The sequence below is a fragment of the Cololabis saira genome, chromosome 13 (assembly GCF_033807715.1).
Source record: "Cololabis saira isolate AMF1-May2022 chromosome 13, fColSai1.1, whole genome shotgun sequence".
Lineage (NCBI taxonomy): Eukaryota > Metazoa > Chordata > Actinopteri > Beloniformes > Belonidae > Cololabis > Cololabis saira.
The window spans coordinates 4,861,891-4,933,979 of NC_084599.1; the positions used below are offsets into that span (position 1 = coordinate 4,861,891).

General features: G+C 46.2%; 2 protein-coding genes across 5 annotated transcripts in view; both read left to right on the forward strand.

Moving 5' to 3' along the window:
• The first annotated feature begins 9,101 nt into the window (after positions 1-9,101).
• LOC133457988 (small integral membrane protein 24-like) lies at positions 9,102-13,785 on the forward strand. 2 transcript variants are annotated; one of them, XM_061737414.1, is made up of 3 exons: positions 9,102-9,223; positions 9,392-9,509; positions 13,527-13,785. In XM_061737414.1, the coding sequence occupies exons 1-3, from the start codon at positions 9,166-9,168 to the stop codon at positions 13,600-13,602; spliced, it is 252 nt and encodes an 83-aa protein (XP_061593398.1). In that variant the 5' UTR covers positions 9,102-9,165; the 3' UTR covers positions 13,603-13,785. The 2 variants fall into 2 exon arrangements, with proteins under 2 accessions (XP_061593398.1, XP_061593399.1); XM_061737415.1 differs by having other exon boundaries at positions 9,395-9,509.
• A 39,395-nt stretch (positions 13,786-53,180) lies between these two features.
• Positions 53,181-72,089, forward strand: part of nfic (nuclear factor I/C) — a 57,694-nt gene continuing 38,785 nt past the window's right edge. The window contains exons 1-2 of one of the 3 annotated variants that reach the window (XM_061737417.1): positions 53,181-53,398; positions 69,601-69,771. In XM_061737417.1, coding sequence (XP_061593401.1) covers positions 53,396-53,398; positions 69,601-69,771 — 174 coding nt within the window. In that variant the 5' untranslated portion in view covers positions 53,181-53,395. Of the gene's footprint in view, positions 53,399-54,720; positions 54,792-60,126; positions 60,520-69,600; positions 69,772-72,089 lie in introns of those variants that run through there. The other 2 variants (XM_061737418.1, XM_061737416.1) reach the window with 2 other exon arrangements.

Here is a 72,089-nt window from a genome sequence, read left to right on the forward strand (position 1 = left end):
CCAACAACATGACAGCATGGATCCATCTTGCCTCGTATAAACGGTTCAGGCTGGTGGTGGGGGTGTAATGGTTTGGGGGATATTTTCCTGGCTCACTTTGCTCCCATTAGCACCAACTGAGCATCGTGTCAACGCCACAGCCTACCCAAGTGTTGCTGCTGACCATGTCCATCCCTTTATGACCACAGGACCATCTTCTGATGCTACTTCCAGCAGGATAACAGGTCATAAAGAATCATCTCAGACTGGTTCCTTGAACATGACAATGAGTTCACTACTCAAATGTTCTCCACTGTAGCCAGATCTCCAACAGAGCACCTTTGGAATGTGCTGGAACGGGATATTCACATCATGGATGTCAATATGGACCCAACTCACACTGTGACGTGGTTTAAACTGGATTATTAAGTGTCTTAGATAGTGGCAATAACAAATAAAGATACTTTTAATACTTTGGAGCTTCAGGTGACTGTAATGAGAGGACTGGTTAATGTTCCAGTCAGCTTGCTTGTCTGACATCCATAAGGAAGCAGAAAACTTAGGAAAAGGCGCTACAGGAACCAGTCAGCCTCCGTTGGCCCCCACATGTTTACAGCGCCAGACGGGGGCGAAGGCCGCCGAGGCTGCACATCCAGGAGGCAGTTGAGTCAATCTTCTTTGGGGGCGATGGCCAGTACCTGGCAGCCCCGTCTGAGCTGGTCACCAGCTGGTTAACCCCCAGCTCACGCCTTTCTAGACACCAGGGCTGGGGATCCATTCAAATGTCAAGAATCGATTCCGATTCTTAAGATTCAGAATCGATTATCAAGATTTGGTTCAATCCGATCCGATTTGATTCCGATATTGATTTGGGTTAGTGTTATTAAAACTGTTTTTTGAGCTGTTGCATGAATGATATGACTGTAGTTCTGCAACATATTAATACTAGTATTATATTGAGATTGAACAGCAAGTATTGCAGCTAATGATGCTGTAAGGACCAATCAGCTCCCAGAATGCTGATAGAACTGCTTTCAGAAACAGTGTCGGGCAGGATTATCAAACAGATCCAGGGAGGAAACAGAGATCGATGAAATCGGTTTTAGTTTTTCCCACATTCCGTTTTCATTTTTTCCATTTTCTGTCTATTTCGGTTTTTAATTTATGAGAATTTGGTTTTTAGCATTTTATGCAAAGGTAACGCCAATACAGTATATAAAGTAATGAAATATAGACAATTTATGCAATTATAACTGAAAACTTTAATGTTTTCATAACTTTAAACATATTTAAAGGCAAAAACATGGCACCAGTTATTCTCGTGTCCAACACATTCCTTTTCTGTGTAGTTATGCAACATATTAATACTAGTATTATATTGAGATTCAACAGCAAGTATTGGCAGCTAATGATGCTGTAAAGACCAATCAGCTCCCAGAATGCTGATAGAACTGCTTTCAGAAACAGTGTCGGGCAGGATTATCAAACAGATCCAGGGAGGAAACAGAGATCGATGAAATCGGTTTTAGTTTTTCCCATATTCCGTTTTCATTTTTTCCATTTTCTGTCTATTTCGGTTTTTAATTTATGAGAATTTGGTTTTTAGCATTTTATGCAAAGGTAACGCCAATACAGTATATAAAGTAATGAAATATAGACAATTTATGCAATTATAACTGAAAACTTTAATGTTTTCATAACTTTAAACATATTTAAAGGCAAAAACATGGCACCAGTTATTCTCGTGTCCAACACATTCCTTTTCTGTGTAGTTATGCAACATATTAATACTAGTATTATATTGAGATTCAACAGCAAGTATTGGCAGCTAATGATGCTGTAAAGACCAATCAGCTCCCAGAATCAGAGGTGTATAATCCAGGTGCCCTAAAGTAAAAATCCTGTCCAGCAGTTGTTCCAACCAATCACTAAACCAGCTCCCTCTGCAGGTAGATGGCAGCATTTTTATTTTATGGCACCTGGATTATAATTTTTTATTTATTTATTTATATAGCGTCTAATACAACAGATGTTGTCTCTGTTATATTGCTATTATACTCCTGTGCTTGTGGCCCATCTTGTCAAAACATTAAAACAGATATTTATTTTCATGAAATTCTGTTGCCCCCAGCACTGACATTCATTTCCATTTTGGTGCAAACATGCATTCAGAGCGGTTCCAGATTCAGCTCCATCACAGTCTTCCAGGTCTTCACATCTCCGCTCTGCAGCTGCACAAAGATCTGTTGTTTTTCTTCCCTCAAGGAAGACTGTAAAATGTCCTCCAAATCTCTAATTGATTTTCTGAAGGCCATGTTCATTTAATGCTCCACTAACATGGCATTATCGCTCAAGTGCACCTGTTTTATGTCTCTAATTTGTGTCTGATGGGAAAATAATGAATGTAATCCTCATTGTAGCTTAAGCAGTCATATGTATAAAATCCCCTCCAGTTAAATGAGCCTGGCATGCACGTGCAGAGGGGCATATCCCGCCCTGCTCAGATAACTTTAAAAAAAAGATTTCCATTTTCAAGTGTGGACCTTTTGTGCCATTCATTCAACAATATCATCTAACAATGAATAATAATTGAGCTAAATAAAATGATATGATGAACATCCCCCTGCCTGACATGGCAGGCCCTCATCACGTGTCCTGCCCCCCCAGTGGCCGTGGATCATCACCAGCAAAGAGTACAGCAGGCTGCACATGTACCAGTTATTGATGTTGTATGGATGATATGTAGCCTACGTTATGATTCAGAGGCCTCATTTATAAAGCTAGCTTGCGCACAAAACAGGGTTTGAAAGATGCGCAAGCCACCTTCTACGCAAAGGTTGGGATTTAAAAAAAAAAAAAAGAAACGGGAAAATGTGCGTACCTTTACACAAACTTTGATCCTAGCACACGAACAGTCTGAAGATATGGGGAACTGGTGACGCAGACGGTGAGGTGGTGAAATGAAGCCAGATTCATGTCATACTGTTAATGTCATCACATATCAGACTTATAATATAATAGCGCTGATCGTGTCCCTCTGTGTTTGAAGCTCAGCGTCAGTCAGGACTCTGGTGCTGCTGCTGCTGGTACTGGTACTGGTACTGGTGCTGGTACTGGTGCTGGTACTGGTACTGGTACTGGTGCTGGTACTGGTGCTGGTACTGGTGCTGGTACTGGTACTGGTACTGGTGCTGGTACTGGTACTGGTGCTGGTACTGGTACTGGTGCTGGTACTGGTGCTGGTACTGGTGCTGGTACTGGTGCTGGTACTGGTACTGGTACTGGTACTGGTACTGGTACTGGTGCTGCTGCTGCTGGTACTGGTACTGGTACTGGTACTGGTACTGGTACTGGTGCTGGTGCTGCTGCTGGTATTGGTACTGGTACTGGTACTGGTACTGCTGCTGGTACTGGTGCTGGTACTGGTACTGGTACTGGTGCTGGTGCTGCTGCTGGTATTGGTACTGGTACTGGTACTGGTACTGGTACTGGTACTGCTGCTGGTACTGGTACTGGTACTGGTACTGGTGCTGGTACTGGTGCTGGTGCTGGTACTGGTACTGGTACTGGTACTGGTACTGGTACTGGTGCTGGTACTGGTGCTGGTGCTGGTACTGGTACTGGTACTGGTACTGGTGCTGGTACTGGTGCTGGTACTGGTACTGGTGCTGGTACTGGTACTGGTACTGGTGCTGGTACTGGTGCTGGTACTGGTACTGGTGCTGGTACTGGTACTGGTACTGGTGCTGGTACTGGTACTGGTACTGGTACTGGTACTTGTACTGGTGCTGCTACTGGTACTGGTACTGGTACTTGTACTGGTGCTGCTACTGGTACTGGTACTGGTACTGGTACTTGTACTGGTACTGGTGCTGCTACTGGTACTGGTACTGGTACTGGTACTGGTACTGGTACTGGTACTGGTGCTGCTACTGGTACTGGTACTGGTACTGGTACTGGTACTTGTACTGGTACTGGTACTGGTGCTGGTACTGGTACTGGTACTGGTACTGGTGCTGGTACTGGTGCTGGTACTGGTACTGGTACTGGTGCTGGTACTGGTACTGGTACTGGTGCTGGTACTGGTGCTGGTACTGGTACTGGTACTGGTGCTGGTACTGGTACTGGTACTGGTGCTGCTGCTGCTGGTACTGGTACTGGTACTGGTACTGGTACTGGTGCTGCTGCTGCTGGTACTGGTACTGGTACTGGTACTGGTACTGGTGCTGGTGCTGCTGCTGGTATTGGTACTGGTACTGGTACTGGTACTGGTACTGCTGCTGGTACTGGTGCTGGTACTGGTACTGGTACTGGTACTGGTACTGGTACTGGTACTGCTGCTGGTACTGGTGCTGGTACTGGTACTGGTACTGGTGCTGGTGCTGCTGCTGGTATTGGTACTGGTACTGGTACTGGTACTGGTGCTGGTACTGGTGCTGGTACTGGTACTGGTACTGGTACTTGTACTGGTACTGGTACTGGTGCTGCTACTGGTACTGGTACTGGTACTTGTACTGGTGCTGCTACTGGTACTGGTACTGGTACTTGTATTGGTACTGGTACTGGTGCTGGTACTGGTACTGGTACTGGTACTGGTACTGGTGCTGCTACTGGTACTGGTACTGGTACTGGTACTGGTACTGGTACTTGTACTGGTACTGGTACTGGTGCTGGTACTGGTACTGGTGCTGCTACTGGTGCTGCTACTGGTACTGGTACTGGTACTGGTGCTGGTACTGGTGCTGGTACTGGTACTGGTACTGGTACTGGTGCTGGTACTGGTGCTGGTACTGGTACTGGTACTGGTACTGGTGCTGGTACTGGTACTGGTACTGGTACTGGTACTGCTGCTGGTGCTGCTGGTACTGGTACTGGTACTGGTACTGGTACTGGTACTGGTGCTGGTGCTGCTGCTGGTATTGGTACTGGTACTGGTACTGGTACTGGTACTGCTGCTGGTACTGGTGCTGGTACTGGTACTGGTACTGGTACTGGTACTGCTGCTGGTACTGGTGCTGGTACTGGTACTGGTACTGGTGCTGGTGCTGCTGCTGGTATTGGTACTGGTACTGGTACTGGTACTGGTACTGGTGCTGGTACTGGTGCTGGTACTGGTACTGGTGCTGCTACTGGTAGTGGTACTGGTACTTGTACTGGTGCTGCTACTGGTGCTGGTACTGGTACTGGTACTTGTACTGGTACTGGTACTGGTACTGGTGCTGGTACTGGTACTGGTACTGGTACTGGTACTGGTGCTGCTACTGGTACTGGTACTGGTACTGGTACTGGTACTTGTACTGGTACTGGTGCTGGTACTGGTACTGGTGCTGCTACTGGTACTGGTACTGGTACTTGTACTGGTACTGGTACTGGTGCTGGTGCTGCTACTGGTACTGGGACTGGTGCTGGTACTGGTACTGCTACTGGTACTGGTAGTGGTACTGGTACTGGTACTGGTACTGGTGCTGCTACTGGTACTGGTACTGGTACTGGTACTGGTACTGGTACTGGTACTGGTACTGGTACTGGTGCTGGTACTGGTGCTGGTACTGGTACTGGTACTGGTGCTGGTACTTGGTACTGGTACTGGTACTGGTGCTGCTACTGGTGCTGCTACTGGTACTGGTACTGGTACTGGTACTGGTACTTGTACTGGTACTGGTACTGGTGCTGGTACTGGTACTGGTGCTGCTACTGGTACTGGTACTGGTACTGGTACTTGTACTGGTACTGGTACTGGTACTGGTACTTGTACTGGTACTGGTACTGGTACTGCTACTGGTGCTGGTACTGGTACTGGTGCTGGTACTGCTACTGGTACTGGTACTGGTACTGGTACTGGTGCTGGTACTGCTACTGGTACTGGTACTGGTACTGGTACTGGTACTGGTGCTGGTACTGGTACTGGTGCTGCTACTGGTACTGGTACTGGTACTGGTACTTGTACTGGTACTGGTACTGGTGCTGGTACTGGTACTGGTACTGGTACTGGTACTGCTGGTGCTGGTGCTGCTACTGGTGCTGGTGCTGGTGCTGGTACTGGTGCTGGTACTGGTGCTGGTACTGGTACTGGTACTGGTACTGGTACTGGTACTGCTACTGGTGCTGGTACTGGTACTGGTGCTGGTACTGCTACTGGTACTGGTACTGGTACTGGTACTGGTGCTGGTACTGCTACTGGTACTGGTACTGGTACTGGTACTGGTACTGATACTGGTGCTGGTGCTGATACTGATACTGGTGCTGGTACTGGTGCTGGTATTGGTACTGGTACTTGTACTTGTACTGGTACTGGTACTGGTACTGCTGGTGTTGGTACTGCTGGTGCTGGTGCTGCTACTGGTACTGGTGCTGATACTGATACTGGTGCTGGTGCTGGTACTGCTGGTACTGGTACTGGTGCTGGTATTGGTACTGGTACTTGTACTGGTACTGGTACTGGTACTGGTACTGGTACTGATACTGATACTGGTGCTGGTGCTGATACTGATACTGGTGCTGGTACTGGTGCTGGTATTGGTACTGGTACTTGTACTTGTACTGGTACTGGTACTGGTACTGGTGCTGGTACTGGTACTGGTGCTGGTATTGGTACTGGTACTGGTACTGGTACTGGTACTTGTACTGGTACTGGTACTGGTACTGGTACTGCTGGTGCTGGTGCTGCTACTGGTGCTGGTACTGGTACTGGTACTGGTGCTGGTACTGGTACTGGTACTGGTACTGGTACTGGTGCTGGTACTGGTACTGGTACTGGTACTGGTGCTGGTACTGCTACTGGTACTGGTACTGGTGCTGGTACTGGTGCTGGTGCTGGTGCTGGTGCTGGTGCTGCTACTGGGACTGGTGCTGGTACTGGTGCTGGTACTGGTGCTGGTACTGGTACTGGTACTGGTGCTGGTACTGGTACTGGTACTGGTACTGGTACTGGTGCTGGTACTGGTACTGGTACTGGTACTGGTACTGGTGCTGGTACTGCTACTGGTACTGGTACTGGTGCTGGTACTGGTGCTGGTGCTGGTGCTGCTACTGGGACTGGTGCTGGTACTGGTACTGGTACTGGTGCTGGTGCTGGTACTGGTACTGGGACTGGTGCTGGTGCTGGTACTGGTACTGGTACTGGTGCTGGTACTGGTACTGCTACTGGTACTGGTACTGCTGCTGGTACTGGTACTGCTGCTGGTACTGGTTCTGGTACTGCTACTGGTACTGGTACTGGTACTGGTACTGGTACTGGTACTGGTACTGGTGCTGGTACTGGTGCTGGTACTGGTACTGGCACTGGTGCTGGTACTGGTACTGGTGCTGGTACTGGTACTGCTACTGGTACTGGTACTGCTGCTGGTACTGGTACTGCTGCTGGTACTGGTGCTGGTACTGGTGCTGGTACTGGTACTGCTGCTGGTACTGGTGCTGGTACTGGTGCTGGTACTGGTACTGGTACTGGTGCTGGTACTGGTACTGGTGCTGGTACTGCTACTGGTACTGGTACTGGTGCTGGTACTGCTGGTACTGGTACTGGTACTGGTACTGGTACTGGTGCTGGTACTGCTACTGGTACTGGTACTGGTGCTGGTACTGCTGGTACTGGTACTGGTACTGGTGCTGGTGAAACTACACGACACGCTTATGTGACGCGTCTGCTGCGCACCGAGGAAATGTACTTCCGGTTGCGAACAGTCAGAGAATGCGAACGCACGTGTGTGTGATCGCGTAAAAGAAATCTTCTAACAGTGACAGACAGACGTTCACACGCTGTTAGTGTAGCACGCAGCTTCTTGTTACGCGTGATGTAGTCTGCGTACGTAACAATGCATGCACGCACGCATGTGTCACAAAAATGTTCTATCATCTTCATGCGTGCGTTCATGCGTGCGTTCGCAAAAAACGTGTAAATGTTACACGAAGTCACTAAGCGTACTGTGATCACGCGTGTGCAGCAGTCATTACGCATGAACGTACGCGTACACGCGTGACCGTTATAAATCAATGGGGAAACTACATTACATGTTACCCGTTGCTTTGCTGCACAGGCGTCAAAGCACACGCGAGTGACACGCTCAGTCAACAGCTGCGCACGCATTATGACTCGCATGGAACTTCATAGCGTGCGTGCGTGCGTGCGTGCGTGCGTGCGTGCGTGCGTGCGTGCGTGCGTGCGTGCGTGCGTGCGTGCGTGCGTGCGGCGTTCATGTCCGTTACCGCTGTTGAATCTACGTTGCTGAATTGCTGAATCTCGTGCGAAACGACACTACATGACATTCAGCACCCACCAGCAAAAACATAATTCGGCGCCTATGACCAGAGTCCTGACTGACGCTGAGCTACAAACACAGAGGGACACGATCAGCGCTATTATATTACAAGTCTGATATGTGATGACATTAACAGTATGACATGAATCTGGCTTCATTTCACCACCTCACCGCCTGCGTCGCCAGTTCCCCATATCTTCAGACTGTTCCTACGCGAGGGTCAGGTTTGGCGTAGGGATACGCAGATTTTTCGGTTAGTTTTTTCTTTTTCAATCCCAACCTTTGCATAGAAGGTGGCTTGTGCAGCTTTCAAGCTCTGTTTTGTGCGCACGCAAGCTTTATAAATGAGGGCCCAGCACTTTAAGGAGCAATTCAGCATCTAGTAAAGTTTTCTGCTCATCCAAATTAGTTGGAAGATCCAACTCGTTGCAGGACTCAGCACTGAATAAGCTGCATGCACTTATGACAAGATGATCGCATGATGGTGCCTTTTTAGACCTAGCTTTATTGTATAAAGGGACTGTTGTGTTGGGCGGGAAGGGAACAATAACCCTAGCGGCATGGCAGCACCTGTGTCCAACTGGACTCTCAGCAGTCTGACCAGCACTGATCCAGCTGGACCTCCTAGGGGATTTTGTGCTTGTGTTCTCTCAGATGAAAGTTGCCAAGTTGGATAAAAACTGCTAAATGACAATAGTAGTATCTGGAAACAAGATTGAACGACTCAGAGCTTCTGAACTGCTCAGATGACGTTCATGTAACATGTTTTATGCGAGGGTCGTGGCTGATTACCCTCATAAACAGAGCTCACGCCCACAGCGCAGTGATAAAGCTCCTGTGGACTGTGAACTCTGACTCTATTTAAAGGCTGGGTGTGTTGGTCGGCAGTCCAGTTGGTCCGGACTCCTCCGTGTTGCAGTCGGTCTCCAGGATGAAGCTCCTTGCTTTCTGCGCGCTGCTGTTGGTCAACAACTGCTCAGCTGACAGAGGTACAGCTTTCAGATTGTCTTCCTTTGTCTTGATAAATGGTGTTGTTGCTTCAGGGCCTTCCCTGGTACCAAACAATGGGATCAAAAACCTGAAATAACCTGCTTGTTTGGGTTTTCCCTGACTGATCTGGAGATTTAGTGAGCGGTAACTGTGATTGATCCCTGCAGCAGCAGACTCTCCGTCGGTGAGTCTCCAGCCCTGGTTGGTGGGTCTGACGGCCGTCGTTGGTTTCCTCCTGCTCGTCTTCGTCGTCGTGATTGTTCGCAGACTGCTGAAGAAGAACAGGTTGGTTAAACACATGCAGTCACGCATGCATTCATGGATGTCCTGAGTTATCTTTTTAAAACAGCAGCTCAGGTTCATCTTCTCCATATTCCTCACTGGAAACTGTGATGACTTATTGTGATGGAAAAACAAGGTGCAGGGCCTTTCCCGCTAGTCGCATTTAAGGATTTTAAAGAAAGAATCCAGATCTAGATCTGGTCCTGCCCGTGTTTCTCCATTTGGACTTTGGTTTATTGGTTCATTGTCAACTAACTGGGACCCACAGAGTTCCCTCCTTCTTACTGCGCATGTAGCCCACCTGTATCCTTCATGGTCCCGGTCCATTGGGCTTCCTCTCTGGGACCCATGGTGCTGAAACCCTCCAGTACCCACTCCACTCGTCCATTTTAAACCCAACCCCACTCTGTACCCAAGTAGCCCACCTTTAAGCTAGTGTGGGCCCACTGGGACATGGTGGCTGGGATCCTGACCATGGTCACTTTTACATTAACGTTTCTCTGTTTTATTCAGACATGAACAGCATTAAAGTAGTGAAGAAACGGTGCATATGTTATATTTTCCATTTTGTGTAAAATAAAAGTTACGTCACTTTTTCAAATATTTTAAATTGATTGACACTTTACAGGTATAATCATCTTCCCTTTTTAATGATTATGCAGGTGGTCGTGGGTGGCTTGTAGCTTGCATTACGGAGCACAAGTCTTTCCCTGACCCTACACCGCAACCTGGGACTTGCTGATTGGGCCGGAGCTTCGGGAGCTGCGTGCTGGCCTGCGGTCCCCACCCCTGGTCATCCCGTTGCTGGCCCCCCTTCTCCTCCCTTTTCTCTCTCTGCAGGTGGTCGTGGGTGGCTTGTAGCTTGCATTACGGAGCACAAGTCTTTCCCTGACCCTGCACCCCAACCTGGGACTTGCTGATTGGGCCGGAGCTTCGGGAGCTGCGTGCTGGCCTGCGGTCCCCACCCCTGGTCATCCCGTTGCTGGCTCCCCTTCTCCTCCCTTTTCTCTCTCTGCAGGTGGTCGTGGGTGGCTTGTAGCTTGCATTACGGAGCACAAGTCTTTCCCTGACCCTGCACCCCAACCTGGGACTTGCTGATTGGGCCGGAGCTTCGGGAGCTGCGTGCTGGCCTGCGGTCCCCACCCCTGGTCATCCCGTTGCTGCTTCCACCTGCCTGCTGTGCTGTTGCCGTCCCTGACCCACCAGTCTGGCCCTCGGCAGGAGGGTCCCCCCTTATGAGCCTGGTCCTGCTCAAGGTTTCTTCCCTCCTAAAGGGGAGTTTTTCCTTGCCACTGTTTGGCTTAAGGTTTTTCTCCCACTAGGGGAGTTTTTACCTGCCATTGTTTATGTAATAACTGCTCGGGGGTCATGTTCTGGGTATGGGTCTCTGGAAAGCGTCTAGAGACAACTCTGTTGTATTAGACGCTATATAAATAAAATTGAATTGAATTGAATTGAATTATGCCGTGGATGGATTCGACTGATGTACTTCGTGCATGCACACTGTGGGTGTTGTGTTTCTTTTCTTTTTTTCCCTGTGTTTTGGTGATACATACTGACTGTACTTCAGTATGTGACCTTGTTTGAAGGTGCTCAGGTGTAGGTGTGGCGGCGCCTGATTGGACCACATAGGCCTACCAGCCTATAATAGACAAGCTGTGGTTCTGATCTGTTTGATGCCTTGAGAAAGGTCGAAGACCGAAACGTTGGCCCAATAAAACAGTAGTCTGGTGAGAAGAACGTGTGCAGGAGTTTTCTTTTTAAAATTGGCAATGAATTAAGTAAAAAAAAAAGAAAGGACTAAAACTGATATTGTCCCAAGTTTCTTTTATTGTCCATTCTCTCCAACATGGACATATATTTCTTTTCACTGACTGCATCTTTGGATCAAAACAAAGCTTATTAGGGCCCAAGCACTTACAGTGCGAAGGCCCTATTGTATCTGTAGGAATTTTTTTTTTCCTTGTTTTTTTTTCCTTGTTTTTTATTTTTATTTTTCCGACGAAAGGAGGGCCTTTTTTCCCCCTAAACGTGCCCCAAAAGTCACCAAATTTTGCCAGGCCTGGCGAAAAATGTAATTGATATTTAATGGTTTGCATTAATGGGCGTGGCCTAATGGCTCAACAGCGCCCCCTAGAAAACTTTGTGCCTCAAGCCCCACAATACGGTTTGACGTACATGCACGAAAATCGGTACACACCTGTATCAGTACACAACTTAAAGGAGCATGAGGCTCCTTTTAAGAAATGAGACTCTCTAGCGCCACCCTTCACCACGACGGCCGTCGAGGGTACTGCAGCCAACAGTGAAGCCGGCACGGGAGAACGGGGAGAACGCGCATGCAGCGTCATGTGACGTCACATCCGCGGGACAGCGCGGGAAATTCGGCCCCCGAATTGCAGCACATTTTGCAGCACACAGCCTGTTCAAGGCAATGGAGAGATACACTAGAGGGCTCATTCTTTTTGGTTTGGAACGCTTCATCTGACATTATTACTAGAAAACTTAAAACGTATACGAATTTTTTTCATAAATCCTGCCTCAATCCTGCCTCATGCTCCTTTAAAGAAAAGTCTCTTGGCGCCATGCATCAAAATGTGCGTCTCGATCCTGCGATAACGCGCATTACTTTTCTCAGTCAAAAGCGTTACCGTGGCGACGATAGACGCCAAAAAGCGCACCCCCCTTTATCTGTAACGGCCCGGTCAGGCAGGGGAGAGATTTGTCCGTCAAGACACCTCTCCCTGGCCTTGCCCCTTCTCAACCTTTCCCCGACCCTGCACCTAACCTGGGGCTTGCTGGTTGGTCCGGAGCTTCGGGAGCTGAATGCTGGCCTGCGGTCCTCACCCCCGGTCATCCCGTTGCTGCTTCCACCTGCCTGCTGTGTGCTGTTGGCGTCCCCGACCCCCCAGTCTGGCCTTCGGCAGGAGGGTCCCCCCTTATGATCCAGGTCCTGGTCCAGGTTTCTTCCTCCTAAAGGGGAGTTTTTCTTGCCACTGTTTGGCTTAAGGTTTTTCTCCCACTAGGGGAGTTTTTACCTGCCATTGTTTATGTAATAATTGCTCGGGGGTTTATGTTCTGGATCTCTGGAAAGATCCTAGAGACAACTTTTGTTGTATTAGACGCTATATAAATAAAATTGAATTGAAAATGTAATCTGATTAGTCCATATCTGATAGTTCCTACTTTCTGCCATTACTTTTGAATGGTTTGATACAGAGAGTCGTGGGTGGTTTCATCCGCTAAATGTCCAGGCCTGAAGAATCTACATCAAGTCATACAAGCTTCCACTGCAGCCTGAACGTGCACAAGGGTGCGAGGGCCCGTTCATCGCTGCTTGCAGCTTCAATTATTATTTGTTATAGTTTTGGCCCGTCATTTTTCTCCGGCAGCTTTTCTTTCTTTTTAAAACGTTCTTTGATTGTCGGCTGTCTCAGTGCAGCAGCCTTGGTTGCGGCGACGTACTAGCTGTACGTCTTTTCATGCTAGGTCTTCAGGTGTCCAATAAGGTTTGTCGTATTGAACGAAGACCTGTTCCTTCCTCCATGCGAAATGTCCGCCTGGCAAACATTGCATTTGGCTGTTGGGCTGCCTTCGCTTTCAAGTTTATAGTGTTTCCACACTTCAGACATTGTCTTTGTTTATCTGAGCGTAGGTTAGCTGTCGTTAGCTTTCTGTTAGCCACGCTTCTTTCCCCCTCCAGCACAAACGTCACTCCAATTATGAAACTATTTAATAATTAATATATATTAAAAACATTAATAACTAGGTATGTCCCGATACTTTTTTGGCCAATACGGATGTTTTGAACATGATGTGATCAGGCCTGATTGATCGGGTGGCCAATCGATACACTAGTGATTAGTGCTGGCAGAAGTCGCTCCCAGCTGTCAATACTTCCTGGATAAAGGACATGTTCTCCTTCTCTGCCAGGACACGGTCTTCCTGGAGGACGACCTCCATGACAACGGTGGGTGAGGAGATGCAATGAGCCTGACTGGGCGTTGTTTGTGTTAACAGGGACGACGAGGAGGGATCCACCTACGATAAAGTTACCGGGGCCGCTGAAGGGGAGACTAAACAAACCAGCCTGTGATGAACCGGCTCCAGAAACACCGTTCTGACAACTATGGGGACAAAAATACAGTGATGGACACGCCTACATTATGACATCATACTGACAGTTTGATCCCAGTCTGCTATTGTCTATCACGTATGAAGTTGTCAGGTTCTGTGTGTGTATATGTGTGTGTGTGATGTTTAAATTAAAACTTTCAAAATGTCAAAAAAAAACTAAACTGGTCTTCATATATGCAAAAAACAATAATTTTAATCAACTTTGCAGTGATGGACATTTCTGAGCTCCACAGATGTCCAGTTCACATCCTTTAACCGCGCTTTGACGGTGCCGTGTCTCCTCTACAGTTATTCCAACTGTCCAATGATAGGAAATGCATGAGGACACTTTCAGACAGTTTATTAGACGTATAAAATAAATATTCATGTAAAGTCTGTGTTGACAGAAGCTTGAGCTCAGCTGGATGAGGTCCTCATCACAGACGTGGACACAAGAGGACAATTGAGGACAAACTGAAGAGACGATAATAAGAACGGAAACCAGAGACCAGAACAACTTCCACGGAGATTCAAGGTGAACTCCAAGGTCCAGGTCCATCAGTGTCCCATCACAGCGTCCATTACTGTTGGAAACAAAGAGGAAGACCGGGGACGACTCCACTATTGGGACCAAAGAGGACTGTGGCAGGGTGGAGGTTCAGCCACTCAACTGATTGGGCACAGGTGTGCCCAATCAACCTCTCCACCCTGCCTGGCTTCATAAAGAGCGGCAGCACACCACCAAGAGGTCTCTGCTGGGAGGAAGCTGCTGAGTCTGGCACGTGTGTCTTGGGTACAAATAAACGTTTCCTGCACGAAACCCTGTGTCCTCTGTCCTGTCGGGTGAACCCCGTAGCACTAGCCTTGCTACACTGGCGCCCAACGTGGGGCCCGACAGGATGGAGGAGGGATGCGGGGAGCAGACCCTGGAGGTGCTGGCACAGGTGCTGGTGGACCTGGCAGCCCTGTTGCAGGGCCAGGGGGAGCAGCAGACCGCAGCGCTGGAGGCGCAGCAGCCGCCAGGGCCTGAGGCAGAGGCTGCAGGCCGCCAAGCCACGGCTCCTGAGGCGGCCCCAGCGGCGGCGGGACCCGCAGCGCGACCCACCCCGGCACCACGCCGGAGGTTTGTCACGGCAGTCCTGGAGGCGTCGGCCCCCGAGGCGTCGGTCCCGGAGGTGGAGGCGCCAACTTCTGTGCCGGAGGAGGTCCTGGGCGCACCTTGGCCAGCGCCGTGGATGCCGTCTGCCCCGAGGCCACCCTGGGCCCAGTCCCGAGAGCGTCCCTCTCGGCGGTCGGCCCGACGCAGAGGGCGACCTCCCGAGCCGTCGCGGCGGACGGCCGAACCAGGAAGGCCCGGGGGCTCGGCTGGCGGTCCCTGGCTTCATCTCCCGCTCCGGGGGGGGGGGAGTTGGCAAGGTTGGATGGTCCCCGGCCTGAGTCGGGCGATAGGGGTGTGTGGCAGGGTGGAGGAGCAGCCACTCAACTGATTGGGCACACCTGTTCCCAATCAACCTCTCCACCCTGCCAGGCTTCATAAAGAGCGGCTGAACACCAGAGGTCTCTGCTGGGAGGAAGCTGCTGAGTCTGGCACGTGTGTCTTGGGTGCAAATAAACGTTTCCTGCACGAAACCCTGTGTCCTCTGTCCTGTCTGGTGACCCCGTAGCACTAGCCTTGCTACAAGGACGACCGAGGACAACTCCACTGTTGGAACCAAAGATGACGATGAGGACGACTCCACTGGTGGACGAGACCACCAGGTACCAGTCAACCAGCCGCACTGACCTCTTGCTCTGTCCTGATCTTACATTTCCTCAGTTCAAACGTTTATCTGCTTTAATTCACATTCTACATGTCGTCACAGCTTTTCAGTGGCAACTAACTGTCTGCACTGAACAAATCAAATATCCCTTCAATGGCTGCTTTGTTTGATAAACGCATCAAATATTTGCCCCGAGAACCTGGAAAAGCAGTTGAGTTGAGGAGCTTTGCTGGGCAAGTATGACGCTACAGACGAGACCAAGGCGGTGCGATCCAGGGGCGGGTTAATTGTACATCATCATGTTAGAGTGTTATGTTTAGCTGATTAGATCCAGCTGCTCCGGCTGAACTCTGGATGGAGCAGAGCGTGTGTTTGATGCTCGGAGGTCAGGAGGAGGCAGAACGCTGCGCGAAGGCAACGCTGGATTTTACAGTTGCAGAGAGAAGAGGGCGGCTCTGAGCTTCTGCTCTGTCATTCAGTAAGTGTGAGGTCTGTGAGTGACACACACACACACACACACACACACACACACACACACACACACACACACACACACACACACACACACACACACACACACGTGTGTGTTGTGACCTGTAATTTCCCTGCTGCTGTGTTTAGGCCTGATAGGCTCCATGTTTACCCTTCGGAGAGGTTAATTGTCTAATTAGGTGAGTGGGTGGGAACCTGTAGTTGATAGATTGGACTACTAATTACAACATACATTTTTTTGTATGTTTTTTTTTAAGTTTTGTGCACGTGTGTGTGGTGGGAGGAGGGTTAGGGAGCTGTTTCACAGCAGCTGGAGAGAACAATGAGGAGCCATGTCAGCATAACAGCATGAAATAACGGCAGTTAAAGAAAGGCCAGATTAAAACAGCAGTGTGACATTTGGTGGAGAAGTGCTGACCTTCCCTCGCAGCGCTGCGGTCCGTCTGATCTCAGGCCGTCGGCCGCCAGGCTCCGGCTCAACGGGCTCAACGGGCTGACACCGCGCTGTCCTGTCAGCACACCCTGAAAGACCTCTGCTCGGCTCTGCAGGGATCTCTGCCAGGTGAACCCAACTCCTGGACCAGAAACTGTGACTCCTGCAGAATCAAAACCACATACTAACACACCAGCGGGGAAACATCTGGCCTGAAGTGCAGAGTACCGGCAGTGACCACTAGGAGGAAAGCTCCAAAACTGGGAATGTTAAAATGTCCAACCTTAGGCGAGGCAAGTTTATTTGTACAGCACAATTCAACACAAAGTTATTCAAAGATGAAATGAAATAAAATGTTAAGAAAAGAGGTAAAATAATAAAAAGCACAAGTTGTTAAAAAGTAAGGGTACACCACATTCTTACAATGGCAAGAATTACGTTTCTATACGGTCAAAACGTACAAAGACCGGGTCAAATACAGTAGTATTAAGTAATCTGTAACAATTCGTATGGTGAATTAAACCAATTTGACAATTCTATGCCAAAATGCCTGTTTCCAGGTCTTATTTCCCACAATCTTAGAGCAGAAGTAAACACATTTATAGTCTGGATCAAAGTACAGTTTTGTTCTCCATAGTTCACATCCATGAGAAACGTATGGAGGTGAATTCAATTGGGATTATCATATGAAGAATCACACTTTTGTATAATTAGGGGCGTGGTCTTTTGATTGGCAGCCAGCACACTTTTGCTACTTGGCAGCTGAGCTGAGCTGTGAATAAAGACCTAACGAGTACTGTGATTCATATTCAGGTATCTAGTTATTATTATTATCATTCTGAGGAGCACACATTTTGTTGTGCTGTTAATTTTCATTTGAGAAAACGTCCGGGGCTGTAGCCCAAGTAGCCCCCCCTAGAGTCCCCCTGGGGTCTCAGCGGAGCCCCGGTGGACCTCAAAGCTTCTGGGAGAACGTCCAACAGTGGAGTCGTCCTCTTTGGTTCCAACAGTGGAGTCGTCCTCGGTCGTCCTCTTTGGTTCCAACAGTGGAGTCGTCCTCTTTGGTTCCAACAGTGGAGTCGTCCTCGGTCATCCTCTTTGGTTCCAACAGTGGAGTCGTCCTCGGTCATCCTCTTTGGTTCCAACAGTGGAGTCGTCCTCGGTCATCCTCTTTGGTTCCAACAGTGGAGTCGTCCTCGGTCATCCTCTTTGGTTCCAACAGTGGAGTCGTCCTCGGTCGTCCTCTTTGGTTCCAACAGTGGAGTCGTCCTCGGTCGTCCTCTTTGGTTCCAACAGTGGACTCGTCCTCGGCCGTCCTCTTTGGTTCCAACAGTGGAGTCGTCCTTGGTCGTCCTTTTTGGTCCCAACAGTGGAGTCGTCCTCTTTGGTTTTAATCAATTCACCGTTCATTCACTGTTATTTCACTGTCCCATTTCCAACCTCCCATTCATCTCTAAGACTCTGGAAAAGACAGTAGCAACCCACCTCCAGAACCACCTGCACAACAATAGCATCTTTTAACCATTTCAGTCTGGTTTCCACCCAAAACACAGTACAGAAACTGCCTTAATCAAGATCACCAATGACCTCCTCCTGGCAGCAGATTCTGGCCTTCTCACCATCCTCATCCTCCTCGACCTCAGTTGCCGCCTTTGATACCATCTCCCACTCCATACTCCTGGAACGCCTGGCTGGCACTGGGGTCTCTGGTACTGCAATAGAATGGTTTACCTCATATCTTTCTAACAGGAAACAGTTTGTTCAAGGTAAAAATTTACACTCACAACCATCACTCATCACACATGGCGTTCCACAGGGATCAGTACTCGGACCGCTTCTCTTCATTATATACATCCTCCCCCTCGGTAACATCCTCCGCCACTTTGGAAACTCTACATCTCCACTAAACCAAGCACCCCCCCCACTCTTACTGACTGTCTCAACACCATCAATATCTGGATGACAAACAACTTTCTCAAATTAAATGGAAATAAAAGTGAAGTCCTTCTCGTCGGCACAAGGTCCACACTCTCCAAAACTCACCACTTTAATATCTCCATTGATGGTCACCCGGTCCACATCTCCTCCCAAGTCAAAAGCCTTGGCGTCATACTGGACAGTGTTCTCTCTTTTTCTCCCCACATCAGTAACATTACCCGTACTGCCTTCATACACGGAACATCGCCAGAATCCGCCCATCTCTCACCCAGCACAACACCCAGGTCTTGGTCCATGCACTTGTCACCTGACACATCGATTACTGCAACTCCATCCTCACTGGTCTCCCCAACAAACTTCTCCACCGTCTCCAAATCATCAACAGTGGAATCGTCCTTGGTCGTCCTCTTTGGTCCCAACAGTGGAGTCGTCCTCTTTGGTCCCAACAGTGGAGTCGTCTTCTTTGGTTCCAAACGTGGAGTTGTCTTCTTTGGTTCCAACAGTGGAGTCGTCCTCGGTCGTCCTCGTGTCTCAGCGGAGCCACCGGAGCTCAGAGGAGCAATGCTGGTCTTCGTGTCAACACTCATTTCAGATTTCATTTCATTTCAGGCACTTTAAGTTAGGATTTTTTGACACATGTGATGAGAATTTTCTAATCTTGTGAATGGAAACTCTTTCAGAGTCAACTAAAACAGCCTGCATGCATGTCTGCCTCTGGCCACACGCTATAATCATGTTTATATCCATGATTATTTACCACTAACGTCCTATTAATTCATATTAATTACCATGGAAAATTTAGAGTTGAAATATTTCCCAGATTCCTCCTGTGCAACTTCCCGTGGACGTCCTTAATCAAATGTACTGGAACTTTTTCAACCCTTTGCAACCTAAACAATGAGAGTTTCTGGAAGGTTTAGGCCCAAGAAGAGCCAGAAGGCTCGGCTGCTCAGGGAGCTGCCAATGTGAGCATCAGCAAAAAACTGCAGTGAAACAAATTAGAACCATCCGTTCATCCAACCATTAACTTCCTCTTATCCGGGTCTGGGGGGGCGGCCTCGGAGAGAGGTGTCCTCCCGGCTAGACGACCCCGGGGGAGGTGTCCCCCCGGCTGGTCCCGGCTGGACGTCCCTGGGGAGTTGTCCTGTATTAAATCCATACTGGTTTCACATTTCATACATCAAGTTTTTTTTCGATCAATCTTTCTTTGACAACATCCCAAGCGAAGTCAGTCAGACGAAGGCCGACTCGGGCTCCTCTTCTTACTCTTACTCCTCCGGGTAAATTCCTGTGGGAGGAACTCTGCTACGTCCCTCCGTTTGTGGGATTGCCATGTGGAAACAGGAAAGGGCTCTGAAATTATAGAAAAAGTTTGGGAAGTGGCTTTTTTCGTTGCTGCCACTGTGGGAGCGCAGCGAGCAAACGTATATCAGCTGAGGTAAACACACGGATGCAATCACTTCTCAGGGTTTGGTCCAGACTGGAGGTTTCCAGGGAACCAGGTGAGACAGAGGAGACAGCTGGGAAGGGTTTCCAGTCCAGCTTCAGTTTGGGAAGCTGCTTTAGAGAACTTAGAGCTTTAGAAAGCTTTAGAAAGCAGCTTTAGAGGTGTCCAACTGGGTAAAGTCATCCTCCACCTTTGTGCTCTCAGAGGAGGGTTGTTACTGTAATAAAACCTTTGATTTGATTTACATATTTGCACATTTTTGAAAGAAGAAAATGAATAAATACAATGGAATGCATTTAGAGAAAAAAAACAACATAAAAGAAAATGTGCTCTTTATTATATTTTAATGTTACACCAGACGATACAAGGCTGCACATAATACACATATTGATATAAAGCTATAAATGTCTCTCTCTACATCCCGTGTGTCTGTCCATTAAGCTGTTACGCTGAGAGCGCCCCCTGCAGGTTTGGAGCATTTCCGGTTGTAGTGACCGGTTATGAAGCGTTTTTCTTTTGAAGATGGTTTCTTGTTTTATATCGTTTTGTGCTTTGCATCGTTTCTCTATTTGCAGAGCGTTTGATGATGCTGCATTTGTCTTTGTTTTTTGCAGCAAGTTTTTTCATTTGCACCACGTTCCTCTTTTTGTACCTCGTTTTGAGTTTGTGAATTTGAATCGTTTCTGTACTTGAAGCCGTTTTCCTTAACTGAGACGCATTAGGCCGTTGCAGTGCGTTTGGCCCTTGTCGGCCACCGTAGCCACCCCTCTATGATACACTTCAGACAGTAAAACAAGAAATACTGTAGAAAAAACACAAGCTAATGAAATAACAGTTAAAATAGACATAATAAAAATATGATAAAAGGAGCAGATTGTAGCATAAAGCAAAACAAAGAGCATCTGGATATATAGTATATACAGTGTACCGTGTACTTGTATGTACATGTAGCTACAGCAGACGTTGATGGTACTGGGTCAGCAGCAATAAGTTTGTTTTTTAATCTTTTTTTGAAAACAAGGAGGGACGGAGTGCTAGGTACGAGGTTGGAGATGTTATTCCACAGGCCGACTCCTCTGTATTTAATATTCTATTTCCCTCTAATGGTGCGACATCGGGGGGGATGGAGATGAGATGCTGATCTAGTTGGATAACTGTGAATATTGGATTTTATACAAAAATATTGTTGGAAATGGAGTGGTAGTGATTGGCTTAAATACAGAATTTTGTAAATAAAAATAGAGATTTGCATTTTATTGATATCAAAAATATTTATAATCTTGAGTTTAGAAAAAAGGGCAACAGATGGGGTCTGGAAATCTGACCCTGTGATTGTTCTAACAAGTCTTTTTTGAAGTAAATAAAGTTTGTGGAGATATGTGCGACCGGTGCCGCCCAGACAGCATTACAATACAAGAGATACGGATAAACAAGACTGTAATACAAAGTTAGCTCTCTTTGAAGGTGTCCAGCATTGTTCAGACGGTGTAATCAGAGCTGGATAACCTCTCTGTGACATCACGCAGGTTAGTGAGGAGGGGTTTTGAAGCCAGCTCTGGGAGCTCTGGCCGTCGCTCTGCTCAATGCCCAGTTGATCAGGTCAAAAGGGAGAAGAAACAATCGTGGCAGTTGGAAGACACCGACCTAACATCGGTTACCAGGCAACAGCTATTTTAGCTTAACTTCGCTCATTACACATATTATATATTAACACATGTTAACCTGTCATGCTTCAGTCTTTCTGAATGAACCTGTCGGTACATCCTCGTTTCGGATGTTTGAATTGTGAAATCTGATCCACACCACACCACACACACCACTCCTGGCACGTGCTTCAAAAAATCTAAATCCACAGCTCTGGAAACCAGGAAAGTCCAGGTGCGAGAACTTTCCCCAGTGGGGGGACCCTTCCTGGCCCTCCCTCCCTCCATCCATCCATTTTCTATACCCTGTTTATCCTTTGCAGGGTCCCAGGGGTCTGCTGGAGCCTATCCCAGCTTATTACAGGTGAGAGTCAGGGATTCACCTGGACAGGTATCCAGTCCATCACAGGGCCACATATAGAGACAACCAGACACACTCACACTCACATCTACGGGCAATTTAGAATCATCAGTTAACCTACTAGCATGTTTTTGGACTGTGGGAGGAAGCCGGAGTAACCGGAGGGAACCCACGCAAGCACGGGGAGAACATGTAACTCCATACAGAAAGACCCTGCTGGGCCAGGGAGTCAAACCGGGAACATTCTTATGGAGCTAGAACAGTCTCATAATTTGCAAATGCACACACCGTTTCACAAATGCACAGGACAAGTTTCACAAATGCACACACCGATTTGCTCTTATGATTGGCTGGAAAAAAGGAAGATATCTGATTGGTTGCAGATCCTTCTGTGTTAAAAAAAAACGTATTTGTGGATCGAGTCACGTCAGGGGAGTCTCAAAAGTCACACGCAAATGCAGCGCAGCTCACAGACAAAAAAACGTTTGTAAATCAGGTTATATTTGTGTCTGCATCAGAAATACATTTGTATATCCTACGCACGTGTGAATTGTTCTGTGCATTTGTGAAACTTGTCCTGTGCATTTGTGAAACGGTGTGTGCATTTGTGAAACTTGTCCTGTGCATTTGTGAAACAGTGTGTGCATTTGCGAATTATGAGACTGTTCTAGCTCCATACCTTCTTGCTGTGAGGCAACAGTGCTAACCACCAAGCCACCGTGCTGCAGGAACTTTTCGGAACAAGAGAACTGCAAAGCTGTGAGCAGGAAGGGACACCAGCGGCGGTTCTGTCTGAAGAAGTTGTCCCGTTTCCACATTGATAGGACCATGATGACACTTTTTTATCATGCTTTTATTGAATCTGTTTTCTTTAGCATCATGGTTGGGAAACCTGCCTCTAGAAGAAAGGAGCTCACTCCACCAGATCATTAAATGGTCTGGTTGGGGAAACACAGCTGGGCCTGGAGTCGCTGGACGTGAAGCAGTTGCAGCTCCAGCTCCATCTCAATGATCCTCCCACCCCTTAGCGAGTGAATTCCAGCTACTGCCATCAGGACGCAGCTTTAAAGTCCCCAGAACTAGAACCACACGCTACAGGACCAGCTTCCTCCCTGCTGCTGTCTCTCTTTTAAACAAATCCTAACGCGTTTCATTTATTGCTGAGGTCTATCCTGCTTTTAACTTATTTATGTCTATTTATTAGAAACCCTGACCTTGGTTTTTACTTTCTTTATCATTCATTGTTCTTTGCCCTGTTGGCAACATCTACTTTTATCCTGTCAGTGAACATTGTGAGAACCTGCCATGTCTGTCTTGTGCTGTTGCAAACCTGTTCATTGTTTTCATTGTTTTTGTCCTGTGTCAAACTAATGACAGTAAAGATTGTGTGTGAGATGCCTTCCATCTACTGCAAAACAAATCTACCTACGGGTATTAATAAAGTTAACTTGAACTTGAACTTGAACTTGAACTAACAGCTTCTCTCCTTCAGGGTTTTCAGCTTTTAAACCTTGACGAAAGCTGACTCCCATTTGGTGTCTTGTGCTCGTCGGAGAAACTGCACGTTTTCGCCTCTAACAAACTGGTTTCCTTCTTCAGAGCCAGATTTGGTCTCCTGGTTTTTCAGCCGTCCTGAGTCACGGGGACGTTTGAGGTCCTCTGCACAACCCTTCCTCTCCGAGGAGCGAGGCCGACCGGCAGAAAAGGTCAGGCGTTTAAAACGGGCACTGAGTCACAGTGGAATCACACACAGACACACACACACACACACACACACACACGCACACACACACACACACGCCATGTCAGGGTAAAAACCAGCTTTCATCTCAGTTATGTTTTATCGTTTGTAACTTTTTGTTGCACTATATGTACAGCTGTGGAGAGGCAGCTTACACACACACACGCACGCACATCCACACATCCACACACACACACACACACATCCACACATGTGTGTGTCTTTGTAATCCGCCTCTTCAAAGTGACGGCCTACTCGTGCAGTACAGAAAAGGGGGTGGACGGCTGGTTGGATTTAGTCGGAGGTTGCTTCTCTCTGTCAGTTGAAGGTTTGCAGAGTCCTGAAGAGTCCGGCAGCCTGTCTGGACCTCCCAGGGACCGGCCCGGGTCCCAGGTTTCCCAGCGCAGGTGAAAATGCAGACCAGGGTGACGTGACGTGGGCTGACGGCAGTGGAGCTTTTCTTCCACAGATTCTGTTTCAGATGTTGTTTCAACCTTTTGAGGCTTCTGTGGACAGCGGAGGTTTTCTTGAGCCTGTGGGAAACAGAAGATCCAAAGCTGCAGACGCTGGCAGGCGGCTCGGTTTCCACACAGAGGAAGAAAAGCCGATGTTGTGAAGTGGACCTGGAGCGTCCTGCGGACAGGGCATGACTGAACAGTCCCATGTGGAAGAGTTTCACCCCGTGGGAGTCCAGCAGGACCGAGAGGAAGAGCAGTCACACAAGTCTTAGCTCCTGGTTCTGGAGCCCACCTTTCAAACACCAGTGAAACTTTATGAGGCAGAACATTTTCAAGGTGTTTTCGGCTTTTACTACATTTCAGGATAATTGTGAAATATTTATTGAACCAGAGAGTTTAGTTTGACCTTAAACCTCTTCCACAAACACTGGAGTACTTCCTCACTCCACCACATCCACTTTGACATACTCTCATTAGTGAGATCTGGGATGTAACTGGACCTGAACTGGAAGAGACTCTGGGGAACGCTGGGACCTGCTGCAACCACTGCCGTTTCTCCTCCGGAGCCATGATTTGACACTTTGACGGCTCAGTTTCGGTGACGATGTCTGCCACATCGAGAGGATGCGGAGCGGCCGACAGCTCGGTGAAGTGGCAGCTCTGCTATGATGTCAGCGCCAAGACGTGGTGGATGGTGAGTTTAGCTGCAGAACTCCTCGGGCCTGAAATCAATAACGCGTCTCCATTGGTGGTGAACTGATCCTGAAGCAATACTCCAGCAGCCATCTGATGGTCATCGTCCATCAGTCATCTGTCATTCTAATACCGTATAAATAATACACCAAATTCTGAGGTTCAATGACACATAAAAGCCCTGACATGTTGAAAACTCTGTTTTTACTCCTTAAAGGGGGCACATTTTGACTTTTTTTCCCAAAAGATTCCAGTTTTCTAAGGTCTTAAAGCAACATATTCTGATTAAAATCCCACAGAGATGCTGTACAACAGCTCAAATTCCAGCCACGTCTTAATGACTCTGTTTGTAGCAGCTGTTTGGGGGGGCGGAGTCACATCATAGACTCCACCCCTCTCTGCTAAAGGGTGTGTCTTTTTAAAAAAATCTGCCAAGCAACTTTGAGTAACACTACTTCATAATGATGTGCAGCGTTAATACTGACAGCAAATTCTGATTTCGTACGAATATATGCCCTTTTATAAAAATGTGAATTATTTGTTGTCATAATTTGGTCATCCGATTTAGTTTCTGTCCGGTCGTAGTTGCCTGTACCCAGACGGCACTTATGGCAGCTGCTACGTGGGCCAGGCGTGGCCCAAATCTCAGAAGCTAGCGTTGCTAAGGGAAGTGTTGCCAGGACCAAGCGTGGACCAAAGACCCAAAGGAAATGAAGATGTCTGGTGGACCTGGCTGAGTTCGGTTGTTTACGCCGTCTCACTCACCGCCTTTGTCCTTGTGCCTCAGTTTTTACTCAGTTACATCCATTAAAAGGAAAAAGGTCATCGACTAAAGTAACGCTGAGAGGGATTCGTGAATGACGAGAAATAGGGTGGCATAAAGATGAAGAAAGAGGATAATTCTACTCTAATCCAGATCTCAGACCTCCGTTTTTCAAGCCAGCTCCTCCAGCTCTTCCAGGAGGAACCAACGAGTTCCCAGGCCAGCCAAGAAATATAATCTGTCCAGCAAGTCCGAGCCGGCCTCACGGCCTTCTCCCGCTGGATTAGCCCCAAAACCCTGCAGATCTGCTTGGCTCACTGAGCGAAAGCTTTATAAACACTGCCAGCTCCAAACAAACAGCCTACGCCGTTGCCGTGACGGCGTCGTGATCCCTTCGGACTTCTCCGTCACTCCATTTCGCCGCGGTGCAGTACCCAGAGCAGTAGGGGGTTCTTTTCCTGAATGGTTTATCTTCATCTCTAGTTGATAGAGATAAGGACAACCCCCCAAAAAATCACACACACACTACGTCACCGATGGGCCAACTACGTCCCCAATGGGCCACTACGTCACCAATGGGTCAACTACTTCACCCATGGGCCACTACGTCACCAATGGGCCGACTACGTCACCAATAGGACGACTACGTCACCAATGGGTCAACTACTTCACCAATGGGCCGACTACGTCACCAATGGGCCGACTACGTCACCCATGGGCCACTACGTCACCAATGGGTCAACTACATCACCAATGGGCCGACTACGTCACCAATGGGCCGACTACGTCACCCATGGGCCACTACATCACCAATGGGTGACTACGTCACCAATGGGCCGACTACGTCACCCATGGGCCACTACATCCCCAATGGGCCGACTACGTCACCGATGGGACGACTACGTCACCAATGGGCCAACTACGTCACCAATGGGTGACTACGTCACCAATGGGCCGACTACGTCACCGATGGGACGACTACGTCACCAATGGGCCAACTACGTCACCAATGGGTGACTACGTCACCAATGGGCCGACTACGTCACCGATGGGACGACTACGTCACCAATGGGCCGACTACGTCACCAATGGGTGACTACGTCACCAATGGGCCGACTACGTCACCGATGGGACGACTACGTCACCAATGGGCCAACTACGTCACCAATGGGTGACTACGTCACCAATGGGCCGACTACGTCACCGATGGGACGACTACGTCACCGATGGGCCGACTACGTCACCAATGGGCCGACTACGTCACCAATGGGCGACTACGTCACCAATGGGTGACAACGTCACCAATGGGCCGACTACGTCACCAATGGGTGACAACGTCACCAATGGGCCGACTACGTCACCAATGGGCGACTACGTCACCAATGGGCGACTACGTCACCAATGGGTGACAACGTCACCAATGGGCCGACTACGTCACCAATGGGCGACTACGTCACCAATGGGTGACTACGTCACCAATGGGCCAACTACGTCACCAATGGGCGACTACGTCACCAATGGGCGACTACGTCACCAATGGGTGACAACGTCACCAATGGGCCGACTACGTCACCAATGGGCGACTACGTCACCAATGGGCGACTACGTCACCAATGGGCCGACTACGTCACCAATGGGCGACTACGTCACCAATGGGTGACTACGTCACCAATGGGACGACTACGTCACCAATGGGCGACTACGTCACCAATGGGTGACTACGTCACCAATGGGCCGACTACGTCACCAATGGGTGACTACGTCACCGATGGGCCGACTACGTCACCGATGGGACGACTACGTCACCAATGGGCCGACTACGTCACCAATGGGCGACTACGTCACCAATGGGTGACAACGTCACCAATGGGCCGACTACGTCACCAATGGGTGACAACGTCACCAATGGGCCGACTACGTCACCAATGGGCGACTACGTCACCAATGGGCGACTACGTCTCCAATGGGTGACAACGTCACCAATGGACCGACTACGTCACCAATGGGCGACTACGTCACCAATGGGTGACTACGTCACCAATGGGCCGACTACGTCACCAATGGGTGACTACGTCACCAATGGGCCGACTACGTCACCAATGGGCGACTACGTCACCAATGGGTGACTACGTCACCAATGGGCCGACTACGTCACCAATGGGTGACTACGTCACCGATGGGCCGACTACGTCACCAATGGGCGACTACGTCACCAATGGGCCATTTCAAGGTGCTTCTCAAAGAACATAAAATGATGACACCAAGATGCAAATGAAAGTAGTAAAAGTACATTTTAAGTTCAGACAAACTAATAAGATTACAGTAAACCCTAAAGAGGAGAGGGCAGGTAACTGCACAGAAACAAAGCTGCAGTGCAGTGTGGGGAATTAATAATTGCTTTGATAAGCAAGAAAGTTTTTAAGCAGCTAATTTAAAACAGCTGAGAGCTTCAGCAGACCTGCAGTTTCCTGGAAGTTTTACAACACGTGAAAAACATAAAAACTGAACGCTGCTCTTCCCTGTTTACCTCTGACTCTGGGAACAGGAAGTAGACCTGACCCTGATGACCTGAGAGCCTGGTGTTTTAGCCCTGAACCATTCACAGATTTATAAACTAATGGCGCTTTTACACTAGTACCTACTCAGCCCGACTCCACTGGCCTCGCCCTCGTTTCTTTTCAATACCCAGATCAGAAGTAGGTGGTTGGAGGAAACTGCTGTGACGTATTGGATTGTGTCTGTGGCTTGTGTTCGATAACAAGTTAAAAAATGAGAGAGAGAGAAGCTTTAAGCGGCGGCGCTTTTTACTTTTATTTACGAGGTTCTAGGGACCTGTGAGACCAGCGTTACAGCAGTCCAGTCTACTGAAGTCCTGCTGAGACATCAGTCCTTTAACCTCTGTTCTTCAGGTGATAACAGGCTTCACTACTGTCTTCATGTGGCTGTTTACCAGCCTCCATAACAGAGCAACACTACCTGAAGGCTGGCGCTCTGGTTGGTACTTAAAGGATCTGGGTGAAGCTCCTTGAGCGGATAAGTTGAAGGCAGTCCAAGTGTTGCCTCTGGGTAGTCCTGGCTAGCAGCCTTCACCTGCCCTGAAGTAGAGTCAAGGCAACGGCTGACTACGTAAAGTGACGACAGCCAGCCACCAATGTAAAAACAGGACTTAATTAAGTGCATTTGTGATTACGTACAATTTTGCCTGATGAGAGACAAAACTCATGGGTTTGTTGTGAAGCTGAACTTTAGTTATAGAGAAGAGTAACAGGCTGTAGGTACATTATTCCCTGCAGTAAACTTGATGCCAGGCTCCAGTAGCAGTCGAGGAACTGCACTTCTATTCACTGCATGGAGTCAGATGAGAATCATAGTTGCCAAGTCTGCTCATTATATGTGACTTTTGACTTGTTTCTGTGACTAGGGTTGCCACCTTTCAGAAATAGAATTAAGGGACGCCCCGATTTCAGAAGCACAGGAGCCAAAAAAAAGACCCAAAACTTCTAAACTGCATAGAAATGTGTTTATTTTATATGAAAAAACAAAATGCTTTGATTTAAAGTTTAAAGTGCTTTAATAGCATTGAACTTGCATGACTGTACAGACAGCCAACCATATAGCAACTGAAATAGCGTCCTATGTCCACATCAGCCAAGATGTAGAATATAGTCTACAGGTGAAGAATATGGCGTAAAAGTTAATTTATTTCAATAATTCAACTAGAATATGGTGTAAAAGTGAATTTATTTCAATAATTCAACTAGAATATGGTGTAAAAGTTAATTTATTTCAATAATTCAACTAGAATATGGTGTAAAAGTTAATTTATTTCAATAATTCAACTAGAATATGGTGTAAAAGTTAATTTATTTCAATAATTCAACTAGAATATGGTGTAAAAGTTTATTTATTTCAATAATTCAACTTAAAAGGTGAAACTAATATATTACATGCAAAGCAAGATATGTTAAACCTTTATTTGTTATAATTTTGATGATGGAATTGTTTATTGATTTCATAAAATATTCTCTAATTTATTTATTTATTCTATCTGTGACATCACTAGAAAATAATCAGAAGTTGAAGGTTGTTCGTTTTCTTTGGGTTGTGGCTTGTTTTATGGCGCTTTCCACTAGTAATTACTCGGCCCGACTCGACTCTCCTCAGTTTGGTTCTTCTCCACTAGGAGTCTAACGTGCAGAGTTGATACTTTTCTGTAACTACTCTGAAGAGGTTCTATGCTGCTGAGTCGGCTGTATCTGACATCATCACACTACAGGCCTGGTTTCTTTTCCATAACAATCCAGCTCCTGGAGCAGAAGTAGGAGGTTGGAGTGAAGCTGCTGTGACATATTTGATTGTGTGATCTAAACGGAGAAGACAAGAAAACTAAAGATGTAGAACCTTGAGGAGATGATAGATGTCGCTGCTGGGTCTGTGGCTTGTGTTTGACATCAAGTTAAAAAATGAGAGTGAGGGGGGGGGCACGGTGGCGCAGCAGGTAGTGCAGCCGTCTCACAGCAAGAAGGTCCTGCTGTGGCAATGCCCAGGACTGTTAGGTAGGAGCACTGGGTGATAAAAATGGGGAAAAAACTGGGATAAAAATATTAAAAAAAAAAAAAAAAATGAGAGTGCGAGAAGCTTCAAGCAGCGACGCTTTTTTTTTAGTTTGTCTCTGCTGCTGAAAAGTCAGCTGGATCCGTGAGCAGCTATGAAGTTACAGAGCTCCTGGTAGATCTGGTCGTTCCTTATCTCCGTCTAGATCTTTTTAATTCTCTCCTCAGCACCAGGTTTATGAACATCTGCACCTCTGAGTTGGATCAAACAGTCTTTTGCTGCCGTTGCTGGTTGAATAAAATTAACCAGAATCCGTCAGAGTCTCTTTCTCTGATTTCCTCCTCCTGACTCAGACGTCTGACTCCAACCCCCCGACCAATCGGTGGCCTGTAGTGTGATGATGTCACATACAGCCAACTCAGCAGCTTAGAACCTCGGCAGAATAGTTACAGAAAAGTATCTACTCGGCACGTTAGACCCCTAGTGGGAAAGAACCAAACTGAGGTGAGTTGAGCTGAGTAGGTGCTAGTGGAAAAGCTCCAATGAAAGTACTGGACGAACCTGATACTGAGAAGAGGAAGCTGCCACCACACTCACCCAAACATGCGTTTGGTTTGATGTGCAGGGTTATAGGTCAACTACAAGAGCAGGTGTCGTGGTGACCTTTTTTGGTCAGGGAATCCATTTCATTTGTGTACCTGCACACTGGGACAAAAACAAGAGTCCAGTTCAGTGGCTGAAATGGGTTGAAGCTGTAGCTCAACTGTAGATGTTCTACATGTCATCTGATGTTTGAACCAATTTCTGACAGGCAACAGCTTTTCTCTGACCAAAGACACTCCTGTCCTTTACTTCTGGGTCTATTCACTCCAGTCCAGGTCTAGTCCAGGTCCAGAACAGGTGTTTCTGCTCGTGAGATTACAGCTCCAATACTCAAGAATCTTTCCACACTGAAGTTGTTTAAATAGATCTGTGGTGTTGTGTTGAACATTCATCATTTTCACAAAATTCAAGTGTGTTCGTTGACATTTTTAGAGGTGGTGAAGTGTTTGAAGGTTGGCTGATCTTCTTAACACATACAACCAGCGCGTTTATATAATGTTAGAAAAAAAATGTATTATTGTGTTAGGATCAAACTGAACCCTTAAAGTTCTACTAAACTAAACACGTTTTCTTCCAACTGGACTTAAACACTGAGATAATGCGGTTCTCACCTGAAATGAGCTGGGATAGGCTCCAGCAGAACCCCGTGACCCTGCAAAGGATATAACGGGTATAGATAATGGATGGACGGATGGATAATGCGGTGTGGAGGGGAATTATTCCTGCTGCTGTACAAACCCAGTTGGATTGTAACGGGCCAAAGCTCCACAGGTCCTGACTGGACTCTGACCCAGAGGGAACAGAACCTGACGCCTGGTTGATGCCCCTGGAACCGTCTCTAGGTCACTGATGTACGTGGTCCTTGGTGCACGGCTCCTCTGAGGTCAATTGACGTGTTGATGCTGAAACAAAATCATCCCCGCAGTAATTATCCAACAGGTGGCTGTTATCTTTTTACTCAGGTAAATCCAGGTGGTGACAGGTTTTAACTACGTTGTTGCACTGAAAGCTGGACTTTCCTGAGCCGTTGTTCTGGTGAATGAAAAGGTTTCCTCTTCAGCGGTAGGCTTCGCTCTCTTTGCCGGTCGTACTGAACTTCAGCCGGTAAGAACATCTATATTTGCTGCTCTATTTTCACTGCAGCACTCTGGAAGTGTAGGGTGCCCCCAGGGGCCCAAGAGCCCAGTTGTTCCTCCATATGCTCATCAAGGCCTGTCCGCCCACAGATGGAGCTCCCTGTGGTGAACCTGCTGGGATGTCCACTCCTGGGAACACTGTCTTCAATGTTTAGTGGATACTCTTTCTCATTGCAGAATGAACGAGGAATCCTTTGGAAAAGGTTTTATCTTTTATCTTACAGCAGCCCCTTCTTTAAGACCACTGCTAATGTCTTTGCTCCTTAGCGTTGTGTTCATGCATTTGTGAAGGATGCAGACCAGCAAAGTTTTACACGCGTAAGACTATTGTCTGATGATGATCAATTAATTAGGCACATTGACAACAATTATACCACGGTCTGTGTGAATACTCGATTCAGATTGGCTGGCAGGTGTAGGTTATAAGTTATAACCTACAGTCAGTACGTTTACATGCAGCAGTTCAATCGGGTTTCTGATCGTATAAGACATCGTTCGGACTTTTAAACTGCATGTAAACACCTCAACCCAATCTATTTCCGACCTATTTTGGACCTATGTCGGACATTTAATAATCGGATAGCAACACCTAGATAATTCGTTCACAGTCGGAATGTTAACACCATGTATACGGAGACATCGGATATTGCATTCTGCGCATGCTGGAGAATTTCCTCTGATATATATACATCACTTCCACTGTTTGTTTTTTTTTATTTGCAAAACACCTACAGTGCAACAATTGAACAATAAAAGAGAGGAAAGAAGCTGGCTGGCCCTGAGGAGGTGGTTGCTGGTTCTCCCTCCTAACTTGAGTCTCCAGTCCAGTCCTCTTTCCCTTCATAACGACACAATTGTCCAGTAGAAAACTTGTGACTTGTTTCCACTCAAGCTCATAAGAAAGACTGCAGGACATCTTCTAGTTCCAGCAAAAATACTGAAGCATCGGCAAGATTAACTTTTCTGCTTGCCAGATGTTGAGTTGTTACTTTATCATACCTGTCAAGTCTCCCGTTTTGGCCGGGAAACTACTGTATTTTACCCCTCTTTCCCGCCGTCCTCCCGTATTAGTATTTTCCCGTAAATGTCCCGTTTTATAATATAATAATTTTTAAAAAGGGTTATTGTGCCTTTTGCGCCTCTCGCAAGGTTAGTGGCAGTAAATGGAACAAACTCGGAACAACAAATCAGACCAGGTCGTCGTACGACATCTTTTCTTGTTGTTGTTAAGTGGAGGTCAACCGGAGGTGGCTCTTTGTTGAAATGGTTACCATGGTTACCATGGTTACAGCCCCACCTAGCGTCACGGAGTCAGCCATGCTCTGGCCATTTATCCGATCTCTGAACAGCATGTAAACTCAGACAAGTTATCCGGTCTTCTGCATGTCGTGATCTGATACGATCAGAAATCCCATCTCTTTGCTGCATGGAAACGTACTGAGTGATAATCTAAACCTAGAAAACAAGTTCGGTCAAATTGTCTGATAACTTTAATATCATTGCGCTGGATCAACTGCCAGGTGGTAACCACGGCAACGGAGATTCAGAGAAGAAGAGCCGGCTACCGCAGGACGGACACATGAGTGATTTTGTAATTTATTTTAATTTATTTGGTGAATTTAACAATTTTGATGACCAGGATGCAGAAGAGGAGAGAAAATACAATGAAAAGAAACCGGAGAAACGGCAGAAGGAGGTGACATGGCCTCAGCTGTAGTCGTCTCTCTGATGCCGGGCTGGAAACTCTCCAGATCACGTCGGTGACGGGTCATCGCTGTGAGAGCAGCCTGCAGGTTTACTGGGCTCCATCAGTACAGGAGAGACCAAAATGGAGCCACATTTTATCATCTCCCAATGCTCCGGCAAGCAGTGGCGAGGATCGCCAGCAACAAACTTTAAACGAACAAGCGGCTGCAGACGAGAGATTAAATAGTCGCTCAGCCGCTCAGCTGTGGCTGGTTATAAAACTAATGATTTACACTGAAAACACATTAAAGCATTAATAACTGATTTAATATTTATGTTTTTCGGTAAGTGACTGTGGTATGAGCGGGATAATGCCCTTCGACGTGTACATTATCAGAAATATATGGACGACGCAGGGCGTGAACGAGGACGGTCAGACATTATCCCTTACATTACCCACATGGTATGATGCAGTCTACCTTTTTGTTAAATGAGTTACACGGTGCATTATGTTACAAGTTCTTCATTTTCGGTTCTGTTCACTTCATTGGACGGATTGTTTCCTTCAGTAATCATGTCCTGATACTAGAAAGTGGAGGATGTGCGCTGGTTGGCAGGACTGGACTGTTTGTTGGCGCGGTGGCGGCTGCAACCTCCGTCCTCTGTTTGTGTTTAAACTACTCTCTGGGTGGTAAGGGGTGTGTAGGAGGCAGCAGGCAGTAATGATCCTCATAATGAGAGAGGAAGATGAAGGGTCTCAGACACACCCGAGGAGGAAGGGGAATGCCATGACAACAAAACAAGCTTCTTATTACTAAACAGAAGGAGCTGTCCTCACAGACGAGGCAAGCTCAAGTGTTTCTGGATACCTGTAAAGTTTGCTGTTTCACATGACCCTCTGACCTAAGGGTACAGGAAATAAACTGCTCTGTGCTGGCTTTCCTCTGCCTCCTTGGAGGATGCCCCAAGGCCTGCTTGTAGGCCCGGTTTTACTTCCTTTCCTCGTCCTCATCACCATGAAGCAGGTTTTTGAGCTTCCTGCCCAGGGGCCGCTTCATCACACCTTCTTTAACCCTTGTACTGTCTTCGGGTCAAAATGACCTAATTTCTTTCTTTCTTTCTTTCTTTCTTTCTTTCTTTCTTTCTTTCTTTCTTTCTTTCTTTCTTTCTTTCTTTCTTTCTTTCTTTCTTTCTTTCTTTCTTTCTTTCTTCTTCCTTCCTTCTTTTCTTCCTTCCTTCCTTCCTCCCTTCCTCCCTTCTTTCTTTCCTTCTTTTCATTCTTCCTTCATTCCTTCATTCCTTCCTTCCTTCTTTCCTCCTGCTCTCTCCTTCCTTCTTCCCTTCCTCTTTTCTCCCTTCCTTCTTCCCTTCCTCTTTTCTCCCTTCCTTCCTTCCTTCCTTCCTTCCTTCCTTCCTTCCTTCCTTCCTTCCTTCCTTCCTTCCTTCCTTCCTTCCTTCCTTCCTTCCTTCCTTCCTTCTGTCCTTCCTTCCTTCCTTCCTTCCTTCCTTCCTTCCTTCCTTCCTTCCTTCCTTCCTTCCTTCTGTCCTCCCTTCCTTCCTTCCTTCCTTCCTTCCTTCCTTCCTTCCTTCCTTCTGTCCTTCCTTCCTTCCTTCCCTCTTTTCTCCCTTCCTCCCTTCTTTCTTTCCTTCTTTTCATCCTTCCTTCCTTCCTTCCTTCCTTCCTTCCTTCCTTCCTTCCTTCCTTCCTTCCTTCCTTCCTTCCTTCCTTCTTCTCTTCCTCCTTCCTTGACCTGAAGACAGCACAAGGGTTAAAAGAGCTGCTTCACGTTCCTCTGACTTTGACCCATTGACAGACAGATCAGCACAAACTGGGCCTGAACTGGGCTTTAAAGAGACAGAGCATGTCGGGGAGACACTTCAGGTGTTTCTTTGTGGGAAGAAGTGATGGGCTTCTTTTACAGAAACAAAACTTGTAAAGCTTTTCTGATAGCCAAGAAATAAGTGAATGAATACAATCATGTGGGTGATACTGAGGACCCCCTTACTGCTTCCTAAGATAGTTAAATCAGGTAAATCAGGTAAATCAGGTAAATCACTTTGGACTTAATCTTGGAGAATAGCACTGAATAGTTGCCCTGTTTGTTGGGGTCCATCAACTAAGGCTGTCAGTTTAATCCATTGTTTAATTGTTTAATTAGGATCCCCATTAGCTACAGCATGACTGCAGCTATTCTTCCTGGGGTCCGCCAACAGTTTAACATAATACAGTACATAATAAAAAAAAAAATACATTTCCACTAGATAAAGAGAATATCAAATTAAAAATACTCTGCAAAAAAATGAAAATGAAATGCAGACAGCGAAATGAGAACACAAAACAAAACAAAACAAAAACACTGCACAGTTAAGATTTCATCTGAGTGCTTCAAAAAGTCTGAAAAGCAGTCCAAAAATTCATTTAATTTGTAGTTTAGAACTTCACAACTGATTTAATACAGAAAAAAGGAAGAAAAAAATTCATTCAACAGTCAAAACCAACTATGTTTCCATTTCCAGCAGGTCAATCAGTCTCAGCAGCTGCTGTTTCAGTGATCTCTATTTCAATGTTCTATCATTGTTACTTATACTGATTCAAAAGATCTTGCTTCACTAATAATGTGAATGTTCTTATGCTGTTTGTGTGTGTGATGTGTTTGGGAAATGAGTTCCACTCATACATTCCCTGAACACAACAGTCCTGTTACCAGCATTAGAATTCACATTAAGTAGTAAGAAAAAGACATTCAGCCGTGAGATTAGTACATCAGTAACCGCCGTAAGAAAACTCATTAACACTAATACTGTGGTGATGTGACCCTGCCAGGAGAGGCTGGCTCCGGAAAGCCCAGCTGAGAAGTCTAAAAGCAGATAATGACGTGACCAACATCTGTCTTCTGAATGCTTAGGGAGACTCAGTGCAGTCTTAGATAGCGGCCTTAAACAGGTCCAGATGGAGAAATAAAGCTCTGCATCGGTCAGTCACCATGGAAAGATCTGAAAACTGCACAAAACTCCTCATTTCAGCTGGACGTAAAATGGTTTGTTGTCTTTGTAAAGTTCTGCTGAGGTGAACTGGCAGCCGATCACTGAACAGCGTGAACTGATGGGGGAACGTGGAATTACCTGTCGCCGTCTTTCTCACGACCCGTGTCTGTGATTGATCTGTAGTTGTGAAGGTTAAGGTTCATGGTGATTTCTCCAGAATCTGATCGTCTGAGCCCTGAGACGTAACTGGGGTTGTGGTCGCTCCTTTTAGTAAACATGGAGAAGACAAACTTGGTTTTGTAGCTGTCAAAAACAATTTCTGTCACAACTGGTTCAAATGTTTGAATGTTTTTTGCGAAGCTTAACTTTACCCAAGAGTAGGGGATACTTAGTATTGCCCATATTTATTTATGTATGTAATTGGGGAGGCTTCACTTTTGTTAAATAAACAATGGTGACGTCTTATATTTTCCATGTTGTTTGCCTGAGGTTGAGTTTGTATAACTGGTCTGGTTAGATGGTTTTTATTGAGACTAAAATAGGGCTCTTACCTTTAAAGGAGCATGAGGCTCCTTTTAAGAAATGAGACTCTCTAGCGCCACCCTTCACCACGACGGCCGTTGGGGGTACTGCAGCCAACAGTGAAGCCGGCACGGGAGAACGGGGAGAACGTACATGCAGCGTCATGTGACGTCACATCCACAGGACAGCGCGGGAAATTCGGGCCCGAATTGCAGCACATTTTGCAGCACACAGCCTGTTCAAGGCAAAGGAGAGATACACTAGAGGAATCATTCTTTTGGGTTTGGAACGCTTCATCTGACATTATTACTAGAAAACTTAAAACGTTTACGAATTTTTTTCATAAATCCTGCCTCAATCCTGCCTCAAGCTCCTTTAAACATAGCTGTTTTTCATAAATACACATGCTCAAATGCTTAAAACTCATATAATGTAGTCATCTTCATACATACATACCGTCACTGGAGGGCAGCGTTTTACTGGAGAGGTCTGGAGTTTCTTCTTTTACATGTTGCCACAGACCTCCGTCTGTCAGTCAGCCTTTACATTTAATTTAAATATCATGTTGAATACAACAGAAGCTAATCACTGTTGTCAAAATATACAGAATCATTAATGAAAGCATTCACACTAACAAGTTTTCATTCTTATTGGATTAAGTCAGAGCCTTTTATTATTGGTTATAGATTATCAATTAAAAAACAGGCTTTCTTTTTTGGCATTTGGTACAAAAGGATCAATGGCTACAGATACAAAGAAACAATCTATTCCAAATACACATGCGAATAAACATGTAGATATGTACATTTATTAATATATGTAGATATATAGACATATATTATGGATATAGATGTAGGTATGTATATGGATATATTGAGTTATATTATACGTACAGTATTTGTATATCTATATCTCTATTAATATATATTGATTTATAGTTATATGTAGATATGTTGATATATAGATTTATAGTAATTTTTATGTATATAATTGGAGGTAAATATATGAACCAGCATATATAGCATATCTACTCTTATATAGTTATTCACGTATATTGTTATATCATAGCTGTTTATTGTTCTCTATTATATTGTAGTATTATATTAAAGTAATGATAATGTAATACTATACACTATAATTATTTATTTAATTATTGTATTCTTTTTCTTAACATGCATGTTCAAAATAAAAATCTTCAAATCAAATATCAAATGTACAGAACAAAATACCACAGTTTTTGAGTTAGAAGATTTGTCCAGCTCTTTGCAGGTGTCGCGCCTTTGTCAGGCTGGTGAGGTGAGGACCCAGATGCAGGAGAGAGAGGGAGGCCGGAGGCAGGAGTTCTCAAAAACAAAGAAAAAAACTAAAACGCTGTTGAGCAGGATCAAAAAACTAAAGCTTTAACAAGGATCAAAACTGGGCTCAGGAACACAGAGGGAAGAAACAGTACGGTCCGACAGGGAACAAGGGAATGACAAGACCAGATATACTCATGGGATAACGAGACATGACGAGACACAGGTGCAGACAATCAGGGCAGATGGGACACAGGCCGGGCAAAACAGAAACTCAAAGACTGGGGGAGGGAAGTGTCAAACGCTGACAGCAGGAATATATTATATAAACGGACTGTAGTGTTGGGTGGGAAGGGAACAAAAACAATTAAAGCTGCAAGCAGCGATGAACGGGCCCTCGCACGTGCAATTTTGCCAATAAAGGTCAAGGACCCAAAACTGAGTCCACTGACACCACCCATGACTCTTTATGTCAAACCATTCAAAAGATATGGCAGAGAATAGGGACTATCAAATGTCGACCAATCAGAAGAAGGGGCATGGCTGATTTACACCAATTATGGTCATGGACTCAAAACTGAGTCCGATGACACCACCCACGACTCTTTATGTCAAACCATTCAAAGGTTATGGCAGAAAGTAGGAACTATCAAATATGGACCAATCAGATGAAGGGGGGGCGCGCTTTTTGGTGTCTGGCCACGGTAACGCTTTTGACTGAGAAAAGTAATGCACGTTGTCGCAGGACGGAGACACACATTTTGATGTATAACACACCTGGGTGCACGTTACGGTTCGGGCCGTATTAATGGCCGAAGAAGTGGCATAAATTGCGCCAAAATGACACGATTAATTCAAAATGGCCGACTTCCTGTTCGGTTTCGGCCATGGCGCCAAGAGACTTTTCTTTAAGTTGCGACATGATACAGGTGTGTACCGATTTTCATGCATGTACGTCAAACCGTATTGTGGGGCTTGAGGCACGAAGTTTTCTGGCGCTGTTGAGCCATTAGGCCACGCCCATTCATGCAAACCATTAAATATAGAATTTTTCGCCAGGCCTGGTTTGCGTGCATAATTTGGTGACTTTTGGGGCACGTTTAGGGGGGCAAAAAGGCTCTCATTTCGTCAGAAGAAAAATAAAAACAAAGAGAACGAGAACTCCTACAGATACAATAGGGCCTTCGCACTGTCAGTGCTGATCCAGCTGGACCTCCTAGGGGATTTCTGGCTTTTGTTCTCTCAGATGTAGGTAACTTTGGATAAAAGTGTCTGCTAAATGACAGTAGTAGCAGTAGTAGTAGTAGTACCGGTAGGTCTTTTAGGCACATCCAACTGGGCTAGGGCCCCAAGCCAGACCCAGGACATCCTGGAGTGGTGGTATCTCTCAGCTGGCTCGGGGGCCTCTCATTTACTATTATCTCTATCTCTCACACATGGGCTGCTGTTTTCACGTTGTGATCTGAAAGCTAAATAAAACTCTACAAATGGTCTGGTATAATCAACTAGTAACAAAAGGGATTTCATAAATAAAGACAAAATTGGATATTGGTACATAGTTGACCACAGCCAACTCCTTTAAGGGTGATTTATTTTCATGTTTATTGCCAGGGATGGTATTTCAAGATAAACTAAATACTGTACATGATTTGTGTTTGCTAATTCACAACTGCTGTACATTACTATCTCCCCCCTGTGCAATTATTTAGTTTACAAAACCTGAAGCCAAAAGAAAACAATAATGACAATAATAGTGTGGGCAAACCTCCATAATCTAAAAGCTTGTAGATCCAACCTTAGCAGCAATAACTTGAAGTATTGCTTCCCTGTCTGAGTTGTTCATGTTTGTCCATTCTGTTTTACAATCTTTCCTTGTTTATTGAGGTTTATGGATATTATCTTGTCTACTTGTATCCATCTATATCTCACTCAAATCATGAAAATGAACAACATGTGTTATCATAACTACGCAGATGACACACAAATCTATATAACCATCTGACCAGGAGATTATAACCCAATTCAAACATTGATCAAATGCATTGATAAGATTAAAGAGGATGTGCCAGAATTCTCTTCAGTTAAATGAAGACAAAACAGAAACAATAGTGTTTGGAGCCAAAGAAGAAAGATTAAACGTCAGCACTCAGCTTCAAGTAGTAAAGCTACAAACCAAGAGCCAAGCCAGAAATGTAGGAGTGGTTCTGGACTCGGACCAGAACTTTAACAGCCACATTAAGACAGTAGTGAAGTCAGCCTGTTATCACCTAAAGAACATCTGGAGGATTAAAGGACTGATGTCTCAGCAATCCACTTCCATTCAATTTTATTTCTATAGCGTCTATTACAACAGAAGTTGTCTCTAGGATCTTTCCAGAGACCCAGAACATAAACCCCCGAGCAATTAGTACATAAATATAACAAACAATGGCAGGTAAAAACTCCCCTTTACGGGAAGAAACCTGGACCAGGACCTGGATCATAAGGGGGTAGAAACCTGGACCAGGACCTGGGTCATAAGGGCGGACCCTCCTGCTGAAGACCAGCTGGCAGAGCAGAAAAAGAGAGATAGGAAAGAGAGGATGAAGAACAGAGAGAGGAGAGATACAGACCAGCACAACAAACTACAAGAACGATGGAGAACAATGATGGTTATGAAATTGTTACGGCTCGCTCCTCTTCACCTTCACATCCACCCCTCCCCCCTCACTGATTGCTCCATGGCTCAGCTCAGCACACCTGATGTCCCTCACCAATCTTCACACCAGCCTGCCAATCTACAATCAACCACTGCCAGTATAAAGACCCAGTCTGCACTTCATTCCTCGCCAGAGCTTCACCTGTCTACACGTATGGTAAAGTACTACAGGCCAGCCTACAGTTTAGCTCTCTAAAGTTTTAGCAGAACTATTTAGCCTCACAGCTATTGCTAAGCTGTTAGCTTCATGCAGTTGCAGCCTTTGTTTTTCTCCTGCTGTGGTTTTTTCACCACTGACCCCGTTCTTCTCTTCTCCTCGTTGCTGTGCGCTTGGGTCACACTCACTAGCCATAACAGTAAGCTCTGGCCAAAGTGACCCAGCCAGCATGACGGATAGGACTCCGCCCTTGACCCCGCTTCAGGAGGCTAAATTGGCTCAACACTCTCGTCTGCTATCCGAGGCCTCTACGGTCATTGCAAACATGAAGACTGATCTCCAAGCGGTTTCAAGTGCTCAGCAGGCCCAGGCCTCTTCCCAGCAGACCCAGGTCAGCCGTCTCGCCACCTCAGTCCAGGCCCTCACTGACCAGGTCGCCGCTCTCATAGCACAGACCGCTCCGTCCTCAGCTCCTCCGATTCCAGCGCCCAGGCCCAACTTAGTCCCTGAGCCAGACACGCCTCCCCCACGGGAGCCCCATCTTGTTGCTCCGGCTCTCTACGATGGGTCATTCGCTCTCTGTCGGGAGTTCATAATGCAGTGCGAGTACGTTTTTGATCTACAACCTAGCATGTATTCCACTGCCACTGCTCGCATAGCTTACATTGCTAATCTGACCACGGGGCAGGCTCGTCGGTGGGTTATGGCTAGTCGAGAGGGCTCTGCACCCTATATGCAAGACTATGCAGCCTTTATTGAGGAATTTAAGACTGTTTTCGATCATGATGTCCATGGGCAGGATGCCGATTCAGCTCTTTCCGCCCTCCAGCAGGGTTCTGTCTCTGTGGCAGAGTATGCCACAGAGTTTCGCATCCTTGCAGCTCGCTGCAAATGGAACGAGGCCGCATTATTCAGTGCTTTCCGGCGGGGCTTGGCAGAGCCTGTGAAGGACGCCTTAGCCGGTAGAGAGAGGCCTAGTACCTTGAACGAGCTTATCTCCCTCTCCATTTCTCTTGATGAACGTCACCGGGAGCGCAAGCGAGAGAGGGCTCACCACAGTCGTAATGTATCCAGGCCACTCGCTCCACCTCCGGTCAGCCTTGATCGGCCTGTCCAGGTCTCCCCTTCAACTTCAACTTCTTTAACTTCTGCTGCTGAAGAGGAGCCTATGCAGTTGGGACGAGCTCGCTTGACTCCTGCAGAACGTGAGCACCGGAGACTACAGGGGCTCTGCATGTATTGTGCTAGCTCCGCACACTCTGTTGACTCATGCCCAATCCTGTCTTCCAGAGCCTCCTCAGCTCGGCAGTCAAAAGACAGGGCTCGGGGGTTCCGAGTGAGCCGCTTGGTTAACCCCCAGTCCCTCTCCAGTAAGGCCAGGTTCATTGTCACTCTTGCCTGGCAGGGAGGGACGCTCACCACTCCGGCGCTGATCGACTCTGGGGCTGATGAGAGCTTTATTGACCATCGCTACGCCATGGAGGTGGGTCTCCCCATTGCACCTCTGGAGAGGTCACTCTCAGCATTCGCTTTGGATGGACACCCTATGGGGCCCGTCACCCACCGGTGCGACTCACTCACCCTCACGGTCTCTGGTAACCATGTGGAAAACATCCGCCCCTACATTATCAACTCTCCTGATATGCCATTCATCTTAGGCAGACCTTGGCTGGAGCTCCACACCCCTCACGTCTGTTGGAGCTCGGGCCGCATTCTCAGCTGGAGCATTCCCTGCCATGCCCGCTGCCTTCGGTCCGCCCAGACGCCTTCCCCGATTAAGCGGCCCAGTCCTGTTCCTCCTGATCTCACCAAGGTTCCCGCTGAGTACCACGACTTGGCAGTGGCCTTCAGTAAGGAACGCGCCTGCACCCTTCCTCCCCACCGACCTTACGACTGTGCCATTGAGCTCCGTCCTGACGCCCAACTTCCAGTGAGTCGCCTCTACAATCTCTCTCTACCTGAGAAGGCGGCTATGGACCGTTACATAAATGACTGTCTGGCTGAGGGCCTTATTCGCCCTTCCACATCTCCGGTGGGAGCAGGGTTCTTTTTCGTCAAGAAGAAGGGTGGGGATCTGAGGCCCTGCATAGACTACCGGCAGCTCAACAACATCACAATCAAGAACAAATACCCTCTCCCCCTCATGAGCTCCAACTTCGAACCCCTCGTTGGTGCTACCATCTTCACCAAGTTGGACCTCCGGAATGCGTACCACCTTGTGCGTATCCGTGAGGGGGATGAGTGGAAGACCGCCTTCAAAACCCCCCGTGGACACTACGAATATTTGGTCATGCCCTTTGGACTCACCAACGCACCCGCAGTCTTCCAGGCTCTTATGAATGACGTGCTCAGGGACATGCTAGAGGTATTCGTGGTCCTCTACCTGGATGACATCCTTGTGTTCTCCCGGGGCCTCCAGGAACATGTCCAGCATGTCCGCATGGTCATTCAACGCCTCTTGGAGAACCGCCTTTTCATTAAGGCTGAGAAGTGTGTCTTTCACTCACCTTCTGTGGAGTTCCTAGGACTCATTGTTGAGGATGGCGGCATTCGTCCTGACCCCCGCAAGGTTCAAGCAGTCGTCGACTGGCCTCAACCCACCACCCGCAGACAGCTCCAAGGTTTCCTAGGATTTGCAAACTTCTATCGCCGTTTTATTCGGAACTACAGCCGCATAGCTGCCCCCCTTACTCAACTCACCTCTACTCAACGTCCCTACATCTGGACACCTTCTGCCGACGCCGCCTTTGCTGCCCTCAAGAAGCACTTCACCACAGCCCCAGTCCTCCTCCATCCTGACCCCTCCAGGCCTTTCATAGTGGAGGTAGACGCTTCAGAGGTAGGCATAGGGGCTGTCTTGTCCCAACGGTCAGCAGAGGACCAGAAGCTACACCCCTGTGCTTTCTTCTCCCGTCGGTTTAGTTCAGCAGAGGAGAACTACGATATCGGGAATAGAGAGCTGCTAGCCGTGGTGGCAGCCTTTGAGGAATGGCGCCACTTGCTTGAGGGTGTGGAGGAGCCCACAGTTGTCTGGTCTGATCACAAGAATCTAACCTTCATCCGGGCTGCCAAGCGCCTTAACTCTCGTCAGGCAAGATGGGCACAGTTCCTGGATAGGTTCAACTATATCCTTACCTACAGACCTGGCTCCAGTAACACTAAGGCTGATGCTTTGTCCCGACTCCACGCACCTGAGAAGTCCTCGTCCGAGCCTGAGCCCATTATCCCTGCTTCTCGTGTCATAGGGGTGGTCACGATGAACATCGAGGCAGAGGTCAAACGGGCCCAACATGCTGAACCCGGGCCGGACGACTGTCCTCCTCGCCGCCTCTTCGTTCCCCAGTCGGTGCGGTCTCAAGTGCTGCTGTGGGGCCATACCAGCAAGTTTGCTTGCCATCCCGGATTCCAACGGACCCTCTCCTTCCTGAGCCGGCGGTTTTGGTGGCCGTCCATGAGAGCTGACGTCCGGGAGTTTGTCGCTGCCTGTGCCACCTGCTCCAGAGCCAAGGCGTCACATCAGCCACCAGCTGGACTTCTACGTCCTCTTCCTGTGCCCAGTCCTCCTTGGTCTCACATCTCCTTGGACTTCGTGTCCGGGTTTCCCCCTTCCCATGGAAACACCGTCATTCTCACCGTAGTGGACCGGTTTTCCAAGGCTGTTCACCTGGTAGCACTTCCTAAGCTCCCGTCCTCGGCTGAGACGGCTGAACTCCTCACCCAGCATGTATTCCGGCTCCATGGACTTCCCAGTGACATTGTTTCTGACCGGGGGCCCCAATTCACGTCCCAGGTCTGGCGAGCCTTCTGTAGGGAGATCGGCGCCACTGTAAGCCTCTCCTCAGGGTACCACCCACAGACCAATGGCCAGGCGGAACGGACCAACCAGAGTTTGGAGTCTGCCCTTCGCTGCGTCTCTGCTCTCCATCCCACCTCCTGGAGCAAGGATCTACCCTGGGTGGAATACTCAATCAACACCCTGACCTGCTCCGCCACTGGGACGTCTCCATTTGAGGCATCACTGGGTTACCAACCCCCACTCTTCTCTCTCCAGGAGTCTGAGTCCTCTGTCCCCTCTGTCCAGGCCAACTTCCGGCGATGTCGGCGGGTGTGGAAGGAGGTTCGCGCTGCCTTGGTGCGCTCCAATAAGCGCTCCTGCCGTGGGGCCAACCGTCGCCGCACTCCGGCACCGGTGTACCAGGCCGGACAACAGGTCTACCTCTCCTCTGCCGATCTACCGCTCCAGGTATCCTCCAGGAAGCTGGCTCCGCGGTATGTCGGTCCCTTCGAGATTGACCACGTCCTGAGTCCAGCGGCTGTGCGTCTCAAGCTTCCGGTCTCCATGAAGCATGTGCATCCCGTGTTTCATGTGTCCAAGGTCAAGCCTGTCTCCTCAAGCCCTCTCATGCCCTCCGCCCCAGCCCCTCCGCCTCCTCAGATGGTCGACGGTCATCCCCAGTGGACTGTTAGAGGGCTGCTGAAGGTGCGGCGGCGGGGTCGTGGGTTCCAGTACCTGGCGGATTGGGTGGGTTACGGCCCAGAAGAACGCTGCTGGATCTCCAGGAAGCTCATCATGGATCCCTCTCTCCTGCGGGACTTCTACCGGGCTAACCCCGACGCTCCCGGACGGTCGCCAGGTGGCGCCCCTCGGAGGGGGGGTCCTGTTACGGCTCGCTCCTCTTCACCTTCACATCCACCCCTCCCCCCTCACTGATTGCTCCATGGCTCAGCTCAGCACACCTGATGTCCCTCACCAATCTTCACACCAGCCTGCCAATCTACAATCAACCACTGCCAGTATAAAGACCCAGTCTGCACTTCATTCCTCGCCAGAGCTTCACCTGTCTACACGTATGGTAAAGTACTACAGGCCAGCCTACAGTTTAGCTCTCTAAAGTTTTAGCAGAACTATTTAGCCTCACAGCTATTGCTAAGCTGTTAGCTTCATGCAGTTGCAGCCTTTGTTTTTCTCCTGCTGTGGTTTTTTCACCACTGACCCCGTTCTTCTCTTCTCCTCGTTGCTGTGCGCTTGGGTCACACTCACTAGCCATAACAGAAATACTTATAATCAGTACTGGAAGGGGGCACGGTGGCGCAGCTGGTAGTGCAGCGGTCTCACAGCAAGAAGGTCCTGGGTTCGATTCCCGCCGGGGGACGCTGTGGGTGCTGAAGTGCGTGTTAGTTCCCCCATGACTTCAGTGCCCACACCATGGGTGGGGTTGGCGAAAGGATCATGCCCCCTCTGGCCAACCGGGGCGCCAGATGGGGTGGGGAGGATCCGGCCGGAATAACGTGATCCTTCCACGCGCTACATTCGGCCGGAGAAGCCCCACCCTGTCTAGTGAAAAGATGCGGCCTGCTCACTCCTCAGGTTAAGGAGGAGACCTGAGCTCAGTGCAGGGCCCTCCCGGGGTTGGTAGAGGATGGCAATGCCCAGGACTGTCAGTAGGTAGGAGCACGGTGGTAAAAATGGGAAAAAACCGGGATAAATAATAAAAAAAAAATAAATAAATAAAAAAAAATAATCAGTACTCAAATTGAGGGGGGATGAGGGGGACGGCACCCCCCCTTAAATAAAAACGGTCCAAATCATCCCCCTGTAAAACTGCCATCCCTCCTTTCCATCCCTTATGTCATTTCATCAATGAATGTGGTTTTACTGCTATTTCAACATTTAGAGTCATCACCAGAAAAATAACAACAGAAAAATAACTTATATGACAATTTTCACCTGTTTCAAGTACATTTTCACTTGAAATAAGTAGAAAAATCTGCCAGTGGAACAAGATTTATCTTCTTATTACAAGCAAAAAAATCTTGTCCCACTGGCAGATTTTCTACTTATTTTAAGTGAAAATCTACTTGAAACAGGTGAAAATTGTTGTTTTTTCCAGTGATGAGTCTTGTTTTGAGTGTAATGAGATCTTTTTTTTTTTTACCAAAAATGAGACATTTTAACTAGAAATAAGACAAATAGTTTTTGCAGTGATCCATTTTACTTATCCTGTGAAGGACAGAGTCATATTGATAAGTTCAGAAAAGTGTTTTTTATTGTTGTGTTTTGATGTATTTGATGTAAGCCCAGTGGATATTTAAAGCTTACAGAAGGCTGCATTTAACTGCTGCTATGTCATTCCTGCAGTATTTCTGCAGGTGTTTTGGTCACTGCTATTATTTGTAATATATTATATTATTTGTAATCAGCACAAATTATCTGTCCCCATATGATAAAATCCACCATCCCCCCTGATTTTTTTTTACAACTCGAGTACTGTTTTACTGTTTATAATTAATAACTGAGAAAGGAAAGAGAAGGAGGGGTGATGGGCACCACTCAGTGGATCATGGTGGTGTCCCCCTGCAGTGTAGCACTAGCAGCATATCTAGGATGAAGCTGTTTCAGACCAGCTGCTCTAATCTGGTCCTGCAGCTGCAGCGATGACTACTGGCCCCAACACAGAGCAGGGGTCCCCAAACTTTTTTCAGTGGGGCCACATCAACTTTCCTTTCTGTGATTGAGGCCCATATCATTTCCTGTCTATAACAGGAAATGATATGGGCCAGGGTGACAACCAGTATTATTGTGGAGATTATAATGATAATTTGTTGCAGCTGCCCTTCGTTTGGCTTTGGCACCACCTGCTGATATGTAAAGAAGGTGATAAAATGTCTTCACATGTGTTTATTTGAAGTACCACAGATACTCCATTTATTTTATAGAACATAACAACAGAAACTGATGGTAATATTCAGGTAAGAATGAGGTGATGTGGTTTTGTAACAGGAACAGTTGAGTTAACAAACAGTAAGTGTTTTGCCTTTACAGGTAGTGAAATAATAATAATACAGAATAATACTAAATAACAAACAAACAGGTAAAGTAGTCTTATTTAGTATGAGCTGGCTTTATATGCACAGATTAAAAACGAGTTATCAACAGGTAAGTAAGTAATAATAATAATAATAATAATTAAAGCTGCAAGCAGCGATGAACGGTCCTCCACCCTTGTGCACGTTCAGGCTGCAGTGGAAGCTTGTATGACTTGATGTAGATTCTTCAGGCCTGGACATTTAGTGGATGACACCAGCCACGACTCTGTATATCAAACCATTCAAAAGTAATGGCAGAAAGTAGGAACTATCAGATATCGACCAATCAGAAGAAGGGGTGGGGCTAATCTGCACCAATTAAGGTGAAGGAGTCAAAACCGAGTCTGATGACACCACCCACAACTCTTTATGTCAAACCATTCAAAAGTTATGGCAGAAAATGGGGACTATAAAATATTGACCAATCAGATGAAGGGGCGGGGCTAATTCAGGCCAATGAAGGTCAAGTACTCAATACCGAGTCCGATGACACCACCCACGTGTCTTTATCACAACCTGTTCACAAGTTATGGCAGAAAATAGGGACTATCAAATATCGACGAATCAGAAGAAGGGGCGGGGCTAATTTGGACCAATTATGGTCAAGGACTCAAAACTGAGTCTGATGACGTCACCCACAAGTCTTTATGTGAAACCATTCAAAAGTTATGGCAGAAAGTAGGGACTATCAAATATGGACCAATCAGATGAAGGGGGAGCGCACTTTTTGGCGTCTATCGTCGCCACGGCAAAATTACACGATTAATTCAAAATGGCTGACTTCCTGTTCAGTTTCGGCCATGGCGCCAAGAGACTTTTCTTTAATTTTCTTTTAAAAATTCTTTTCTTTCTTTTAAATTTATTTTCGTGCATGTACGTCAAACCGTATTGTGGGGCTTGAGGCACAAAGTTTTCTAGGGGGCGCTGTTGAGCTCTTAGGCCACGCCCATTCATGCAAATCATTAAATATAGAATTTTTCGCCAGGCCTGGCTTGCGTGCAAAATTTGGTGACTTTTGAGGAACGTTTAGGGGGTAAAAAGGCAGTCATTTCGTCGGAAGAAAAATAACACGAGAAAGAGAACAATTCCTACAGATACAATAGGGCCTTTGCACTGTCAGTGCTCGGGCCCTAATAATACCTGAGTCCTCACTGAGACCAGGAGACCAGAGTCCCGCTGCTGGTTCATAAATCTCTGAATGGTCTCAGAATACATCTCTGATCTGGTCCATGATGAACCAACCAGTACCCTCAGGTCGTCAGGGCCACGCCTACTTCCTGTACCCAGAGTTAGATCCAAACACAGTGAGCCAGCGTTCAGCTTTTATGTTCTTCACCTGTGGAACAAACTCCCAGAATGCATCAGGGCTGCTGAAACTCTCAGTTGCTTTAAGTCGAGATTGAAAACCTTTTTATTTACTGCTGCATTTCAGTAATCTCCCACAATGCACTACAACCTTTATTGCTTGCATCACATTTGGTTTATTCTTTTCAATTTATATCTGTCTTTAGTTATTTATTCTGCTTTTAAACTTTTATCTTTTTAATGCATTTTAAAATTGTCCTATGTAAAGCACTTTGAAGGTCTTGTACATGAGTTGCCTTATACACATAAATGTGCCGACAGCCTTGTGAAGGTCTTACCAAAGCATTTCAGTTAGGACGAACTCTGGACATTGACCAAGTCACTCCGTATCTTTGATTCTTTTTAAATATTTTATTTCCAGATATTTTGATATAGATGAGCATTGGCCTGTTGCATGACACAAATTTGATATGACATTTTCATGTCAGACAGATGTCCTTACATCTGTCACGAGATATGCAACTCTTGTGAATGTTTTCCACTTTCTGATAAAGAATCTCACTGTAGAACATTAAACTAAGTTGTTACCCTGGCTGTGTATTGACAATTGATTCTCTAAGGTCATTGCTAAGCTTTTTTCTGTTTGGCATTAGGTTATCACACACATGCAGCTCCAGGGGTCCGTTTCACAAAGCAGGTTTAGTGAAAACTCTGAGTCTGTTCACCCTGAAATGAGGGAAACTCTGAGTTTTCCGTTTCACAAAGGGAGGTAACTCAAACCAGAGAAAGAGAGGTAACTCTAGCCTGTTTCACAAAGAGAAGTAACTTAAGCTCTCGGTCAGTTACCGTAGTAACAGACGCTCTGAATCTAACCTGGTCAGTTACCGTAGTAACAGACTCTCTGAACCTAACCTGGTCAGTTACCGTAGTAACAGACGCTCTGAACCTAACCTGGTCAGTTACCGTAGTAACAGACGCTCTGAACCTAACCTGGTCAGTTACCGTAGTAACAGACGCTCTGAACCTAACCTGGTCAGTTACCGTAGTAACAGACGCTCTGAACCTAACCTGGTCAGTTACCGTAGTAACAGACTCTCTGAACCTAACCTGGTCGGTTACCGTAGTAACAGACTCTCTGAACCTAACCTGGTCGGTTACCGTAGTAACAGACTCTCTGAACCTAACCTGGTCAGTTACCGTAGTAACAGACTCTCTGAACCTAACCTGGTCAGTTACCGTAGTAACAGACTCTCTGAATCTAACCTGGTCAGTTACCGTAGTAACAGACTCTGAATCTAACCTGGTCGGGACCAGGTTTATCTCAATGAACCTGGAGTTTCTCTGCGTCTCCTCCTCTTTCAGAGCCGCACACACATTTCATTTCCTCATTCATTCAGTCAGAAGGCGAGTTTTGGTGAAGTTCTGCCGTCTGTCATTAAAAACAGGGTCAGTATATTAAAAGTCCATTGTCACGAACATGGCATGTCCTTTTGATGAAGACCCAATTGATGAAGGTGCAGAATTAATGCGCAGAGAATTAAATATTCGTCGGGAGATGGTTATCAGACCACGTAATACATGTACATTATACATAGTCTCATTACAGGCAAAGCAATATATGTTAATCCTTTATTTGTTATAATTTTGATGATTTAATTGTTTAATGATTTCATAATATATTCTAATTTTTTTAGATTTTTTATTTGGGGTTTTCATAAACTGTGAGCCATAGGCTAATCATCAAAATTATAACAAATAAAGGCTTGAAATATCTCACTTTGTATGTAGTGGGAAATAATATTTGTTTCACCGTAAGTTGAATTTACCACGAATGAAGTTTTGCAATATATTCACATTTTCCGACCTCCACCTGTATATTATTACATAAATAAATAAGAGCATAATATGTGTCTGTATTGGTTCTATACGGAACGCAACTTTTAATTCCCAATTAATTCCCAAAATTACGGAACAATTCCGTATTTCAAGGGACGGGTGGCAAGCCTATCATAAACCTGTCCAAGCCATCAAGGAGTTCCACAGGATTGCAGGTGAATGATGTAGAAATCTGTTAAATTAATTTTATATTATATTCTGTTCTGCAGTGTTACTCATTTTTTGAAAAACATGTTCAAATTCGCCGTATGCACGCATTAAAATCTCTAATTCCATTCGGGTGAAAAAAGCAGACCTCCTCTTTCCCGTTGCCACGGTGACTCGTCGAATCGGGGCTCCATTGATGCTGGCTTTTTATAGTTGTGGTGCACACACTTAACTCCAGGTGAAACTATTTAGAGTTGAGTAAATTAACTCAAATCCGCTGTTCTGGAACCGAAAACTCAGAGTTTCCGACCTCAGAGTAGATCAACTACTGTAAGAGTTCAGGATTAGACTCAGAATTTGTTGAACCTGCTTTGTGAAACGGACCCCAGAACAAAAAAACTTCCAAAACGTATCATCTTAAATCATATAAAACCAGTTAGGGGTACTTCGTATTGCTCACATTACTTTTTTTCCTCTTTAGGCTTTATTTTTTACGGAAAAGTATTAGGGCCAGGCAGGAGAAAAAATATTTGAGAGGGGAAGATTTTTTTTTATTGTTCACTTCGAGAAAAAAGTTGAAATGTCGAGAAAAAAATCGAAATGTCGAGATTAATGTTGAAATACAATTTCGAGAAAAAAAATCAAAATGTCGAGATTAATGTTGAAATACAATTTTGAGAAAAACGTTGAAATGTCGAGATTAATGTTGAAATACAATTTGAAGAATAAAGTCGAAATTTCGTGTATAAACTCGAAATTTGGTGAATAAAATCGAAATTCCGAGAATAAAGTCAAAATTTTGAGAATAAAGTTGAAATACAATTTTGTGAATAAAGTCGAAATTGTACTTCAACATCGACTTTTTTCTCAACATTTTGACTTTTTTCTCGAAGTGCATAATGAAAATAAAATCTTCTTCCTCTAAAATATTATTTTTATTTTTCTCCTGCCTGGCTGTAATACTCTTCTGTAATTTTTTTAATAATAGAGTGAATAAAAGTAATATGTTTTAGCCTGATATTATATTTATCTCATACTAAGACCAACTGTTTTTTTTTATTGTGCACTTTGAGAAAAAAGTCGAAATGTCGAGATTAATGTTGAAATACAATTTCGAGAAAAACGTTGAAATATCGAGCGGTGGCTTAATGGTTAGCACTGTTGCCTCACAGCAAGAAGGTCCCCGGTTCGACTCAGGGACCGGGGGCCTTTCTGTGTGGAGTTTGCATGTTCTCCCCGTGCTTGCGTGGGTTTTCTCCGGGTACTCCGGCTTCCTCCCACAGTCCAAAAACATGCATAGTAGGTTAATTGGTGATTCTAAATTGCCCGTAGGTGTGAGTGTGGTTGTGAGCATGGTTTGTGTGTTTCTATGTGTCCCTGTGATGGACTGGTGACCTGTCCAGGGTGAACTCCTGCCTCTCACCTGAAATGAGCTGGGATAGGCTCCAGCAGACCCCCGTGACCCCGCAAGGGATGAAGCGGGTATAGATAATGGATGGATGGACGTTGAAATGTCAAGATTAATGGTGAAATACAATTTCAAGAATAAACTTGAAATTTTGTGTATAAAGTCGGAATTTCGAGAATAACGTTGAAATACATTCGATTTTTTTCTTGAAATTCAACATTATTCTCAACATTTCGACTTTTTTCTCGAAATTGTACTTCGACATTAATCTCAACATTTCGATTTTTTTCCCGAAATTGTAGCTACTTCGACATTAATCTCAACATTTCGACTTTTTTCTCGAAATTGTACTTCGACATTATTCTCAACATTTCGAATTTTTTCTCGACATTTCAAACTTTTTTCTCGAAGTGCATAATGAAAAAAAAAATGTTCCTCCTCTAAAATATAATTTCTATTTTTCTCCGGCCCTCATAACCTAACATACAAATCTAGCTCCATAGAGATGGAGAGGAAAGAGATAAGGTGCAGGAAGATCTACTTTGTTGTGCCGCAGCCTGGAGGAGGAGGAGCGCGGCCCCGCCGCCGCTGCGCGGCCCCGCTCCCTCGCTCCGCAGCCCCGAGCTCCGCCTGACGCGGGACGTGAGTGTCTCTCGCACCGCGGGCTTCTCCCCGCACCCGCAGGGCGCTGAGACGCGGACATGGACGCGGACTGCTGGCGCAGGATGGGCAGGCACTGAGGCCGGCGCCCCCCCTCCCTCCCCCGGTGGCGGTTCCGCGTCGACATGGTAGGACCGCCGCGGTGCGGGCAGGGTGCTGTTCTGGACTAAAAACAGACGCAGTGCGAGGCTGATGTGGACCGGGCTGCGCAGCTGAAAGTGGAGCAGAGTTGCATCAATCCTCCCACCTCCACCAGCCTCGCCACTATCAGTGTAGTTTATCACAGTTAATCCAGCAGCCGCTCTTTAATTCGGCCGTCACGTGATGCGTTTCAACAAACCTCCGTGGTTATAATGTGAACTTTTACAGCCGGCTCGCCCTCTCGTCCAGCTGGCTCTTCCGTCCGACGGACCCTCGAAGGCGGAAGCCATCAGCGCGAAGCGGTTGTTAAAGTTGACATTATATTACTATCAAACTCTTTTTTTACGTTCAAATATATGCCGAATTTCCCAAAACGGTCCAAAACATGCGAGGACTGCGTGTCACACGACAGACGACAAGTGTGTTGGTTAGAAACTTAAAGACATGTTAAAGTCCCGGAGATGCCGGCGGAGCTCTGAGCGGCGGCCGGTGTGCTGCAGACCGGGGCGGGCTGGCGGCCGCGGGCTGCACCGCTGCAGAGGGGCTTCCGCCGGAGGAGCGGGCCGGGGGTCTGGGGGGGGGGCACTGGACGCCGGGGAGCTCTGGGCTCGGGAAGGGGACGGGGGAAAGGCCCGGACCTGCCCAGGCGGGACGGCGAGAGGCCGGGTTCAAGTTCAGCTCGAGCCGGCTCCCCTCTCCTCTTTCCTCCTTTTCTCTTCCTCTCCTCCTTCCTCCTCCCTCCTCCTCTCTCCTTCTCTTTTCTCTTCCTCTCCTCCTTCCCCCTCCCTCCTCCTCTCTCCTCCTCTTTTCTCTTCCTATCCTCCCTCCTCCTCTTCCTCCTCCCCTTCCTCTCCTCCTCCTCCTCTCCTCTCGCCCCTCCCCTCCTTCTCCTCTCTCCTGTCTCCTCCTCTTGCTCCTCATTTCTCCTCCTCCTCCTCTTCCTCCTCATTTCTCTCTTCCTCTTCCTCCTCCTCTTTTCTCCTCCTCTCCTCTCCTCCTTCTCCTCCCCTCCTCCCTCCTCCTCTCCTCCCTCCTCCTCCTCTCCCGGTGTGTGGAAGACTGGCCCGGTTGTTTATGTTAGTCAGCAGAAAATGGCTGCAGTTTTCTCCAGCGGGCTGAGTGAGGATGCCGGGCCGACCGAGGGCCGACCGAGGGCCGACCGAGGGCCGACCGAGGGCCGACCGAGGGCCGACCGAGGGCCGACCGAGGGCCGACAGAGGGCCTCCTCCTCCCGGCCCGGAGCAGCCGGACCGCTGCAGGGGGAACCGCTGGAGGAGGTGGTTCTGGACCGTGGTTCTGGGTCCCGTTCTGGACCGCGACTGAAGTCTCACACTTTTGAGACAGTTTTATTTGCTGGACCTTAGTTTGCACAGTAGAGTGGTGAGGTTCAAACCCTTTAAAACCAGAAATGTTATGTATTTACAGAATAAAAGGGCCTGTTTTTAGTGTAATAATGTTGCAGAGGGGGCAGCTTGGTGGTTAGCACTGTTGCCTCACAGCAAGAAGGTTCCCGGTTCAACTCCCTGGCCCGGCAGGGTCTTTCTGTGTGGAGTTTGCATGTTCTCCCCGTGCTTGCGTGGGTTCCCTCCGGTTACTCCGGCTTCCTCCCACAGTCCAACATGCATAGAAGGTTAATTGGTGATTCTAAATTGCCCGTAGGTGAGAGTGTGTCTGTGTATCTGTCAGTACGTTTCCATGCAGCAAAGAGATGTGATTTCTGATGGTATCAGATAAACATCCAGAACCCAATCACTTGTCTGAGTTTACATGCTTTTCACAGAATGGGATAAATGTCCAGAGCATGGCTGACTCCGTGACGCTGTGTGGCGCTGTAACCATGGTAACCATGGTAACCATTTCAACAAAGAGCCACTTCAGGTTGACGGTTGTTTTGTTTGGCGCCAATGTTACGCCTTCCGTATATTTTTCCACTTTATTTTGATCTGCTCCGGTGTCCTGAACACGCGCCGTCTCCTTTCACTTCCGGGTGAAGCCCCAGAGGAAATTCTCCAGCAGCGCAGACTGCAATATCCGATGTCTCCGTATACATGACGTTAACATTCCAACTGTAAACGGGTTATCTAGGTGTTGCTATCCGATTATTAAATGTCCGATATAGGTCCGAAGTAGATCGGATTGAGGTGTTTACATGCAGTTTAAAAGTCCAACTCGCAGCACGGTGGCTTAGTGGTTAGCACTGTTGCCTCACAGCAAGAAGGTCCCCGGTTCGACTCCCTTTCTGTGTGGAGTTTGCATGTTCTCCCCGTACTTACGTGGGTTTCCTCCGGGTATTCCGGTTTCCTCCCACAGTCCAAAAACATGCATGCTAGGTTAATTGGTGATTCTAAATTGCCCGTAGGTGTGAGTGTGAGTGTGTCTGGTTGTTTGTCTGTATATGTGGCCCTGTGATGGACTGGTGACCTGTCCAGGGTGTAACTCCTGCCTCTCGCCTGAAAATAGCAGGGATAGGCTCCAGCAGACCCCTCTGCAAAGGATATAGCGGGTATAGATAATGGATGGATAGATGTTGCAGAGGCCAAGCACATCCAAGCAAACGGTTGTCCCATCAGTAACTCAGAAGAAGGTGCAGTTCCTCCCCTGGCCACCGGGGGATGTCTCCGGGAGCAGCGCCTCCTCCGTTAAAATGTCCAAGTTTTACAGCAGAAATAAACATATTTACAGTCTGGTTTTAAAAACGGATTAGTCTCTATAGCTAGATTTCACACCCATGGTACCTGTGCTGGGGGTGGACTCTTTCTACCAAATCAGGCAAAAGTTCTATAAAGCTGCCCGTGTTTCATGTGTGTGGACTTTTTTTTTTTTTTTTTTAAAGATTTTTTTGGGCTCTAGTGGCCCTTTATTGGAGATGCAGACTGGAAAGGGGTAGAGAGAGAGAACAGGGGAGACATGCAGCAAAGGTGCGCGGGCTGGATTCGAACCCGCGACCGCTGCAGGAGGACTGTAGCCTCAGTATATGAGCCGCCGCTTAACCCACTGCGCCACCGAGCGGCCCAAGGGTGTGTGGACTTTTAATGGCGCGTCCATTCCTGTAGTGGTACATGTCCCAGCTCTGCTGCCTGGGACTGCTCCGCTCAGACACAACTGACACGCTTACGCCAGGGTCTGCTCCTATAAACTAGCTCATTTGAAGCTCATTTGTGGGCGTTGTGCTTATCAGAACAACATCAATGGTGGGAAAAGCTTCCCTCCACCCCTCTCTACTTTAAAGAAGCTGTTGAAAACTAGGGATGCCCCGATACCATTTTTTTCACACCGAATACGAGTATTTTAATTTGTGTACTTACCGATACGATACTTCAACCACATATATATTGTTTTTCGGCACTACCTTGTTCTCTATAGCTGATATAACATGAATTACTCCTATTTGGGATCAATAAAGTTCTTATTTTTGCCATCTGAGAAAATGAAACATATTATATTTGGTGCCTAAGGGGGGCCCGGCTTGCACGTGCTGCAGCCGGATCCAGAGCAGCCTCCGGTTACAGTCGCCTCTGCTTTTACAGGCTTTACGCTGTTTTTCAGGGCGACTGTTGAGACTTCAGAAAGTTCGTATCAAATATAGTCAAGTGTGTGAAACAAAGACCTACTGCAGTTGTACACGGTGAGTGTGTGCACCAGCAAATAAAACTTTACAAACTTTGTGTTATTGTTTTTAGCTTTAGCGCTGCTATTTATACGAGCTGTTTGTTGGGTTTGATTTATTTATCTGATCGATAAAAAAGCCATCACTGTCCTTCCGTACGGACTGATAATTTATCGGTCCAGTTGATATTGTGCGTTCCCAATTTTGTATCCGAGCAACAGGGTTTCTGAATGAACGAATAAATAGATGGACCTAGCATCTATATTGGTATTTCCGGCAGAAGGTTGCGTCTGATTGGCCAAATATTTTACGGACATTTAAAGTGTGGCTGCTTGGAAGCATAACTGGCAACCGTTCGTTGTTTTTGCGACACTGATATTGCGGTGTTGATATTGGGATGGTGATAAATGTTCAATGTTATGTGCAGCCTTAATTTGGATAATTGCTACTGGTGGCTCCGGGAGATTCCTGGGAGTTGGACGGATAAGAGGCAGCCGAAGTGTTGAGTTTTTAAAAGATGTTCCCAAATGTGCCACATGATTGCAATAAAAGCCTTTATTCTAGTAAAGAAAAGTAGGAGGATCTCCTATGATTGCTTGGCGTTGCCATGGTGACTCACTGTAACAGAGCTCCATCAATGTGAGGATGTCTAGTTGTATTGGCATTGGGGAACCTTCAGGGCCTTTACGCCTTCAGAGAAGGAATAATAATAGAGGAATAATGGATAGATTTTCTCTCATCCATGTTTTAAAATTAAGTTTACTGTCAAGTTCAGTGAAAACCTGTTATCACTTATGTTAATGTGTCTCTATTAAGGCCCGGTTAGCTGCTCATTCATTGGTCAGGACTTCACCAATCCCGGGGAAGGCCAAGCTGTGTGTTTTGGTGTGGAGAGTGACGGGCAAATCGACCTATCACGGTTTGATTTCAAGTGGGCGGGAATAAAACCAAAGATCGTAGGCCTTCATGAAGTCCCAACATCAAATCTCTGCAGAGTGGTGAGAGACGGTTGAGAGACGGAGTTAAATGTCGGAAGATACTGTTGTACTGTTGTACAACATGCTGTACACAGATGTACTGTTGCTTTTTTCCGCTATGATTTCTTTTCTCTGTGATGAGAGTATAGCTGAGTATAGTATAGAGTATAGCACAATTCAACACAAGGTAATTCAAAGTGCTTTACATCAACATTAAAAGAGGCTAGACACAATTAAACAGTAAATAACAAATAAAATGATAAGAGGTAAAACAATAAAAGCACAAGTTGATAAAAAGTAAGGGCAGTAGAGTACAGCAGGTCCACATCTCATTCTTACAATGGCAAGAATTACGTTTCTATACGGTCAAAACGTACAAAGACCGGGTCAAATACAGTATTACAAAAGTAATCTGTAACAATTGGTACGGGGAATCAAACCAATATGACAATTCTATGCCACGATGCCCGTTTCCAGGTCTTATTTCACACAACTGAGGAAAATTACATTCCTATGCGATCAAAACGTACAAAGACCGGGTCAAATACAGTATTACAAAAGTAATCTTTAACAATTGGTGCAGATGCTGGGTCGTAGATGCTCCCAGCGCAGATTGTCATCCCTGTCCCATGTGACCAGGGATTTCTCCAGGTCCTCTCAAACCTTTTGGCAGTAGCATGTACGGTAGATGACAACATTTGCCAAGTATTCACTGTTTCACATATTGATTTGAAATTACAAGAGAAAGTCCAATGTTTTCCCATGTTTTAATCAGAGTGTGCAGCCCATTGGGACTGTGAAAGGCCTGGTCGGTGCTCCGTATGAAGCCTTTTTTTTTTGTATGAAGCTTTATTTCAATTTCAGAAAATACAATAACATTAAAATAAATGGCAGACATCATTCAAAAATATAAAAACACAAACATACATAGGCATCATCATAGTCCAAAAAATATAAAATTATTCTCTTCACAAAAAAAACTACAATAAAGTGCAAGTAGTTCGTGACATTAACAATTCCACTAAACATAATAGGAAGGCAATACATTCAGATATCAGTAAACATTTCTTTTATGAGGTTGACAGTGGTATTACATTTCTTGTTATTAATCAATTGTCTCAAAATACAATTTGAAATCAACTTTAAATGGAACTAAGGATGGACAGGATTTGGAGAATTTTGCCTTATGAATGTGAAACTTAGCAATAATGACCAATTGTTGAATTTTGTAATTTTGGTTTTCGTAATATAGTAAGATATCTTTAGCTTATAATTTAATTACATTTTTAGTTTGTCAAAAAATTCTTCAAATTTTTTCCAGAAACTTAAAGTATGTTCACATTCATAAAACATATGATGGTCTCTTCGTCATGTTTACAAAATAGACATCTGCTATCATGTCTACAAATTTGGATATACAGGACTGTCTCAGAAAATTAGAATATTGTGATAAAGTTCTTTATTTTCTGTAATGCAATTTAAAAAAAAAAAAAAAAAAAAAAAAGTCATACATTCTGGATTCATTACAAATCAACTGAAATATTGCAAGCCTTTTATTATTTTAATATTGCTGATTATGGCTTACAGTTTAAGATTAAGATTCCCAGAATATTCTAATTTTTGAGATAGGATATTTGAGTTTTCTTAAGCTGTAAGCCATGATCAGCAATATTAAATTAATAAAAGGCTTGCAATATTTCAGTTGATTTGTAATGAATCCAGAATGTATGACATTTTTGTTTTTGTAATTACATTACAGAAAATCACAATATTCTAATTTTCTGAGACAGTCCTGTAAGTTGGTTGGGCTCCGTGTGATCCCTGATTTATGGTCCCGCGTTAAATCGACGCCGTAGCCTACGGCGTACGGTGCGCGTCGCCGCGTACCCTACGCCGTTGGCTCTGCGTTGGTGTAACGCGGAACCATAAATCAGCCTGCAGGATGGAAGGTGCTGGTCCCGCCGGCTGATGTGATGTACCCCGGCCGGTGTGAAGTGCCCGGCGTCCCGCCGGCCGATGTGATGTGTGCCGGGATGTGAGCGGCTCAGCCTGCAGCTTTAAGCTGCTGCTCTGGGATGGGCTCAATTCATAACGTCATTTCAGCTCTCTTCTTTTATTCCTCGCCCCCTCATCTTCCTCCCTCTGGAAATGACACAGTCCTCCTCCCGTGCTGCGTTTACACCCCCCGGCCATATTCCCCGAAGAGGGGATTATTTCCAACTTTTTCCGCGTATGTCATCCTGCGGAGGAGGCTTCTCCGTGGCCGGGCCAGAACTTTCCCCGGCGTGAGGCGCCGCGGCGGGACCGTCCGGACCGGCCCGAGCTCCATGACTTCTTGCGAGGAAACGCTGCGTTTTTCCAGCCGGAGGAGGTTCCGCTTCAGCCGGATCCCGGCGGACACGTGGACGCCGCGGCCGCGGCTGACGAGGCAGCCTCGACGGGGGCTTTTTACCCGACGGAACAGCCCGCTGAGATCCAGCTCCCGCCGGGGAAAATGATGTTTTCTCCCCTTTCTCTGTCCCAGGTAAAAAGTGCTGCGCCGCCGCAGCGCGCATGCGCACACCCACTCTTCTGAGTCTTTGAAAAAGCAGAAAATAAAAACAAACGCGATGAGTTGATTTCTAGATCTTTACTTCAGTGACCGTGAACATGAAAGCGTATTTCAATCACTCGAAGAAAAACTAGTACCCTCTTTTTTTTTTTAAATTGATTTTTTTTTTCTTCTTTTAACTCTTTCCTAACTAAACTTCTTTTTTAAATGACTGGTAGAAAAGGACATGCGTCTCGTAAATTTGCTCTCCCATCATAATAAAGGTGATGCATATGAAATAACAGGATATGTGTGAACTTGGGTGCACATTTTAAGGAACAATTGGCGCTTTTTCCACTAGCACCTACTCGACTCGGCCTGGTTTCTTTTCCACTACAACTCAGCACCTGGAGCAGAAGTAGGAGGTTGGAGTGAAGCTGCTGGGACGTATTTGATTGTGTGATCTAAACCAAGAAGACAACAACACTAAAGATGTAGAACCTGGAGGAGATGATAGATGTGCTGCTGGGTCTGTGGCTTGTGTTCCATATCAAGTAAAAAAATGAGAGTGAGAGAAGCTTCAAGCGGCTACGCTTTTTTTTTGGTTTGTTTGTCTCTGCGCTGCTGAAAAGTCAGCTGGATCCGTGAGCAGCTATGAAGTGACAGAGTTCCTGGTAGATCTGGTTGTTCCTTATCTCCGTCTAGATCTTTTTAATTCTCTCCTCAGCACCAGGTTTATGAACATCTGACCCTCAGAGTTGGATCATGAAACAGACTTTTGCTGCCGTTGCTGGTTGAATAAAATGAACAAGAATGCGTCAGAGTCTCTTTCTCTGATTTCCTCCTCCTGACTCAGACGTCTGACTCCAACCCCCCGACCAATCAGTGGTCTGTAGTGTGATGATGTCAGATACAGCCGACTCAGCAGCTTAGAACCTCGGCAGAATAGTTACAGAAAAGTATCCACTCGGCCCTAGTGGAAAAGAACCAAATCGAGGTGAGTCGAGTCGAGTCGGGCTGAGTAGGAACTAGTGGAAAAGCGCCAAATATCTAAAGTCTCCCACCGGAGGAACGCCTCTGCTGAGGAGCCCCGCGGCCGCGCGCCCCACCGCCAAGTTTCTGGGCAAGACTGGTGAAGTTGAGTTTAAAAATGGGTACAATTCTCTGTGCCGAGCAGAGCGCTACAGACGCAGCGTTGGGGTGGAGAGTTCTGACAGAGACGCACAGGGAAGGTCAAAAGAGTTGCAGGGTGTTTTTGTTTTGTGTTGGAATGACGGAGGAAGGGTAGTAGAGGGGGCCTGGAGTTCTGCCTGTGGGCAGCAGGGAGGTGGGCATTAGCAGCCACTGCAGGGTTTCAGGTGGAAGAGGGACTGCATCCAGGATTTGCCCTGAGCAAATTTTAATTTAACATATTTGAACCATTTTTCAGACAATAAAATAACTGAAAAAAATCTTTAAAAAGGTTCAAATATGTTATTTTGTTACTTGAAAAATTTTAAATATGTTTATGTAAAATATGCTTTGTTGATGAGAAAATATGTTTCTCTATTTTTATTATTTTTGTGAGGGGGATATACAGTATATTGTTTTCGGCACTACCTTGTTCTCTATAGCTGATATAACATTAATTACTCCTATGTGGGATCAATAAAGTTCTTATTTTTGCCATCTGAGAAAATTAAATATATTATATTTGGTGCCTAACTGTTTCCCAAGTATATTAGTGCGTTTGAATGAAAAAATGAGACGTAAAACGTACATTTCTTTGTAGAGAGGCGCTTTATGAAAATAAGTCCATTTACTTGTATTAGTTTACAGCGCAGTCTTGAACATCCAATATGGCGGAGACGTTGACGTATCGCAGCAGAACTCGATGGGGCGTCTACGTATATATATGTCTATGGGCTCAACTGCCTTGCTAGTTGGATGACAAACAGGAAGTGAGTTTCGGTGCAGTTCCCCTACTGGGGGCTGGCGCCAGAAGTCACTCCATCTTTATTGAGCTGTAAATAACTTTGCACAGTCATTTGTATTTTGAAAATTATACCGCTTGTGGTTCTTGTAGTTGTACTAAGAGTCTGCTGTGACTGGTTTTAGCTCGGCCTACAAGGGCTTGGAGGTAAATACCTCCCCTTTGAAGGCCGCTAGCCAGGTGTAACCAGAGGACGCCCGCTGGACTGCCTTTCGCTCGTTGGCTTCTACCTCTTGCACTGGGTCCTCTGGTTCAGTGAGTTACGTCTGGGATTATTTCCGGACCCTTCCAGGGTGACCATATGGAAGTGTCGTTGGTCTCGTGGGCTCTGAGAGCAGCGTTGCCAGAACTGAACTGAGACGTAGTGGAGGTCTGCTGGGGCCATCCGTTAGCCGGGGAGACTGTCGGCCCCCCAGCCCCAAGCCACAGCTTTTACCAGCAGAGCTTCTCATTTCAACTCTGGGTGCACTTGTTTTGGATGTGGTTTCATTACCAGCATTTGAAATGAGGATATTTGGAAACATTTGATGAGAATGAATGTAAAATATTGTCAATGAGCATTGTGGGTTAGCAGGCCACTCTGTAAAAAGCTGAATTGATTTGGGCATGTTCCAGCTGGCTTCTAGGCCTCTTCGTTCCACCCATTTGCTACTACTATTACTAAATTACTGTCATTTAGCAGATGCTTTTATCCAAAGCAACTTACATCTGAGACACACACCATGGAGCAATTATGGTTAGGGCCTTGCTCAGGGGCCCCAGGTGGGTCATCTTGGTTGCCAGAGACCTCCAGACCCGAGCCCACCTCTGTAGCCACTAGACTACCACCCCCATTCATGATGTATGAGGAAAAAAAGGCCTCAAAAAGCTCTTTTAAGAAAACATTGAGTTTGTCCAGATCTTCCTGTACAGTTGAAGGCCCTGAGCCTCTTCTTGTTGCCATGGTGATGGATGGGTTTATAGAGGAGGTGAGGGGAGGTCACACAGTCTTCAGTTCAGTTCATTTCAGTAATACTTATTATATAATAATAATATAATAGTAAATATACCTCCATAATCCAGTTCCTTCATATCTCTCAGACATCTTGTTAGTTAATACACCCTCCTACACACTCAGATTCAATTTCAATTCAATTCAATTTTATTTATATAGTGTCTATTACAACATAAGTTGTCTCTAGGATCTTTCCAGAGACCCAGAACATAAACTCCGAGCAATTATTACATAAATATTACATATTATAACATTATATTATAACAGTGGCAGGTAAAAACTCCCCTAGTGGGAGAAAAACCTTAAGGGGGCGAATATACTTGCTGTTCAGAACGCGTACACATCATGTACGGTACATGTCAGGTATCCTGCGTTCATTTGACGCGTCGACAGGCACGTTCTCCAAAAGACACTGAACACGTAGCGACCTGCAGTTCTGGCCGCTAGCGGCGCTGGTCCAGGTCAGATACCAGCTGACCACAGTGACTGGACTCGTGTTTGAAAACTTGCGGACTGTTTTGAAGAGGAGCTGAGCAGCTGTTCTCCTCACATTTATGATGTGACATTGCCGCTGCACAGAGACAAACATCAGAACAGCGGCGGCAGATCAACACAGACTACGTTTACATGCAGTCAAAATTCAGGTTATTGCTAATATTCCGGTTACTGAAACATTCGGAATATTCTGTTTACATGGTAATTAATCATTTGGGATATCTGGATCAAACCAGCGACGCACGGAGAACATCATGACGCAATTCCCGTCATTTTTCGCTTCCTCTTCCTGTATTTAAATTCAAAACAAATGCTGCTTCGTTCAACTTTTCGCTCACCTTCTTTTAAATCTTCCATACCGGTACTTTCTACCGCCTACAAATGCAGAGATGTTCATATCCTTCATTACATTTATGAAGTGATTAGTCTCCTCCTCACTCCAAAAGTGTGGCCTGGTCTTGCGTTTCTCCGTGCTCATATTCAGGTTTTTAAAAACCCGAATATGAGCAAATTTGGGTTATTCAAAGGGGTTATTGGTGTTTACATGGCCGTGCAAATTCAGGTTATTGCCAATATTCGGGTTTTAAAAGGGTTATTGATGCATGGAAACACAGTCACAGTCCTGGTGCAGATAGAGTCGTGCTCGTTATGTCTGTGCGCGTGGGAAGATGCAGCGGTGGGGAGTTTTACCCACCGATCAATCGTCTGAGCTCGATACAGAGGTTCTGCAGTCATGGCTCGACCAACACCGACTCTGCTCCAGATATTTCAGTAAATGAATCTCCTGACGACATGCGCGTGCACGCTCCACCTGGCCGCTGCAGCTCGTCCCCGTCGGGTAGCAGGAGGACAGCCAGCTCTCTGCTGCGGTCTCAGACTCGCCGTGTCTGGTTTGAGCTAAATCAACAGGACGATCCCATGTAGCGAGTCGTCAAACGAAGTGGAGGACATGCAGAAATATTTCCGCTGTTTCTCATCATCAGTTGCTGGATCGGCAGGACTTGGAGCTCTCCATTCTCCCAACGGCTCTGGTTGAACAGCCCGACAAACCATCTCCGATCGCGCTGTTTTCTTTACCGAGATCACAAGAAAAGCAGAGCAGTGATCTCCTCTTCATTTGTGTTCCTGTCTTGTTTATTTATCTTTATTCCACCAGGTGGTTTATTATACTACTACCAAATATTTTATTACTTTTCTAACTCTGGCTCGGCTCATTGCCCCCAGTCGGTTACCGCCGGTACGACGCGCTCTCCTCGCGTGCTACGTTGCAGTTGGTTGTGAACGCGAACGGACGGACGGACGGTTTGTCGGGCTGTTCGCAAACGAAGGCTCAAACAGCAAGTATATCCGCCCCATGACCCCGAGCAATTATTACATAAACATAACATAAACACTGGCAGGTAAAAACTCCCCTAGTGGGAGAAAAAAGGTAAGCCAAACAGTGGCAAGAAAACTCCCCTTTAAGCCTGAATTAAGGTTCTGCATCAAACCAACGCAGAGCACACGCCGTCACCGTGACGCCGTCATGAAACCTTCTGACTTCTCCGTCACTCCATTTCTCCGCGGTGCAGTACCCCCCGTGACCGCTAATTCGCGATCTTTTCCTGAATGGTTTATCTGACTTTTTCCGGTCACAGTGAATCAAAGAGATAAGGACAACTATTGTGCAAAAAAACAAAACAAAAAAAATCACACATACACGAAGAAAAGGGCGCAGAAAGTTCACGACTGCTTCAAACCGGAAACCGGAAATGCGTTGATACCAAGTGAACCAATCACAGCCCTCTCGGTCTGCGTTCGGTCTGCGTCGCCTTGACGCGTAGTTACAATTTTCGGGAGGTGCACGTCAGTGACGGCGTCAGTGACGGCGTGTGGTCTGCGTCGACGCGAACACACGCCCTAGGCACGGCGTCGTTTTGATGCAGAACCAGAACTCAAGCTTTAGAAGGGAAGAAACCTGGACCAGGACCTGGATCATAAGGTGGGGGAAACCTGGACCAGGACCTGGATCATAAGGGGGGGGAAACCTGGACCAGGACCTGGATCATAAGGGGGGGGGAAACCTGGACCAGGACCTGGATCATAAGGGGGAACCCTCCTGCTGAAGATCAGCTGGATAGAGCAGGAAAAGAGAAGACAGACACAATGGCTAACTGGTGCACTAGAGGGATGACTTTATAAACAGATGTAGACAGCAGACGCTGAGGTGGTCTGTCTACACAGACAGGTGGAAGCAGCAGTGGGATAATCAGAGGGGGGACTGCAGGTCATGCAGCTCCTGAAGCTCCGGCCTGCAAACATACCTATTCAGACGATATCAAATCTTGTAGTTTCTGTTCAGAGGAGGCCTCTGCGCCCAGAGATGTCCACAGTATCCCGCACAAGTTTAACATATAACGGATAACTAAATCCTGTGTAAAGTTTTAGAGATGGATTTATGACTGTAGCTCTGTATCGTCCTGTTGACAAGGGTTTCCATGGTAACCCTTGTCCTAACACCAGATTGTCCTATACCGCAATTTTTGGAATGTGATGAAATGTAAAAATGGATGTTTATTAAAAATGAATCTTGGGTTTATGGCATACGGACAGAAACACTAGTAGATCAAGATGTTGATCTTAAAGATTTTAGACCTCCAGCCTGCTGAGGTGTTGGCTGCCGACAAGAAACGTGCCATTTTATGCAGAGCCGGACTGACGTGTTGCATGGTCATTAACACAGGCTGAACCTAAACCAGCGTTGGTATCATCATGTGTCTGAAAGAGCAGAGTTGAGCCACTGGGTTCTGCCTGGGAGCTTTTATATGCTAGAACCACATACAGAGGAAAGAAAAGGTACACGAGTCCTTGGAATTAGACGTTTTTTCTGCATTAATTTGCCTTAAAATGTGAGATGATGTGATGTGATTTTCAACTGTGTCACAACTGACCAGCAAAACGCGCTGGATCTGCTTGAACAAGTTTTATCACTTCTGTGCTATTTATTGAACACACTCTTCAAATGTCCAATGAAAAAAAAAAAACAAACCAACATCCTGCATGCCAGAAGTTAATCAAAGAGCACGTTGCTCACTCATGGCACTAATGGCCAAAGGTTCTGTGTACTGATGAAGGTACACTGTGTCTTGGAGCAAAAATGGCAACAACAAAACGTAGTCCTAGTGTTGAAGCACGGTGGAAGGAGCATCATCATGTGGGCTTGTTTTCCTGCCTCAGGATCTGGATCTGTTTTTAAAATGATGGATGGGTAAATGAAGTCCCTGGTTGAGCAGACTCTCCCCCAGGATGATGTCAGGACTGTCCATCAGCTGAATCTGGGTAGAGGTTGGGTGATGCAGCAGGACAGTGGCCCTAAACCTGGAGGCAGATCCACCTAAGAATGGCTTCGGAATAAGTAAATCCACCTTCAGAGTCCAACGCTCAGGAGAACCATCCACCGGAGACTTCCTACAGATGGCTCTGACCCAGAAACCCTCCTGAACCCTGAGCAGCTTGATCCAGACGTGCTGGAACATCTGGTGGATGTCACTGCTCCTGGAGGAGCTTCAACCATCTTTTTAACCCAGTGGTTCGCTTACCTTTTATTCCAGCAACCAGAATGATTGGTTAATGATTGATTGGTTAATCTGTGTGTTCAATGAAGATGCAAGAAGTAGCTTGTGTTTCATCACTTAAGTGTATTGTGTTTTTCTGTTATTGGGATTGAAATCAGATCGGGTCACTTTTGGTGGCAAATGAATACAAAAACCAGCTAATTCCAAAGTTTTCAAACTTTCTTGTGAGCCAGTTTTTTTCTTTTAATCAGTTCATCAAAGAGAAAATAAATTAACTCAGGTGGAATCTGCAAACTTCATATATAAGAACTGCTTTAATTCTTGATTTAGATTCAACAAGGCTGCCTGTTTGTTTTGTGTCAAAACAATACAAATCATGTAATATTCAATCTGATTATTTAGCAAAACTTGAGTGGAAAAAGAAAAATGATAATATGGGCAACACTAAGTATCCCCCTGACTGCTTCTATAGGTTTTGAGACGTCACTTCAGACGGGATGAACCTGCTTGGCATGTTTGGTGCTCAGCAGGTGATGCTCTCAGAAGCACATGATGCATTACACAATGACGTCATTTATTTGACAAAAACAAAGAAAAAAATTCAGAAACATCCCAAAGTTCAAGATCTTAAAGATCCACCTATGAGGCAGGAACTTTACTGATGGTTTTTCTGTTTGACCTTAAAGGGGACCTATTATGGCATCTAATACCTATTTTAAACACGCCTTGAATGTCTTAAAAACAAGCTTTTGATTGTTTTTGCTAAATAAATGAGAATTTCAGCCTCTGATCCATGTGTTTATCTTCCCATTCTCTAACCTCATTATCTATGCAGGATTCTGAGTGGGCGGGGCTATGATAATGAGGCTCTACGCTGATTGGCTGCCTGAATGACGCGATACACCGCTATGAAAAAATGGAGGAAGCTCCGGCCGGTGGAGTTAGTTGTGGGCGTGGTTTCACACATCGGAGGCCAACCGATGTAAATCGCATTTTGGTTACGTAACGACGGGAGCAGAATCTTATTGGCTCGTAGATCCACATGACACTGGACGGCTCATCCGGGCGGCTGTACAGACACTGCAGAATTTGGTTTCTTTCCTCCTTCTCTGAGTTGGCAGGCTGAGGGGAGACCACTTTATATATGTTAAAGACAGAGAAAACCTGTTTTTCATAATAGGTCCCCTTAAATATCTCATGCGTTTCTACCAGGCCCCCTCCTAGATTTTATTTATTTTTTGGCCTGAATTTTGTTTGGTGGCCTCTGCGTGATGATGTCGTGGCCCCTGCTTCATTTTCATACCAACATAAGAAAATAGAGCGTAAACAAGGTTATACATATGTTAGAAGTAAAGCAGGCAATTTCTGTGGTGCACTGCTGGATAAAATGTCAAGAGAAAAAGCATTTCTGAGTTTATAAACCCAGATTTGTGAGAACGTGTATGGCAGCAGGTAGTGTAGGTTCGTAAGTGTTTTCAAAAACCGTGGATGAAGCATTAGTCACGTGACCCACTGGTGTTTAGCCCACGCTGGGTTACAAGTACAAACGGATGGTTGCTTTGCTAAGAGCAGTAAGTTGACGATTACGGATGAGAAAGTGATGGTGACCAGCCGTTGGCTGAGCCAACTGTCAATCAAAAATAGTAGATATACATTTATTGTTTTATATAAACTCTGCTGACGTGGAAGAAAAACCTTCACCCCCGTCAAAGGTGTCACGGATGTGAATCAAACCATTGAGACCAAAATGTTTCTTTAAATCAGGCTGTAAATAAGTTTATTTCTGCCCTAGAGTTGGACATTTTAACGCGGGATGAGATTGAGATTGAGAAGTGTGCGCCTCCAGTGGTCAGTGGAGGAACTGCATCACAACCCGGGAGGGGAATGGTTGCTGCAAGTGAACACTGGTCACATTCTTTCTCCACAAATACAGGACATTGATACTGACGTTGTAACTCCAGGCTGCCCTCGTTACCATGGAGATCACGTGTCATCTGTGTGGTTCAGACATTTGGTGCTTTGGTAGTAGTAAATACTGATGAGTGTGTGTCTGTGTTCAGGATGAGTTCCATCCGTTCATCGAGGCTCTGCTGCCCCAGGTCCGTGCCTTCGCCTACACCTGGTTCAACCTCCAGGCCAGGAAGAGAAAGTACTTCAAGAAACATGAGAAGAGGATGACGAAGGAGGAGGAGAGAGCTGTCAAAGATGAGCTGCTGGGAGAGAAGCCAGAGGTGAGCAGCTCCTTCAGCCGGGGATGAAAAAGCACTTTTAATCTTTAATCTTCACAAGTTCTGGCAGCAACACAAATGTTTTATTTAACTGTTTTTGCTGCTTCAGTCTCATTGATGATGATTCAAATAGTTTTTGTTAGATTGTTATGTAAAATGAACAGATGGACTCGAATGTATTGTGAAGAGATTTATTGACATAACTATTTCCATCACAAAAACCCAACTTTACCTTAATCTAGTCCAGTTCAAATGTTTTAGAGCCATATTGGACCAAAAACACAAAAAACAAATATGTCTGGAGCTGCAAAAAATGAAAAGTCTTGTATAAGCCTTAAGCCTGAATTATGTTTCCGCGTTAAATCGACGCAGAGCCTACGGCGTAGGGTACGCGGCGACGCGCACCGTACGTGGCTCTTCATGGCTCTGCTTTGGTGGAACCATAAATCAGCCTTTAGAATGAAGGCAACACATGCTGCATGTTTCTATATTAGTTATAACTTTTTTTTTCATTATGCACTTCGAGAAAAAAGTCAAAATGTCGAGAAAAAAGTCGAAATGTCAATTAATGTTGAAGTACAATCTCGAGAAAAAAGCCGAAATGTTGAGAAAAAAGTCGAAATGTTGAGAAAAAAGTCAAAATTTTGAGAAAAAAGTCAAAATTTTGAGAAAAAAGTCAAAATGTCGAGATTAATGTTGAAGTACAATCTTGAGAAAAAAGTCGAAATGTTGAGAAAAAAGTCGAAATGTCGAGAAAAAAGTCAAAATTTTGAGAAAAAAGTCGAAATGTCGAGAAAAAAGTCAAAATTTTGAGAAAAAAGTCAAAATGTCGAGATTAAAGGGAACCCTGCATATTAAGACATGTAGGTCTTAAAAGATAAATGTTGGTATCAATTATAACAATGTGATATAAAAAACCTTGTTGATGTCTTCGTTTTTATAAAATTTGAAAATATAATTTAACATGTAGGTCGCCATTGTTGTTTACATTCTGGGTAGTGACGTCAGACGGTGGCCCCTGCTGGCCCCCGTCCACTGTTCTGACACCCAGAAACAGATGAAAACACAGCTAAAAAGATGACGGCGCACCAGAAACACAGATGAAAACACAGCTGAACATTAAGGTGACGGCGCACCTACAAAAAAGTAAAATAAAATTAAAAAAAAGTGCAGCCCCATACAGCATGAACTATAAAAACACCATAAAACTCAGATAGACTAACAGACCACACGTTTCAACTAGCAGATAACCGATGCTACAATAGAAACCCCAGCCAGATCTGGCGTCATTAAATTAAATAAAGATGTTCTTGCCTATTTGACGCAAAGTCTGCGCCTCCCGTTTCGTCAAAGTCCCGGGCCAGTCCCCTCAGCGTCGGGTCTGTCATCACCCAGCACTGAGGCCGGTTTTAGGGGGGAGAGGGGGGGGCTATGCCCACTCAAACGTGCATATTGCCCACCGGCGTCTCCATCCCGGCAGCGGCAGCGAGAGCGGAGAGCGGCGAGCGGGTGGCGGAGCGCTGCGGGCTGTAGAGCCCCGGCTACGCAGGCTACGGCGTAGCCTGCGTAGGCTACGCCGTCTACGCAGGAGCCTAATGCACTGGTAAGATGCGCACAACATTGATCATTTTTGCAGATCTCCCGTGCATCACAGAACTTTGATCCAGTTTGCCTGAACCGAGACGTCTTATGGGCTCCCTCGTCAGCCTCCACGGCCGGGAGATGCTGCTCAACTATGTTTTAGATACCTGTCCCAGTTAAACTAATGGGACTTATCTTCCCAGAGCCACCGTCGTACGTCATCGCCCCCAGAATACATTGCGCAGGTAAAACATGGCGCCTCCCGCAGGTCAAAATATGTAATAAACATTGTAGATTTTTAAAGCAATTAGATTATTTTATGTGTTTCTAACAACATATTTTAGTATAAGAGAACAATTGTGGCTAATTAGGGACTACATGTCTTAATATGCAGGGTTCCCTTTAATGTTGAAGTACAATCTCGAGAAAAAAGTCAAAATTTCGAGAAAAAAGTCGAAATGTCAACAGGAAAAAGGAAGAAGAAAGGAAATAAAGAAGAAAAAAGAGGGAAAAAGGAAGAAAAAAAGAGGAAAAAAAATAAGAAATAAAAAAGCGGCTCTAGAGCCGCGGGTTGCCGACCCCCGATCTAATGTAATATCATCTCAAATCATGAAAACAGCCTCGCTAATGAGCAAATGTCCACTCAGGGTCTTTCTCCCCACTGTCGCCTCGTGCTTGTTCAGGATGGGGGACTCCATCAAACTTGCAGGGACGTAGACCCTCCAGCAGGTCCAAGCTGA

Bases quoted from the DNA above. Each gene is read 5' to 3' on its own strand.
- LOC133457988 (XM_061737414.1), top strand. From the start codon at position 9,166: ATGAAGCTCCTTGCTTTCTGCGCGCTGCTGTTGGTCAACAACTGCTCA. The intron at 9,224-9,391 runs GTACAGCTTTCA...TGATCCCTGCAG, and splicing joins CAACTGCTCAGCTGACAGAG to CAGCAGACTCTCCGTCGGTG. The intron at 9,510-13,526 runs GTTGGTTAAACA...TTGTGTTAACAG, and splicing joins AGACTGCTGAAGAAGAACAG to GGACGACGAGGAGGGATCCA.